We start from the raw sequence: 72,089 nt of genomic DNA, 5'->3' as shown, positions 1-72,089 counted from the left end.
GAGTTTGTCCATTCTCCCCATGACCTGCATGGATTTTATCCGACATCTTCGGTTTCCTCCCACACTCCAAAGACGTACAGGTTTGCAGGTTAATTGGTTTGGTATAAATGTAACTTGTCTCTAGATTATCTCTAGTGCGTGTTAGTGCGTGGGGTTCGTTGGTTAGCACGGACTCGGTGGGTCGAAGGGCCTGTTTCCGCACTATATCTCTAAATTAAACTAAACTAAATTATTGTAGCGAGGACTCGCAGGAGTCCAGCCAAAAACTAATCGGACACGAGTTACTGTATGTGCACTAGACATGTTTATTCTCTCCAATACAGCTCCGTACTCCTCAAAGGTCACGGGCGTTATCCGGCCTTAAATACCAACTCAGGTACCGACCCAGTGACTAATGCCTCCCACACAAAGTCGCCGCCCCCTAGAGCTGAGGCTTCATTGTGCCCTTGGATTGTCGCCAGGTGCCACCACATGAATCCCACCCCCCAGAACCAGAGGAACCGAACAGGACTGGATGTTGAATGAGGCAGCCAGAACGATCAGATACAATTCAACACTCCTGGGGACTTGCTCGATTCGGAAGAATCTCCGGGAGCCCGGGGCGGCGGACGCCCACGACGGGGTGGTTGAGCCACATGGACTGGCACGCTCAGGTCCAAGTGGACCGATTTCAAACAAGCCATGGACTCATTTTCATGCCGGCCTCCCACGTCCAAATCAAATGTAGTAGGTCCATGCCACAGCACGCTAAAGGGACCTTCATACAGGCGCTGCAAAGGCAACACGGCGAAGAAAAACGTACGGGCAGCCCATCAGCAGCAGTGGCACATGTGAAAGGGCCACAACTGACGCAACGTTGGGATGGGGGATAGGGCGCCGACCCTGTCCCGGAAGCGGATCAGCACTGATGACGGGGGTTCCTGGGACCCATCAGCAGCAGGGACAAACTCCCCGGGGACAATGAGCAGAGCACCATACACAAACTCCACGGAGGACGATGACAGATCCAACTTGGAGGCTGTCCAAATCCCCAACATGACCCATGGCAACTCGTCCATCCACCCAGGAACTGTGAAATGAGCCTTCAGGGCAGCCTTCAGACAGCGGTGGAACTGCTCTACCAAACCATTTGACTGGGGATGGTACGCTGTCGAGTGGTGGAGCTGCGTCTGCAACAGGAGGGCCATGGCGGACCACGGTTAAGACGTGAAATGGGTGCCCCATCGGACGTGATCTGAAGTGGAACCCAAAGCGGGCAATCCACGTTGCCACGAGCGCACAACTGAGTTGAAGTGTCTGTAAGCGGGATGGCCACCGGCTAGCGCATAAAATGGTCAACCACCATAAGCAGATGCAAAACACCCCAGGACGGAGGCAGTGGCCCCACGATATCCACGTGTACGTGAGCGAACCACCGGCGTGGCACTGTGAAGTCTGAAACGGGAGCCTGGACGTCTCGATGCACCTTTGATGTCTGGCACGGGATGCACGCCAGTGCCCAGCGAGCGACCTGCTTCCGACGTCCTTGCCACATAAACCTTGCGGGCGCTATAGCGACCGTGGCCCAGATGGATGGGTGGCCAGCCCATGGATCACCTCAAACATGCGATGGCGCCAGGCCGCTGGAACGATAGGACTCGGCTGACCCGTGATGGAACCCGAGGGGCCCAACGGCACGTTCTCAAGCACCAAGCCAGAGATCATATAACCATATAACCATATAACAATTACAGCACGGAAACAGGCCATCTCGACCCTTCTAGTCCGTGCCGAACACATAATCTCCCCTAGTCCCATATACCTGCGCTCAGACCATAACCCTCCATTCCCTTCCCATCCATATAACTATCCAATTTATTTTTAAATGATAAAAACGAACCTGCCTCCACTACCTTCACTGGAAGCTCATTCCACACAGCTACCACTCTCTGAGTAAAGAAGTTCCCCCTCATGTTACCCCTAAACTTCAGTCCCTTAATTCTCATGTCATGTCCCCTTGTTTGAATCTTCCCTACTCTCAGTGGGAAAAGCTTTTCCACGTCAACTCTGTCTATCCCTCTCATCATTTTAAAAACCTCTATCAAGTCCCCCCTTAACCTTTTGCACTCCAAAGAATAAAGCCCTAACTTGTTCAACCTTTCTCTGTAACTTAGTTGCTGAAACCCAGGCAACATTCTAGTAAATCTCCTCTGTACTCTCTCTATTTTGTTGACATCCTTCCTATAATTAGGCGACCAAAATTGTACACCAATTGTGTGTTACACCAGCATCTCATCGTCTGCCAGCTGGGCCACCGCCAAATCGGAGTAATCTATTCCCGAGGACATGTTAAGCATGGCTGCAATTGCCGGACGGGACAAAGAATCCTCCACGAGGTTACATTTCTCGGTGATGTGTCAAAAGTACGTTGTGTACTACAAAATAGCCGCTGGCGCTGCTGATGGGTGGACCAAGGATCCAAAACTGGAAGAGTAGAGGCAGATGGGTGCAGTGTGCCTCTCGCGAGCGACTTGCCACGAGGATGTCATCGAAGTAGACAAACAGGAAGTCGAGTCCGCGCACCACGGTGTACATCAGGCGCTGAAAGGCCAGCTTGGCATTCTTGGGGCCAAAGGGCATCCGCAGGAACTCGAACAACCCGAATGGGTGTTAATTGCCGTCTTGGGGACATCCTCCGATCGCACGGGGATCTGGTGATATCCCCGGACTAGGTCGATCTTGGAGAAGATCCGATCCCTGGCCACATGTGTTGAGAAGTATGTGGGGAATAGAGTAACAATCAGCGGTTGTGACCTCGTTAAGGTGGCGGTAGTCCCCACACAGCCTTCGGCACCATGTGCAGCGGGGAGGTCCATGGGCTGTTCGAGCATCAAATGATGCTCCATACTCCGAAACTCCACCTTTGCTATGAGGAGCTTGTTGGGCGCGAGCCTGCGGGCGCAGGCGTGGAGCGGTGGACCCGATGTCAGAATATGGTGTATGACACCGTGCCTCAGGCTGGCCGAGCCAAACTTGGGGATGACAATGTCCAGAAACTCAGAGAGTACCCGGGTGTACACATTGTCCACCGTCGCTACGGGGTTGCTGACCGGCGCGGTGGGTGCAGTTGAGAGCCAGGAAATCTTCTCAAATGTTGATGCGTGGACGAGACGTTGGCCCCTCACATCCATGAGGAGTAACTGCTCCCACAAGAAATCTGCATCCAGATTTCTGCATCCGCGATGATGAATGGCCAGGTGAAATGGCACGCGCTGAAAATGACGGCAACCGTGCGGACGCCATATTGAGCTGCCATTCGCAGCAGTTACGGGGGGGGGGGGGGGGGGGGGGGGGCTCTTGTTGTGATATTGCAAGGACTACTTTGTTATATCACGAGGACTTCTCTGTTTCCCGCGTAGCTACATGTATATGTGGAAGTGATGTAAGATGGGCTGGGCACTCTTGTTGCAGATGGCCGTGAACTAAACAGAGCCTTGATTTATCCTCAGCCTCAAACCCCTAAATACGTGTAGTTGTGGTCATTCCATAGTCATAACAATGGTATAACAGATACCGTACCATGTACAACATGGTGGCAGCGGTTTGTGTGATTTAGGCCTGGAGAGAAACAGAAAAAAGAAAGCCCTTGAAAAATGGACACTTTCCAGCTCAGTAAAGAATGCCAGGAATGCATCTCGACGGGTCCACTACACATGTAAGTACCTGTTTGGACGTCAGTGCCGAGCTACCGGCAGGATACTGCAAGCAGCTGAGGGTGGTGAGTGAGCCCACATTGCACCCCAGCACTGTGCAGGCCTGAGTGAGATCGGACGCTCACGGAGATGAAGCAAGCCGAAAGGCTGTATTTTCTTTAAAACCTTAGAGCTTTAAAGATAAAAGCTGCAGAAACAGTATTGAAAACAGCAAAAGCTGCAGAGGCAGTATTGGAAAAACTGTAGGTGCACAAAAATGCTGGTTTAAAAAGGGTTCTAAGAGTAAACCTAGCAATTATAGACCTGTTAGTTTGACGTCAGTGGTGGGCAAATTAATGGAAAGGATACTTAGAGATAATATATATAAGCATGTGGATAAACAGGGTCTGATTAGGAACTGTCAACATGGATTTGTGCCTGGAAGGTCATGTTTGACTAACCTTCTTGATAGGTGGTGTGGATAATGAAGTAGATTTCCAAAGTCTACAGAGAGATTTAGGCCATTTGGAAGAATGGGCTGAAAGATGGCAGATGTAGTTTAATGCTGATAAGTGTGAGGTGCTACATCTTGGCAGGACAAATCAAAATAGGACGTACATGGTAAATGGTAGCAAATTGAGGAGTGCAGTTGAACAGAGGGATCTAGGAATAACTGCGCATAGTTCCCTGAAGGTGGAATCTCATGTAGATAGAGTGGTAAAGAAAGCTTTTGGTATGCTGGCCTTTATAAATCAGAGCATTGAGTATAGAAGTTGGGATGTAATGTTAAAATGGAAAAGAGGTCACTGCAGGAACAGCTGGAACTGAGGTATCCAGACAGAAATGTCTGAGTGGGCTCAACTGGGGAAGAACTGCCAACAACCAAATGAGGTGGAGGATATTTGTCAATTGCCTATGCTTAAGGGCTTAAGAAGTAAGAAGATCACAGTGAGGAATGTGGGGAATTTGCTGTGGTCAATGTCTACAGTGGCTTGCAAAAGTTTTCATACCCCTTGAACTTTTCCACATTTTGTCACGTTACATTATTTTATTGGGATTTTATGTGATAGACCAACACAAAGTGGCGCATAATTGTGTAGTGGAAGGAAAATGATACATGGTTTTCAAATTGTTTTACAATTAAAAAACTGAAAAGTGTGGCGTGCAAAAGTATTCAGTCCCCTTTACTCTGATACCCCTAAATAAAATCCAGTGTAACCAATTGCCTTCAGAAGTCACCTAATTAGTAAATAGAGTCCACTTGTGTGTAATCTAATCTCAGTATAAATACAGCTGTTCTGTGAAGGCCTCAGAGGTTTGTTAGAGAACATTAGTGACAAACAGCATCATGAAGCCCAAGGAACACACCAGACAGGTCAGGGATAAAGTTGTGGAGAAGTTTAAAGCAGGGTTAGGTTATAAAAAAAATATCCCAAGCTTTGAACATCTCACGGAGCACTGTCCAATCCATCATCCAAAATAGAACGGCTTCAACTTGTGTGCAGGGTTGACGGCATCACCGTGGAATCAGTGAAGCAACAATATCCGAAGCTGTGTAGCGGCTTGGGTCTTGTTCGGAGGCCATACTCAATTAAATTGAAGCCAGAGGCTGTGCCCTTCTCCCTCCACACGCCACGCAGAGTCCCTCTGCCGCTTATGGGAAAAGTGAAGAAGGAGATAGACCGTATGGAGAAGATGGGCGTAATCACCAAGATTGAGGAGCCGACTGATTGGTGTGCCGGGATGGTGGTGGTGCCGAAGAAAACAGGTGATGTTCGTATTTGTGTGGACTTCACAATGATGAATGGATCAGTATGCAGAGAAACGTTTATCCTACCTTCTGTCGAGCACATTCTGGGCATGCTAGCTGGCGCAACAGTATTCAGCAAATTAGATGCCAACATGGGCTTTTGGCAAGTACCATTGACAAAAGAGTCTGCCAAATACACCACCTTCATCACGCCTTTTGGGCGCTATTATTTTAACCGTCTACCCTTTGGCATAGCATCAGCCCCCGAGCACTTTCAAAGGATGATGATGACAGAAGTGACCGGTGGCCTGGAGGGGGTACTTGTCACACGGATGACATCCTGGTCTGGGGACAGACGCAGGAGGAACATAATGTGCGGCTACATGCGGTGCTAGAGAAGGCACAAAAGGCCGGCATTACGCTCAACATGGACAAATGTGAGCTCACACGCCACACAGTCAGATTCCTGGGTCATGTGATTTCAGCAGATGGAGTGAAGCCAGATCCAGAGAAGACGAGAGCAGTACAAGAGATGGATGCACCCAAAAATGTCAGCGAACTCAGGAGTTTTCTGGGCATGGTCAATCAGCTGGGCCGCTTCTTGCCTAACCTGGCTGAAAAAGACAAAGTGCTATAAGACCTGCTGTCCAAGAAGAACCACTGGTACTGGGGGACAGAGCAGCAGGCCGCCTTTGATCAGTTAAAAACAGAGCTGTCATCCACACCAGTGCTCACATTATACAACCCAACAGTGCTCTGCTGATGCCTCTTCCTTCGGCCTGGGGGCAGTCCTGCTGCAGAAGAGTGATGCCATGTGGTCACCTGTGGCATATTCGTCCAGGTCAATGACACCAACAGAGCAGCGCTATGCTCAAGTAGAGAAGGAGGCATTGGCTGCAACGTGGGCATGTGAAAGGTTCAGCTGTTTCATCCTGGGAAGACCATTCGAGCTGGAAACTGACCATAAGCCGTTGGTGAGTCTGCTGGGAGGGAAAGCTTTGGATGACCTCCCACCAAGAATCCAAAGATTTAGGATGAGACTCATGAGGTACAGCTATACAGTCGATCATGTCCCTGGCAAAAGCCTGTGGACAGCCGACACCTTATCACGTGCTCCACTGAGAGCCGCAAGAACACACACAGACACAAGCCTATTAGAGGACACCAACATCTATGTAGACTCTGTCATCAGCAACATTCCTGTCAGTGGAGATTATCTGAGCAGCCTACGTGAGCACCTGCAGGCAGACAGCACATGCTCTGCACTGATGGAGTACTGCACAGACGGCTGGCCCGACAAAAGCCAACTGCAGGGAGTGCTGAGACATTACTGGGCTGATAGAGCAGTGCTGACTGTGCACGATGGGCTGCTGTTGCGGGGCACGAGGCTCGTCATCCCATCAGCCTTACAAGGTGATGTGCTGCAGAGACTACATGAGGGACATCTGGGGGTGACAAAGTGCAGGGGCCGGGACAAACAGACGGTATGGTGGCCAGGACTCAGCAGCCAGCTGAATGACATGGTGCTGAAATATAGAACCTGCATCCAAGAGAGAAGGAACGTCAAAGAGCCGCTGATGCCAACGGAGATGCCAGACAGGCCTTGGCAAACCTTGGGAGCTGACCTATTCACGCTGAAAGACAAGACTTATCTACTAGTAGTAGATTATTTCTCAAGGTATGTGGAAGTTGCACTGCTGTCACCCACAAGGTCCACAGATGTGGTGGCACACCTGAAATCCATGTTTGCTCGTCATGGAATTGGTGAAGTTCTTAAAAGTGACAATGGGCCCCAGTTCTCAGGTAGCCACTTTAAAGCCTTTGCAGTAGAGTATGGCTTTGTGCACATCACGAGCAGCCCCAGGTTTCCTCAGAGCAATGGGGAGGCGGAACGTGCTGTACAAACCGTGAAAAACCTGCTAACAAAAGCGTCAGACCCATATCTTGCATTACTGGCCTACAGAGCAACCCCTCTACAGAACGGCTATAGCCCGGCCGAGCTGTTGATGGGGCGCCGCCTCTGCACTACAGTTCCTGCCCTTCCAACCCTGCTGAATCCAGTTTTGCCTGACTACAACGCGCTGGAGGCCAAAGAAAGGGAGAAGAGGTGGAACGACGCAAGATCCTTCGACAAGAGGCACGGAGCGAGAAATCTGGAGCCACTCGTACCTGGGGAGGATGTGTGGATCACCGATGCACGAGTCCAGGGCACAGTTCAATCTACACACAATACCCCTCGCTCTTATATCGTCCAGGTGCCTCAGGGCACACTGAGGAGGAATCGGCATCACTTGGTGCTGCTGCAGACCAACAGTGGGGTAGTCGACGCGGATGAGCCACCGGTGGGAGAAGATTCACCTACACCAGAGCCAGCTCCACCAGTGACAACATCACCCAGCAGAGAGGGCCCCACCACAGAGACTGTGCGGACCAGGTGTGGGAGAGGTTAGAAAGCCGAAGAGACTTGATTTGTGATTTATTGATCTGTTTTCTACAGTAAAGAAAAAGAGAGTGAAATGTGATGTGAAATTGTTCTGTAAACCTGGTACATTTACCTGAAACCTGAGAATTTAAGTTTTGAAGAACACAGCCTGCTAAAGTAATAGTTCACAGTATGGTAACGCGGAAGTTATTTTATTTCTATTTTGCATGCTTGAATCAGGGACAGGTCTTCCAGCAAAAGGGCAGAATAAACCCCTTAAGACCTGCAGAGACAAAGGTAGTCCACCCTTTGTTCTCAAAGAAAGGGAGATTATGGGAATAATAGTGTAAGGAATGCGGTGGCCGGAGGTGACGTGGGAAACCGGGGGAGTGGCAGTTGGGGAGTTGCCCGGGCATGGACACAAGCAGGCGGCTGCTGTACAGAGTTGCTAAATAAAGATATACCTGTACTCCGTTTACGTCGTGGTACGAGCCTTATTATACAAATAACTCGACATTGCCCATCTCCTGTGGCTCCACAGAGTGGACTGCTTTGATTTCTGAGGGGCCCCTCTCTCTCTATCTCTCTGGTTACCCTTTTCCCCTTCATATGCTTATAAAATCTATTGGGATTATCCTTCATGCTCACTGTGCACTGATGGAAAATCAAGGGAGGATTCTATTTACTCCCACAGCTGGTGAACAAATTGTACAATGCTTGCATCTGTGTTCCTGTGGGTGAAGTCACATCCCCCCTCCAACATTGCCCTGCTTTTCCTTCACCTCTTTGGCAATGACTGACCTCTGGGGATGGAAACCGCTGTCAATTTACCTTGAAACTTCCTCTGTCTTGGGAACAAATCCTAATCTTACTTGGAATCATAGCGTTGTACAGCACAGAAACAGGCCCAACAAGCCCATGCTGATGTCCCTCTAATCCCTTCCCATCCATGTACCTGTCTAGAGTGCATGTGAGTTGGGAGAGCAACCAGGTTTGTTGGACACAATTTCCACTTACAAAACCATGCTATCCCTTCTCAACTCCTATCTATGCATATACATTCATACCTTTTCCCTCAGAATCATCTCTAATACCTTGTTTATAAAATGATGTGGGGAATAGGTGGGGTGAATGCACAGCCATTTACCCTGAGAAGGGGAATGAAGAACTAGAGGATAGGTTTAAGGCAAGAGTGGAAAGGTATAATAGAACCAGAGGGGCAACTTTTTCACACAGTGTGGTTAGTATATGGAATAAGCTGCCAGAGGAGGTAGTTGAGGCAAGTGCTATAACAATATTTAAAAGACGTTTGGACAGATACATCGATAGGAAAGCTTTAGAGTGATATAAGCCAATTGCAGGCAAATGGACCAGTGTAGATGGGGCATCTTGGTCGACATGGAAGAGGTTGGCTGAAGGGTCAGTTTCCGTGCTCTGTGACTATGACTCATGATTGCAGTTGATCACGTACACTCACGATTACTTTACAGTAGCCAATGTACCTTGCAGTAAACCTCCGAGATGGAGGTCTCATTCCGCGAGGCCACACGGATAGAGCTTGGGAATAATAAAGTGGTTATACTGTAGGTCTCCCAATAGTCAACTGGGGAACATCCATACACAGTATGGAAAGCAGGATTGTTGTAGTGGTGGTTTTAACTTACCTACTATTGACTAGGCCTGCCCTAGTGACAGGGGCTTAGGTTTTAGATTTAAGATTCAAGATGGGTTTATTGTCACATGTACCAATTAAGGTTCAGTGAAATAAGCGAGTTCGGTATTCCAAAAAATGCAAGGAATCATGGGATTTGTCAAAGGTCAAACGCTACAAATAAAAATTCGAATGAAGTGCTGTAGTTTGGGTCTGATTTTTATTCTTTCTTCAAGTTTGTATTTGTCAGGGGGCAGATAGAAGCGGCAGATACGAGTGGCAGACGGGGGGTGGGGAGAGGAGTGTGGACCGGCTCTCGGCAGCTGCACACACACAGAGCTGCGCCTCATCCGCTGGACTAGAAGGCATAGCTTAAGGTGAGAGTGGCAACGATTAAATGAGATGTGTGGTGTGTGCCTTGAACATGCTGGTAGTGGAGGCAGTTATGATATTGGCATTCAAGCGCATTGTATATCAACATATGGATATGCAGGAAATGGAATGATATGGATCACATCAAAACAAAGGTTATTTTCATGGTATTTTGTTTGGTGTGAACATTAAAGGCTGAAGGTCTAGTTTTTCTGTACTATACTGTTCTATGTTCTAACAACAATTAAGGGCTAAAAGGAGCCATTGGATGCCCTTGGCAAGTACAATTAGGGATTATTCCAAGGCATTTGATACATATGTAGGGAGCGGGAAAAGGTAGGTCCACTGAAGGACAAAGGAGGGAGTTTATTCATGGATTCGGTGGAAGTGGGTGAGGTACTACACAAATACTTTGCATCGGAATTGAGCAAGGACAAAGGCATAGGTGATAGTGAGATTAGTGAGTGTTTAATATTCTCGGCCATGTCCATATTAAGGAAGAGCAGCTATTGTGTGTCTTGGAGAACATTAAGGAAGTCAAGGTCATGGAGCTTGATAGAATCTATTTGAGGATACTAATAGAGGCAAGGGAGGAGATACTAGACGCCTTGACCGGGATAATCTGGGAAACTATAGGCAAGTAAGACGCCTGCTGTGGTGGCAGGCGCGGCCAGGGTGCCGGCGGAAGCAAAGGCAGGGACCGCGTGGGAACAGCCCAAGGGCTGCTAGCCATGGTGATGGTAGGTGTGGCCGGAGCGGTGGTGGTGGTAGCCTTGCTAACGGCAGGAGAGGCGCCACAAGCCAGTGTGTAAGATTGAAGGAGATTTTTAAGGACAGGATTTGGTATTTGCATTTGGAAAATCATGGATTTATTAGTAATATTCAGAGTGGCTTTATGCGGGGCAGGTCCTAACTTACAGATTTGATTGAGTTTATCGAGGTGACGACATTAAGTGATGAGTGTTGGGTAATGGATGTAGTCTATGTAGATGTAGTTAGTAAATCATTTGACAATGGTCTTCATGATAGGTGGGTTTAGAAGATTAAATCACATGGGATCCACGGAGATTTGGGAGATTTGATCCATATTGGCTGGGTCACAGACCACAGATGGACTTGGAGATGTGTTTCTCTGACTGGACGTCTGTGAGCTGTGTGATCTGTAAGTAGCAGTGCTTTGTCCAATGATTTTGATGAAAATGTAAGGGAGCTGAATAATAAGTTTACAGATGATATGAACATTGGAATTGTGGAGAGTGAGGAAGGTTGCTAATGAATGCAGCTGGAAATTTGGACTGAGAAATTCCAGATGGAGTTTAATCCAGACAATTGTGGGCTGGTTGGTACATTCGAGAAGCTCAATGCAAGATCATGCATCCAAACACCACATGCCATTCGCAGTGTTAGCCACCCCCAGCTCATGTCACCGCCCTGGCTGCCCGCAGTGCCATCCACCCACGCCTTCCTCACCGTCCACAGCACCAGCCACCCCTGGCTTCCGGCACCTCTCCTGCTGCTTGCAACGCTACCACCACCACCGATCCGGACACACCTACCATGGCTAGCAGCCCCTGGGCAAGCTGCCTTTACTGCCACCGGCACCCTGGTCATAACTGCCACCACAGCAGCCATCGCCAGCACCACCATCTCCACCACACCCATCATTCCCATGCCGTGCCTACTGCTCTTGGCACCGAACCCACCGCCGTGGCCAATCCTTATCTATGCTCTGGCTTCTCCTCACTTCACCCCCGGCTGCCACAGGCCAGGGCCATCAACTCACCTGGATTCCAGCTCCTGTTCCGGACCAAGAGTCTGAAGAAGGATGTTGACCAGAAACGTTGCCTATCCATGTTTTCCAGAGAAGCTGCCCGACTTGCTGAGTTACTCCAGCACTTTTTGTCCATTGTGTATTAACCAACATCTGCATTTGTTTGTTTCTACTATTTATACAATGATATTACCTTACTTGGTTATAGTGGACATACGGCAATAACGGATACCAGCAGTATGAATCTTGATTTCTCCAACCTTGCTTTCCCTCTCTCTCCGTCCCTCCCACACTCTAGTTCTCCCACTAGTCTCACTGTCCTCCTGATTAATTTTACTGATTGTATGCCTCCATGTTAACTTTCCCTCAGCTAATAATGAACCATTCTACTTCTTTATCATCGTCTGTTTGATCTGTCATTTTCACACCTTACCCCACCATATCTCTGGACTCCCTCTCCCCTCACTCGGTCTGAAACAGGGTCTTGACCCAACATGTCTTGCATTCCTTCTCTCCAGAGATGCAGCCTCTCTCGCTGAGTTACTCTAGCATTTTGCGTCTATTCAGGATTTACCGTATTTGGGCATAATTTGAGTATTTTGTGCATTTTGGTTGACACACTGTTGGTAGAATGTGGAGGCTTTAGAAAGCCAATAGACAATAGATGAAGGAGTAGACCATTCGGCCCTTCGAGGCAGCACTGCCATTCAATGTAATCATGGCTGATCATCTCCAATCAGCACCTCGTTCTTGCCTTCTCCCCATGTCCCCTGGCTCCACTATCTTTAAGAGCCCTATTGAGCTCTCTCTTGAAAGTATCAATAGAACCGGCCTCCACCGCCCTCCGAGGCAGAGAATTCCAGACTCACAACTCTCTGTGAGAAAAAGTGTTTCCTTGTCTCCGTACTAATTGGCTTACCCTTATTCTTAAACTGTGGCCCTTGGTTCTGGACTCCCCCAAAATCGGGAACATGTTTCCTGCCTCTAGCGTGTACAAACCCTTAACAATCTTATATGTTTAAATAAGATCCCCTCTTATCCTTCTAAACTCTAGAGTATACAAGCCCAGCCGCTGCATTCTCTCAGCATTTGACAGTTCCGCCATCCTGGGAATTAACCTTGTGAACCTACGCTGCACTCCCTCACTAGCAATACAGTGGGCACTAACTGTGTAGACAGGTGTACATTGGTCTAGACAGTCGACACTCTGTAGACGGTGGTGTAGACAGTGTTCACCAACCACAAATGTTCTAGCAAGTTCTGAGTAATTGATGCATGTGGCCAAGTGCAGGAAGGAATCTCAGTCCTGGGTTTTAGGAATGACTTCTTGTTCCCCAGGGCATAAGACCATATAACATTGGAGAAGAATTAGGCCATTCAGCCCATCAACTCTACTCTGTCATTCAATCATGACTGGTCAATTTTTCTCTTTCATCCCCATTCTCCTGACTTCCCGTAACCATGGATTTCAAAGGCACATTTGGTCTAAACCGCCCTCACTCAGTAACACTTTGATATTTCACATTTAGACCACACCTTCTTACAAGTTATGAGAAATAATTATTAATATGAGGAATGTGAACATATTAACAAGACCCACAGATCAGGATGATATTTTATTCAATAAAGGCCAGGCATATTTAAAAAGTTTGCATTTCTACGTATCAGTACACAGTAACAAGGTGTAACCAGCTTTCCCTTCCTGCTTCCTCCGTATGAGCCGGTGAAACCTCCTTTGTCTCACCTGCGGCAGTTACAGGGCAAACCCGGGGCACTGGGAACCACAGCCGTGCTCAGCACTGGCTGCATTTTCATTCATCAGCCTCAGGCAAAGGCAGGGTTGAGTGTTCCGTCCCACACTGTCTTTGGGAGGTCCATCCATGAACCACTCCACCCAGATAATGTGGTGGTGAGATGGTGGTGGGTATCACTCAATGGTGGCGGCTATTAGCTGGTGCCGAGGGGCTGGAGGGAACCGGGAGGAGATGGGGTCCCGTGTGACGGCTGCCTCGTGCTGATTCTCTGCTGAGGAACTTGCACTGGGCCTGACTCAGGGCTGAGCAGCAGCCTGGGCCAGACTCTGGCATCTCACCTGGTGACCGGTGGGTCCTGTTCAAGCTTTATTACCCTTCGGCTTTTCACCCTCGACACTGGCTAGAGAGAGAAGCTCATCTGTGCCTCACATGTCCCGAACCAATCAGGAGATGTGGTTGCCTGTGGCATTTACAACCTGCTTTTTGTTGGCTCTTGAAAAGCTCCAAATAATGATGGGCGGCGATGGGGAATGGGTTTGTAGCTCACATGCACTCTTGTCATCATATTGTGTCACCAACCCAACAGCAGGCAAAAGCCAGTCTGGGACACACCCTCTGCCAGCTTACAAACGCTAGCTGAGCTCCAGGGCCACATCTAGCCAAGGGCAGGGCAGTCGTTGGATGCATTGAATACTAACTCAACTCTAAACCTGCTAGACATCCACCCTGCCCATGTTGGACCCCAAGCAAACTCCTTCCCAACTCACGAGCACTCATTGACCTGTGCTGCCTGTGCTCACCTTCTGATGGCTGAATCCTGGTTTGTCACCTTGCCAACCACTGTCCAATAGCCAACAAATAGAGAATCACCAAATCAAACAACCTTAAAGCCAGACGGACATCATCCCATCTGCCCAGGGAGGTGCTTGAAGTGAAAGGCAACTCTTCCGTTCCCCAGAATCCAGGCTAGATGCTACCATGCTTATTATTGGACAGTCTGTTCAACAATGTAGAAGCTATGAACTCCTGCTATGTACATGCTCAATAGAAGCAGAGAGCTGAAGCAGCTCAACTCTCAGCTGCAACTTCTCGCCTCTTTCTTCTGAAGTTTGTAGCAGATTGAAACAGAGCGATGGAGGTAAGAATGGGGAGAGGGTGGCAGCAGCAATGGGGCAGTCCCAGTGGAGAGGCGAGTTACAGTCCCAAGCAAAGAGAGTCAGTGCGCTGTTGCTCTTGTGCTCTGTGTCTCTCGCTTTAGAAGCAGCTGTAGCCAGCTCTGCAGAGCTCTCGTGCTTTCAATCACATTCCAGTCTCATGAACGCTTCTCCGACCCTGTAAGGAAGCAGACAAGACATCGAGATCACAAACTAACCACGTGGCAGCTTGTCGGGGCCAGGGCACATGCTGGCTTTGGCTGAGGCAGCAGAGAACAAATGTTCTCACGAGCAGGACACCAGCACATTAGCCCCGCCAACCCCCACCATGGCACAGCCGGCAACACCACGAGAACCAACACAGACCATCACTGCACCTGGGGCTGTCTGAGGGTATAGATGGGGGCAAAGGGTGATGAGAGCGAGTGTCTTGGTGTGCGGGTTTGTGGGTGCAGTGAGTGGCCAAGGTGTAGGATGAATATTTGGGGGACATGTTTACAGTTTGCGGGGGGGTGTGTGAGTGAGTGTGGGGAGTGTGTGTGTCAGCATGTGTGACACTGAGTGGGTGGATATATGGACAATGATGCAGGTTTGTATGTGGGTGTGTGGGAGGCAGTGTATGGGCTAATGTGTGGGGAATGGCTGGTGATGCTGTGTAGCACGACAGTGTAACCTGTTCTAGGCCGTGTGGGCCATGGCCGGGCCAATGAGTGGAGCATTGGTCAGGTTCATTGGGATATGGGTGGGTGAGTGCAGACTTGTGTACAATTGTAGGGTGATGTGCGGATGGAGTGAGCCCCTTACTCCAACAGCCACAGGACAAGGTGACATTGTGGGTGTCAGAGAACGTGCTGCAGATCCCTTGTAAAAGAAACAACAATGACCAGGGAGGCACAGCAATGCAGCGGGTAGAGCTGCTGCCTCAGTGTCAGAGACCCGGGTTCGATCCTGACCTCGGGTGCTGTCTGTGTGAAATTTGGATTTTCTTCCTGTGACTGCATGGGTTTCCTCCGGGTGCTCCACTTTTCTCCCCTACCCAAAGACATGTTGGTTAATTGGCCGCTGTCAATTTGCCCTTAGTGTGTAGGGAGTGGATGCGCAAATGGGATAACATAGAATATAGTATGAACGGGTGACTGATGGTCAGTGTGAAATCGGTGGGCCGAAGGGCCTGTCCTGCTGCATCTTTCAATTCTGTCAATCAAGATTGATTCTGGAAGATTCAGGTTCCCTCGAAGCGGATCCTGCTCAAAACAGCCCATCAGTAAGAGATACTGGTGAACACAGGCCACTTAATGGGTACAAGTCCTGGTACTAATCCTTATTATAGTCACGTGTACAGAGATGTAGTGAGAAATGTAGTTTCTGTGCTATCCAGTCACATCACACTGTACATGAGTACAATCACTCCCCCATGACAGACCCGGCACTAGACTAATCGTTACCATACCTGCGTCGATGAAGTTGAAAACTCAGAGTATTTTGAGTCTTTCTTTAATCGGTGGAAGGAGTTGGCGTACTCATCCCTCACCTGAAAGACAAGGTGACATGGAGTGTTTACAATCCTGTCCACACCATTGCCAGTGGCCATTACACCAGGGCTGTCCATGGAGATCACAATCCAGGGCCCGAGCTGCCGGCTTCTGGCTACCTCACTCTCATTGCCAAAGCAGAAGGCAAGAGATCAGCACCAGGACAAAGGGTCACTCCAGCTTTATCTGCAGTGAGTGGATTTGTCAGCCTCACCACCCAGGAAGCTCCTGCTCCAGATTCCACCCGCACCTGACACTGTTCTCAGTTCCACAACTGAACTCGGTATTGGTGGCCCAGTGGTTGCTAATATCTGCCAGACCCTGGAACTCTGTGGCATCTACAGATTCCTCTGTGTGTAGATTCAGTTGTGTAGATATTGTTGTTAATAATGTTGTCCATCATTGTCATGGTGTCTAAGAAATATGAAACAGGCCATTCGGCCCACGATATCCATGCCAACCAGTGGGCACCAGTTTTTCCCTTGGTTTCCACAATGCCATTGGATATACTTGGTCAGGTAGCTTTATTAGACTTTGGTGACGAAGCGTTTGGAGTATTGTGTACATTTTCTTGCCTCCCCATTACACAAAGGATGTGGAGGCTTTGTAAAATGTGCAAAGGCGCTTTACATGAAAGATGCCTGGATTAGGGAGTATTTGCTACAGGGAGAGGTAGGACAGACATTGCTTGTTTTTTTGCTGGAGGTTGTGGGGAGACCTGATAGATGTATATAAAATAATGAGAGGCATATATAGTGCAGACCGTCAGAAACTTTCTCCTAGGAGGGTAAAATCAAATACTAGAGGGCAGAGCTTTAAGGTGAGAAGGGTAAAGTTGAAAGGAGATAGGGTGGTGAAGGACTTTGGTACATTGGCCTTCAACAGTCAGGGTATTGAGTATAGAAGTTGGAAGATTATGTTAAAGTTGTACAACATGTTGGTGAGGCCACACTACTGTTTTCAGTTTTGGCCACCCTGCTCTAGGAAGGAGGTCACTCAGCTGGAAAGAATGCAGAGAAGATTTGTGAGGATATTGCTAGAACTTGAGTGGGGTGAGATATAGCAAGAGGTTGTCAGGCTAGAACTTTATTCCTTGGAGCACAGGATGGCGAGGGTGATCTTCTACAGGTGGATAAAATTATGAGGGGAATGAGGGTGAATTCACAGACTTGTACCAGGGGAGGGAAATCAACAACATGAAAGGAACACATTTAATGCGAGAGGGGCAAGATTTAATACAAACCTTAGGGGCAATTTTATCACACAGAAAGTGTTGGTTATATTGTATGAACTGTCAGAATAGGCAGTACTATAACTGCATTTAGAAGGTACGGAGAGGGACCTGCATAAGGCCGCAAGGCTCGGTGATGGGGCCCCAACTGTTTACCATATATATCAATGATTTGGAAGAGGGAATTAGGAGCAACACTAGCAAGTTTGCGGATGACACAAAGCTGGGTGGCAGTGCGAACTGTGAAGAGGATGTTTGGATGTTGCAGGGTGAGTGGGCAGATGCGTGGCAGATGCAGTATAATATTGATAAATGTGAGGTTATCCACTTTGGCAGCAAAAACAAGGGGGCAGATTATTATCTCAATGGGGTTAGTTTAGGCAAGGGGGAGGTGCAGCGAGACCTGGGCGTCCATGTACACCAGTCACTGAAAATTGGCGTGCAGGTACAGCAGGCAGTGAAGAAAGCTAATGGAATGTTGGCCTTCATAACAAGAGGATTTCAGTATAGGAGTAAAGTGGTTCTTCTGCAGTTGTATAGGGGTCTGGTGAGACCACATCTGGAGTATTGTGTCCAGTTTTGGTCTCCTAATTTGAGGAAGGACATCCTTGTGATTGAGGCAGTGCAGCGTAGATTCACAAGATTGATCCCAGGGATGGCGGGACTGTCATATGAGGAAAGATTGAAAAGACTAGGCTTGTATTAACTGGAGTTTAGGAGGATGAGGGGTGATCTTATAGAAACAGAGAAAATCAGTGCAGGAGGAGGCCATTTGGCCCTTCGAGCCAGCACCGCCCATTCATTGTGATCATGGGTGATCGTCCCCTATCAATAACCCGTGCCTGCCTTCTCTCCATATCCCTTGATTCCAATATCCCCTAGAGTATCTAACTCTCTTAAATCCATCCAGTGGTTTGGCCTCCACTGCCCTCTGTGGCAGGGAATTCCACAAATTCAGAACTCTCTGGGTGAAAACGTTTTTTCTCACCTCCGTCTTAAATAACCTCCCCTTTTTTCTAAGACTGTGGCCCCTGGTTCTGGACTCGCCCAACATTGGGAACATTTTTCCTGCATCTAGCTTGTCCAGCCCTTTTATAATTTTATGTTTCTATAAGACTCATCCTAAACTCCCACTAGCCTACCCAATACTATTATCGCCAAAGTTCCTCTACCCCCTTTGATCCTCTGTCCTCCACTAACCTCCTTCTGGGAGATTTACTTAGTGAAGACAGATCCAAAGTACCTGTTCAACTCCTCTGCCATTTCCTTGTTCCTCGTAATAATTTTACCCGTGTCTGCCTTCAAGGGACCCACGTCTGATTTTGCTACTCTTTTTCCCTTAACATATCAAAAGAAGCTTTTACTGTCCTTCTTTATATTCCTGGCCAGCTTCCCCTTGTACTTCATCTTTTCAGCCTGTATTGCCCATTTTGTTTCCTTCTGTTGTCCTATGAAAGTTTCCCAATCCTCTAGCTTTCGACTACTCTTTGCTGTGTTATGCATCTTTTCTTTTAGTTTTATTCTATCCCAATCTTCTCTTGTCAGCCACGGTTGCCTCCTACTACCCTTATAATCTTTCTTCCTTTTTGGAATGAAATAATCCTGTGTCTTCCGGATTATGCCAAGATAATTCTGCCATTGGTGTTCCACCGTCATTCCTGCTAGGATCCCTTTCCAGTCTACCTTGGCCAGCTCCTCTCTCATGCCTTCATAGTCCCCTTTGTTCAATTGCATCTTTGACACTTCCGATTTAACCTTCTCCTTCTCAAATTACAGTTTAAAACTAATCAGATTATGATCACTACCTCCAAGCGGTTCCTTTACCTCGAGATCTCTTGTCAAATCTGGTTCATTGGACAACACTAAATCCAGAATTGCCTTTTCTCTGGTAGGCTCCATTACAAGCTGCTCTAAGAATCCATCTCGGAGGCACTCTATAAACTCTCTTTCTTGGGGTCCTGAACCAACCTGATTTTCCCAGACTACCTGCATATTGAAATCCCCCATCATCACAGTGGCATTACCTTTGTTACATGCCAGCTTTAACTCCTGCTGCAATGTACACCCTACATCCGGGCTACCCTGGTCGTGTGGCAAATAAAGATTCTATCTATCTATCTATCTATCTATCTATCTATCTATCTATCTATCTATCTATCTATCTATCACACCAATTAGTGTCTTCTTGACTCTGCAATTCCTCAACTTAATCCACAGTGACTGTATCTCACCAGTCCCTATGTCTTACTTCGCAAGGGACTGAATTCCATCCCTCACCAGCAGAGCTACACCCCCCCCCCCCACCCCCATCACCTCCTCTGCCCACCTACCTGTCCTTTCTATAGGATGTATAACCAGTTCCCAGGCCCGATCCTCCTACAGCCACGTCTCAGTAATCCCCACAATGTCATATCTACCAACCTCTAACTGAGCCTCAAGCTCATCTACTTTATTCCTTATACTTTGCGCATTCAAATACAATGCTTTTAATTCCTTACGCATCTCACCTTTCACATCGATCCCTATTACATTTGGCCATACACTCCTATCCCTTTGTGGGCTTTCTTTCCCGCTAATTCTAGGGTCATTAACTATCCTTTACTCGCTTTCCCTTTAACTCTGTCGTTGACTATCCCATTAGACCCCCTCCCCCCCCCCTTATTTACTTTAAAACCATAAACTATAAATAACTTTAGTATATAAAATTATAAAAGGACTGGACAAGCTAAATGCAGGAAAAATGTTTCTAATGTTGGGCGAGTCCAGAACCAGGGGCCACAGTCTTAGAATAAAGGGGAAGCTATTTTGGACTGAGGTGAGAAAAAACCTTTTCACCCAGAGAGTTATGAATTTGTGGAATTGCCTGCCACAGAGGGCAGTGGAGGCCAAGTCACGGGGTGGATTTAAGAGAGAGCTGGATGGAGCTCGAGGGGCCAGTGGAATCAAAGGATATGTGGAGAAGGTAGGCACGGGGTATTGATTGGGGACGATCAGCCATGATTACATTGAATGGCGGTGCTGGTTCGAAGGGCCAAATTGCCTCCTCCTGCACCTATTTTCTATGTTTCTACATTTCTATGTATAGAGGGATATACGCCCAACGTGTAAATGGGACTAGCTTAGATTAGGCATTCTGCTAAGCATGGATGAGTTGGGCCGAAGGGCCTGTTATTCGCTATAGGACTCTGAGATGTGCGAGTCAGGTTTTTTTACACAAAAGCTAAGTCTGGAATGAGTTGCCGGGTTTGGTGGTTCAGGCAGATACAATGGTGGCATTTAAGAGCCTTTTGTATATGCACATGGATAAGTAGGAAATGGAAACAAATGGATTATATGAAGGCAGATCGGAGTTGGTCTTAGGCAACATGTTTGGCACAGACACTATGGGCTGAAGGGCCTGTTCTTGTGTTGCACTGTTCTATGTTCAATGTTAGAGAATCATACAGCGTATAAGCAGGTGCTTTGGGCCAACTTACCCATGCCCCATCTACACTCGTCCCACCTGCCTGCTTTTAGCCCATATCCCTTTATACCTATCATATCCATGTACCCGTCTAGATGTTTCTTAAACATTGTAATAATAAATGATTCAAGTACTTCCTGCCGCAGCTCGTTCCATCTGCCTACCACCCTTTGTGTAAAATATTTGCCACTCAGGATCTTATTAAATCTTTTCCCCCTCACCTTAAACCTATGTCCTCTTGTTTTCGATTCCCTTTCTTTGGGTAAAAGGCATTTACCCTATTTATTCCTCTCATGATCTTACACACCTCTATAAAATCATCCCTCATCCTCCTGTGCTCACAGGAATAAAGTCCTTGCCTGATCAACCTCTCCCTGTAGCTCAGGTCCTCGAGTCCTGGCAACAACCTCGTGAATATTTTCTGCACCCTTTCCAGCTTAACATGATTCCTATAACAGGGTAATCAAAACTGAACACAATAGTCTAAATGTGGGCTCACCAATGTCTTGAACAACTGTAACAAGACCTCCCAACGTCTACATTCAGGCCAATGTGTCGAAAGCCTTATTGACCACCCTATCTATTTGTGATGCCACTTTCAAGGAACTATGTACCTGAACCCCTAGATCCCTCTGCTCTACAATACTCCCCAGAGTCCTGCCATTCACTGTGTAGGTCCTGCCTGCCCTGATTAGTCTTCCCCCATGCAACACCTTGCACTTACAGTTATTAAACTGCATTAACCAATCCTCAGCCCACCTGCCCAACCAATCAAGATCCTGCTGCAAGTTTTGACAACCATCTTGTTATCTACAATACCACCCTCTTTAGTGTCATCTGCAAACTTACTAACCATGCCTTGTACGTTCTCACCCAAATCATTGATACAGATGACAAACAGCAATGGGACCAGCACTGAACCCTGAGGCACACCACTGGTCACAGGCTTCCAGTGCAAAAAGCAACCGTCCACTATCACCCTCTGCTTCCTTCCCCGAAGCCAGTTTTCTATTCAGTCAGCTAGCTCTCCTTCGATCCAAGTTGATCTAACCTTTAAGAGCAGCCTACCATGCGGAACATTGTTGAATGCCTTGCTGAAATCCATATGTACAATGTTTACAGCTCTGACCTCATCAAACTTGTTGGTTACATCTGCAAAAATCAGATTTGTGAGACATGATATCCCACGTACAAAATCATGCTGCTTATCCCTAATCAGCCCCTGTCATCTCAATGCATGTATATCATCCCTCGAAATACTCTCTTGTCAACCACACATGTTAGACATTTCTCTGCAGCCCTTCTTAAAAAGAGGCTCAACATTTGCCATGTTCCTGTCATTTGGCACCTTTCCTGTATTTAATGACAAGCCGTAAATCTCAGCCTGGGCTCCTGCAATTTCTTCTCTAGCTTCTCACAGTGTCCTTGCATAAATCTGATCAGGCCCGGGATATTTGTCTACCTTCATACCTCTTCGACCATAATGCTGCCCTTAAGCCTTTCAACCGCCCCGGAGCGGGAGTTTCGATCAACCCGACGGGGGCTTCGATCGTCGGCTGTGATCGCCCCGATTGCGGATGGTTTGTCTGCCCCGACCGCGGGAGAACAAAGAGGAAGAAGATTGAACTTTATTGCCTTCCATCACAGTGAGGAATGTGGAATCCACTGTGGTGGATGTTTATGTTAACTTTTATGTTGTTGCCTGTCTTGTTGCTTTTCACTTGGTATGGCTGTACGGTAAATCAAATTTCACTGCACCTTAATTGAACATGTGACAATAAACAGACCTTGAAACCTTGAAGCCATTTCTATTGACTGCTCCAAGTTCCCCAGTCCTAATGTCTGTCTCCACGGTAACAACTGAGGAGAAATATTATAGACCTTGCCCATCACCTGTAATTTCACACAGAATTGACCACTTTGATTCTTGAGGGTTCCCATTCTCGCTACCATTTTTCCAGTAAAGTACTTATAAAATCTCTTGCAATTATTCCTAATATTATTTGTCTTTACTACACCATCATGATTTCCTTTTTCAGCTTACTCCTCAGTTCCCAAAATTCCTCTAGGGATACACTTGATCCCAGCTGCCTAGACCCGTCTCATGCCTCCTTACACTTGACCTGAGCCTCAATTTCTCTCATAATCCAGGTTTGCCTGCCTTACCGTTCACTCTAACAGGAACATGAAGATCGTGGACTCTTGTCAGCAGACTTTTACAAACATCCCATTTCTGGATGGTCCTTTTCCTTCAAACAACCTACTCATACCAACATGAGCAAGTTTCTGTCTAATACACCTCAGGCTCGATCAAGGCTGTGTGCTCAGCCTGCTGTTGTTCACACTACTCACACATGACTGTGCTGCCAGATTCAGGGACAACAGGATTATAAAATTCGCAGATTACACCACAGTGGTGGGACTCATCAGTGGAGATGATGAATCAATGTACAGGGAGGAAGTGAAACAACTAGTGGACTGGTGGGGCAACAACAATTTAGAATTAAACGTAGCCAAAACAAAGGAGATGATTGTCGACTTCAGGAGGTCGCAGCCCAAACACACACCCCTCAACATCAGTGGCACCACGGTGGAGAGAGTGGAGAGCATTAAGTTCCTCGGAGTGCAAATCACAGACAGTCTCACCTGGTCCAGGAACAACACAGGGATTGTCAAACGGGCCCATCAGCGACTGCACTACCTGAGGAAACTCAAACAGGCCTCACTCCCCACCAACATCCTCAGGACTTTTTACAGGAGCACCGTGGAGTCTGTACTCACGTACTGCATGAACACGTGATACTCCAACGGTAATTGCTCAGACAGGAAGTCTCTGCAGAGGATAGTGAGGGGAGCAGTGAGGATCATTGGCGTCTCCCTACCCTCGGTACAAGAACTGTTCCAGAGCCGCTGCCTGAAAAAAGCACTGAGCATAGCAAAGGACAGACTGTAACCCCTCCACACACATCTAGATCTCCTGCCATCAGGCAAGAGATACCGTAGCATCAAAGCCCGGACAACCAGACTGCTAAATAGCTTCCTTCCACAGGCTGTGAGGCTGCTAAACAGTCATTCCACCTGATTCTGCTGCTTTGCACTGACAATTTAATAACTGGCACTGAGTAATAACTCTGGCACTGGCTCTGGCCACTTAAATCAGCTGCCCTGGACATTTTATGACTTTTTACTTGTATTTTAATGTTGCTGTTTTTACCTGCACTTTTTTTTTTTTAACTATTCGTACTGTTTTATCAGGCACTGGATTGTTTTTTTTAATTGTTTTTATTTTTATGTGTGAAATGTTTAAGTTTTATGTGCGATGCTCCGGTATTCCCTGGGAAACGTCTTCTCATTTTGCACTGTACAACTGTTGCTTTGTAAGATGACAATAAAGGATGATGATGATGATGATGATGATGATACCTTCAATGTTGGCTTTGCCCCAATTTAGGATTTTAATTTGTGAGAACACCTGGTCTCTATCCTTAACTAATGTAAACCTAATAGACAATGGCCGCTGGTCTCAAAAGGCTCATCCATGAACACTTCATCCACTTGTCCATTCCAATTTCTGAAGACCAGATCAAGCGTTGCCTTCTCTGGAGAAGGGGTCTCTTTATATTGCCGGAAGAAATGTTCCTGAATACTTTTGACCAATTCTACCCTGTCTAAACCTTTTGCACTATGATATTCCCAGTTAATATTTGGAAAGTTAAAATCCCCTTCTATGATAACCTTATTAGTTCTGCAGCTGTCAATAAAGGCAGGCATAGCTGGGACCTATGTGAATGCCCATGGCTATACCGTTGGCTTGAGTCCATAATTCTGGTGACTGGTCACAACGTGCTCGCCCACACAGGCCAGTCACTTGCCCAGCCTCATTCCCCCCAATGGAAGGTCCAGCATTGCCCTCTCTCTAGTTGGCCATCTACATACTGTTTGAGTGAACGTTGCTGAACAAATTCAAGGGGACTTACCTGCTTGTTAAGGAGGCAGTGCAGGATGAAGATGAACATTCCTTGCATGCTGTTGAACACAGTGAAGATGTAGGTCATGACAATTGTTTCCTTCTGGAAGTGCAACATGCCAAATATCCAAGTACATCCCAGGAGGCAGAGCTGAGCGACAGCAGTGAAGGTAAAGACCCTAAAACAAGAGGCACGAGAAGCTGAATGCAACACAATACTTTGTGTCACTCACTACAGCGCATACTTTAAGGTGCAATATAAACTTCCTGCTGCTTCTAGATCCCCTCTCTTTCAATTATTTGTGTTGTGTTGACTTCAATGCACAGACTGCAGCGATAGAGATATCAGCCAGTCAGCTGATACAATAAGTGAGCCATGACTTGTGGCACACCAAACGTCAAAGGATTTATTGGAAAAGAAAAAATGATTATGTTGGCGTCTGCTGAGAAATGTTTGTTTCAAACAGAACAATGCAAAGCTGATTCCTTCTCACACTGAGGTGTAACCAGAGAATGCCCACCCCCTAAACACGTTCAGAAACCTCGACAGATAACAGGACAGGAATTGCAACTGAGTGATTCACATGATTGACCTTCCATGTGTGATATATAACCTATGACCCTGGAGCCGACAGTTCCCTCTATCCGGTCCACTGTATCTGCCTGATGTTATTTCCCCTTTTGGTAAATTTGGAAAGGGCCCAGCTATCAGTGCGTGAATCCCAAATCAGAACAGCAAAAGTTTGACCAAAGGGCCTGTTTCCATGTGGTATGACTCTAGGACCTGTCAGCATCAGCAGCTTCATGGGAATAATGGGAAAAGGATGGGAACGGGACAAGTGCTGGCCATTTGCATGACCTGGATACCGTATCAACCAAGGAAGGTACCAGCAGCCACACCAGTTGTTCTCACCTGATTTTCTTCAACTGGCCCATATCAGGATTGACACTTGAAAACTTTTCAGCCAGTTTCAACACAGTCATAATAAAAAATCCTCCATTGACCTTCCAAGAAAAGAAAAAGCCACATTATTCCGATTAAGACAGTGGTTTATTGAAATAATATTTTCTTGATAATAGACAATAGGAGTAGGGAGCCAGCACCACCATTCAATGTGATCATGGCTGATCATCCCCAATCAGTAGCCCGTTCCTGCCTTCCAATATCCCCTGACTCCGCTATCTTTAAGAGCCCTATCTAGCTCTCTCTTGAAAGTATCCAGAGAACCGGCCTCCACTGCCCTCTGAGGCAGAGAATTCCACACTCACAACTTTCTGTGAGAAAAAGTGTTTCCTCATCTCCGTTCTAAATGGATTACCCCTTAATCTTACACTGTGGCCCCTGGTTCTGGACTCCCCCAACATCGGGAACATGTTTCCTGCCTCCAGCGTGTTCAAACCCTTAATAATCTTATATGTTTCAATAAGAACCCCTCTCATCCTTCTAAACTCCAGATTATACAAGCCCAGCCGCTCCATTCTCTCAGCACATGACCGCCATCCTGGGAATTAATCCTTTGAACCTACGCTGCACTCCCTCAATAGCAAGAATGTCATTCCTCAAATTAGGGGACCAATATGGCACACAATACTCCAGGTGTGGTCTCACTAGGGCACTATACAACTGCAGCAGATGTTATCTTTAATGCATTTCTATTTTCATAGAAACATCTAGCAGTGCATAAATAGTTACATTTGGCCATGTTTGCCTCTACATTAATCCTCAACAATCATTTTTAAAAGACAGTTTGTTCGCTGGTGTGTCAGACGAAGTTCTGCCATCGCTTTGCCACAGCCTGTGCCACATCTGTGCCTCTGCGGAGGTCGTCCGCAGTGCATGCCTCTCCGCCACAAGTCAGTAGGTGGGCAAAAAGACAGTGATGTAGATATTACCATAGTGTTGCATCAGCAGTGGATGACTTCAAATCTTCTCATATGCATTGTGAATCTACAAATATTTATGGACAGTCTAAAGATTCATCACGAAAACCAGTGATAAAGACGTCATCTTTACCAGTGCTCTTTGGAGAAATGTCATCCAATCCGATACTGCTAAATATTAATACCCAAGATTACAGCACAGGTTAATGCTCCAAGGCCCTTCTGTTCCTCCGACCTGCCATTCATGGTTGATCCTATCATCATTAGTGGTTCCAAAACCTATGAGCTTACATTCTGAATTCAACAGACAATCTCTGTTTTATATTTTTCCAAACTTACCAGAATAATCACACAGACCGGAGCCAGGAAAGCCCAGATAAATCCTGAATTTAGATCCAACCAACAACTGGGGAAAGAGTAAAAAAATGTTATTTCCAAATGACACTGTAAAATGCATACACTTTGCGCACACACGTACAGGAATGTTCCCACACCAGTAACATTGCTGCTCAGACAGCCTCCCTGCCATGTGTGAGGTTCGGCAGGAATCGACTACTCCCATCATGGGTACATTGCTATCTCACTCAATTCTGTGTGGACCTAGCTTGGCACTGTTGGTCTTCATAATCATTACATTATTAGCCAAGTATGTTTTGCAATATACGAGGAATTTGATTTGCCATACAGTCATACCAATAAAAAGCACCAAGACACACAAAATACATTTTAACATAAACATCCACCACAGTGACTCCCCCACATTCCTCACTGTGATGGAAGGCAAAAAAAAGTTCAATCTCTTCCCTTCTTTGTTCTCCCATGGTCAAGAGCCTCGAGCCTTCTGGTCTTTGTGCAGGAAGTTGTGGCTAGGGAAGGGCTTTAACATTTTTAGCTATATTCTTTCCCTTGACGATTGTTCAGTGACCTTACCCCATCCATCTCCACTGCACCCCTCGTATCTGCCACTCAGTCTCCCTATCCCACCCCAACTCACCTCCCCCTGAGCCGGAGAGAGGCCACGTGTGACCTCCTTGAGGACAAGTTGGGGCTGTTGGTGAAAGCTCTTGCTCCATCCCTGGTAGGCTATATTTACAATATACAATATATATTAACAATTTAGACAAAGGAATTACATGTAACATCTCCAAGTTTGTGTATGACACAAATCTCGGTAGCAGTGTGACCTGCGAGGGGGATGCTATGAGGCTGCAGGGTGCCTTGAATAGGTTGGGTGAGTGGGCAGATGCATAGCAGAAGCAGTATAATTTGGATAAATGTGAGATTATCCACTTTGTTGGCAAAAACAGGAAAGCAGATTATCTGAATGGTGTCAGATTAGGAGAAGGGGAGGTGCAACGAGACCTGGGTGTCCTTGTACATCAGTCACTGAAAGTAAGCATGCAGGTACAGCAGGCCGTGAAGAAAGCAAATGGCATGTTGGCCTTCATAGCGAGCGGATTTGAGCATAGGGGCAAGTTGGTTCTACAGCAGTTGTACATTGGTTCTACAGCATGGTATATTGTATGCAGTTTTGGCCTCCTAATTGGAGGAAGGATATTCTATAGAGGGAGTGCAGTGTACGTTCACCAGGTTAATTCCCGGGATGGCAGGACTGATATATGATGAAAGATTGAATCGACTGGGCTTATATTCCCTGGAATTTAGAAGGATGAGATGGAATCTTATATAAAATTCTTAAGGGATTGGACAGGCTAGATCCAGGAAAAATGTTCCAGATGTTTGGGGATTCCAGAACCAGGGGTCAGAGTTTAAGAAAAGGAGGTAGGCCATTTAGGACTGAGATGAGGAAAAACTTTTTCATCCAGAGAGTTGTGAATTCATGGCATTCTCTGCTACAAAAGGCAGTGGAGGCCAATTCACTGGATATATTCAAGAGAGAGTTGGATATAGGTCTTAGAGCTAATGGAATGAAGGGATATGGGGAGAAAGCAAGGATGGGGTACTGATTCTGGATGATCAGCTATGCTCATATTGAATGGCGGTGCTGGCTCGAATGGCCGAATGGCCTACTCCTGCATCTATTTTCTATGTTGACAAACCACAGGAAGTTAATGTGCTGGTGCATAGGGCAGTCAGGAAGGCAAACTATGTTGCTTTGACCGCAAGAAGATTTCATTTTAGGGCAGAAGGGGTAAGCCAGATAAGTATAGGCGAGTGAACCTTGTGTCAGTGGTTGGGAACATATTGGAGGGAGTTCTGAGGGACAGAAAATATTTGGAAAGGCAGGAATGGTTAGGTTTGGTCAGCATGTGTTTGTGTGGGGAAATTGTGATGGGGTTTTTCGAGGAGGCAACAGAGATTGATGAAGCAGGGCAGAAGATGTTGCCCATATGGACTTTAGCAAGACATTTGACAAAGCCTCACATGGTGGGCTGATTCAGAAGATTAAGGTGCAGAGAATCCCGAAGACTTCAGTACATAGGTCGCAGGCAAGTGGGACTATTGTAGCTGGGACATTGTTGGCCGGTGTAGGGGAGTTGGGCCGAAGGGCCTGATTCCACACTGTATCACCCTATGACTCTGACTCTGTCTGGGGCATAAACTGGAGCCACATTGTGCTTGGTGATAGGATGCAGAGGGTAATGGTGAATGAGGTGTTTCTGACTGGGTGTACAGTATATAAAGTGTTGCACCATAGTTATAGGTGCTGGGACCTTTGTTTGTAGTAAATAAATAGGTTAGGCCTAGATGGATACGGTACTAGGCAGGCAAATGGCATGATGGTATTGTAGATGGATACATACGTTGGCAAGGACATAAAACATTGAACAAAGAACAACACATCACTGAAAGAGACCTTCACTGCTCATATCATGATGAAAACATAAACATTCTCATCTGTCTGCACATGGTCCGTATCCCACCATTCCCTATCTTCTCTTGTATGTGTTTCAATGCCCATTAAACATGCTATCATATCTGCTTCCACCACCTCCCCAGTACAAGTACCAGTCACCCACCACAGGCTGAATATAAAGGAGATCGTTTGTGAGATCAGGTGACCAAAACTGAACACAAATATCTTGTACCAATGGCTTGTACCACTGCATTTCTTTAATAAACATCTTCGCTATGTATTATATCACTCAGTTTAGTGTCATCTACAAACTTACTCATCATGCCTTCACAATTCTCTGGCATGCCACTAGTCACAGACCTCCATTCTGAATGATAACCATCCACCACCACCCTCTGCTTCCTTTCACAAAGCTAATTCTCTATCCAGTCAGTTGGCTCTCCCTGGATCCCATATGATCTAATGATCCAGTGCAGCCTACCCTGCGGAACCTCATCAAATCTCTTGCTGAAGCCAATGTAGACAATGTCTATGGCTTTGCCCTTCTCAACCTCTTTGATTACTTCAAAATTTAATTAGATTGGTAAGGCACACACTTCCATGTACCTAACCACGCTGACTAGCCCTGATTAGCCCCTGTCTAATGCATATATATCCTATCCCTCAGAATACTCTCTTCCTTCGAGCCCTTCTTGAATAGAGGCACACCCTTCAGCCTTGCAGCACCTCACCTGTGTGGTGAGGTGTTGGCACTCGAGGCCCTGAGCTGTAGAGAATGGTTGAACAGGCTAGATCTTTATTCCTTGAAATTCAGGAGGGAGAGGGGTGATGTTATGGAGGTGTATGACATCATGAGGGGAATAGGTAGTTTTCACTACAGTTTTCATACTTACTGCTCCTTTGTTCCATATCCCTGGGAATACACGGCTGCTGAGATGCCAACAATAATCAGGGGGCAACCGTAGCCAAACAAGTACATGTACGTTGGTCTCATACACTTTGCATTGAAGACTTTCACCAGCATGAGGTAAAGCTGCACACCTTCCAGGAGCATCCAGGAAAAACAGGCCAGGAAGAAATAATGCAGGAATCCAGCGATGACGGCACAAAGATTCTGGAAGTGATGCAAGAGAACAACAAGGAATTAATGAGCCTGAGCTGGGCTGCACAGGGTGGTACACTGGCTGGTTCACTAGGTCAATATACTGGGCCTGCGTATATTGGTTTGGTATACTGGGCATTACACTGGATCAGTGCACTGGGCCAAGACACTTGTGCACAGCAGTTTCAGTTTAGTTTATTGTCACGTGTACCGAGGTACAGTGAAAAGCTTTTGTTACATGCTAACCAGCCAGCAGAAAGACAATACATGATTACAATTGAATCTGTACACCGTGAGCCATTCACAGTGTGTGGATAAATGATAAGGGATAGAAGGGATAATGCATTGGTACGAAGATACATTTCACTGCCCACTAAAGTTAGACTAACTGCCTGTTGTTTCCTATCGTCTCCCTTGCTCCATTTCTAACGTAGCATGGATACTGTTTGGTGCCCTCCAAAGTGGCAACTCCATTATGTTGAATTCTGGAGACAGCATCAATGCACTCACTATTTTCATTATGACTTCTGTTGGTCTGTTTCCGTGCTGGATGACGTTCTGTAAGGTTTGTCGTTTATATTGATTCACGACTTCCTCATCACCAGACCACAATCAGTCCAGATTGCAACAACACTTGCTCCTCGATGGCCATCAACACAGGGCACCTCAGGGCGGTGAGCTCTGTCCCCTGCTCTACTCACTTATTTCTACTGTGAAATTATTACATGGCAGCCATAACAGCTCTGTAAACACAGAACTCATAGGTAATACAATAAACAAAAGTTCAATAAATTACAAAAAAAACAATATTAGTGCAAAACAAAAACTGAAATTACTTGGTGCAATCAAGACAGTTCATAGTTTGTAGTTTAGTTGGAGTTTGTGGTGTTCAAAAGCCTGGAGGTTGTTGGGAAGAAGCTGTTTCTGAACAGCCTGAGGTCATAGTTTCAGACTCCCAAACCTTTTCCCAATGGGGAAGTGAAATGAGAGTGTGGCCAGGTGGTGTGGGTTCTTGATGATACTGGCTGCCTCTTTGAGGCAACACCTCCTATAGATCGCTTCAATGGTGGGGAGGTCGGTACCCATGATGGACCAGGCTGTGTTCACCATTATTGTGTTCTCCTTCCTTCCTAGGTGTTCAAATTGCCGAACCAGTCCATAATGCAACCAGTCAACTTCAGGAAAGTTAGGGATCCATGAACCCGTCTTCATTAACGGGACAACAGAACAAAGAGTCAACAGCAGACACAAAATGCTGGAGTAACTCAGCGGGCCAGGCAGCATCTCTGGAGAGAAGGGATAGGTGACATTTCGGGTCGAGACCCTTCTTCAGACTGTGGAACCGAAACTTCACCCATTCCTTCTCGCCAGAAATGCTGCCTGTCCCGCTGAGTTACTCCAGCATTTTGTGGCTACCTTCGATTTAAACCAGCATCTGCAGTCCTTTCCCAGTTTGGCAAAAGAATAAATCAGGGAAGGTAGTGCATTGGTGGATAACAAGGGAAATCAGGGATAGTATCAAAACAACAGATGAAACATACAAATTAGCCAGAAAAAGCAGCCTACCAGAGGACTAGGAGAAATTCAGAGTCCAGCAGAGGAAGTCAAAGGGCTTAATTAGGAAAGGGAAAATATATTATTAAAAAAAAACTGGGAGGGAACATAAAAACTGACTGCAAAAGTTTTTATCGATATGTGAAGAGAAAAGATTAGTTAAAACAAATGTAGGTCCCTTGCAGTCAGAAACAGGTGAATTGATCATGGGGAACAAGGACATGGCAGACCAATTGAATAACTACTTTGGTTCTCTCTTCACTAAGGAGGACATAAATAATCTGCCGGAAATAGCAATGGACCTGGGGTCAAATGAGATGGAGGAACTGAGTGAAATCCAGGTTAGCCGGGAAGTGGTGTTAGGTAAATTGAATGGATTAAAGGCCGATAAATCCCCAGGGCCAGATAGGCTGCATCCCAGAGTACTGAAGAAAGTAGCCACAGAAATAGTGGATGCATTAGTGATAATTTTTCAAAACTCTTTAGACTCTGGAGTAGTTCCTGAGGATTGGAGGGTAGCTAATGTAACCCCACTTTTTAAAAAGGCAGTGAGAGAGAAAACGGGGAATTATAGACCAGTTAGTTTAGCATCGGAAGTGGGGAAACTGCTAGTTATAAAAGATGGGAGAGCAGCACATTTGTAAAGTGATGAAATCATTGGACAAAGTCAGCTTGGGTTTATGAAAGGTTAATCATGTCTGACGAATCTGATAGAATTTTTTGAGGATGTAACTAGTAGAGTGGATAAGGGCGAACCAGTGGATGTGTTATATCTGGACTTTCAGAAGGCTTTCGACAAGGTCCCACATAAGAGATTAGTATACAAACTTAATGCACACGGTATTGGGGGTTCAGTATTGATGTGGATAGAGAACTGGCTGGTAGACAGGAAGCACATAGTAGGAGTAAACGGGTCCTTTTCAGAATGGCAGGCAGTGACTAGTGGGGTACCGAAAGGCTCAGTTCTGGGACCACAGCTATTTACAATATATATTACTGATTTGGACGAGGGAATTGAATGCAACATCTCCAAGTTTGCGGATGACTTGGCTGCAAGGTGACTTGGATAAGCTGGGTGAGTGGGCAAATGCATGGCAGATGCAGTATAATGTGGATAAATGTGAGGTTATCCACTTTGGTGGCAAAAACAGGAAAGTAGACTATTAACTGAATAGAAACATAGACATAGAAACATAGAAATTAGGTGCAGGAGTATGCCATTCGGCCCTTCGAGCCTGCACCGCCATTCAATATGATCATGGCTGATCATCCAACTCAGTATCCCGTACCTGCTTTCTCTCCATACCTTCTGATCCCCTTAGCCACAAGGGCCACATCTAACTCCCTCTTAAATATAGCCAATGAAGTGGTCTCGACTACCCTCTGTGGCAGAGAGTTCCAGAGATTCACCACTCTCTGTGTGAAAAAAGTTCTTCGCATCTCAGTTTTAAAGGATTTCCCCCTTATCCTTAAGCTGTGACCCCTTGTCCTGGACTTCCCCAACATCAGGAGCAATCTTCCTGCATCTAGCCTGTCCAACCCCTTAAGAATTTTGTAAGTTTCTATAAGATCCCCTCTCAGTCTTCTAAATTCTAGAGAGTATAAACCAAGTCTATCCAGTCTTTCTTCATAAGACAGTCCTGACATCCCAGGAATCAGTCTGGTGAACCTTCTCTGCACTCCCTCTATGGCAAGAATGTCCTTCTTCAGATTTGGAGCCCAAAACTGTACGCAATACTCCAGGTGTGGTCTCACCAAGACCCTGTACAACTGCAGTAGAACCTCCCTGCTCCTATACTCAAATCCTTTTGCAATTAAAGCTAACATACCATTCGCTTTCTTTACTGCCTGCTGCACCTGCATGCCTGCTTTCAATGACTGGTGTACCATGACACCCAGGTCTCGCTGCATCTCCCCTTTTCCTAGTCGGACCACCATTTAGATAATAGTGTGCTTTCCTGTTTTTGCCACCAAAATGCATAACCTCACACTTATCCACATTATACTGCATCTGCCAAACATTTGCCCACTCACCCAGCCTATCCAAGTCACCTTGTAGTCTCCTAGCATCCTCCTCACAGCTAACACTGCCCCCCAGCTTCGTGTCATCCGCAAACTTGGAGATATTGCCTTCAATTCCCTCATCTAGATCATTAATATATATTGTAAATAGCTGGGGTCCTAGCACTGAGCCTTGCGGTACCCCACTAGTCACTGCCTGCCATTGTGAAAAGGACCCGTTTACTCCCACTCTTTGCTTCCTGTTTGCCAGCCAGTTCTCTATCCACATCAATACTGAACCCCCTATGCCTTGTGCTTTAAGTTTGCATACTAATCTCTTATGTGGGACCTTGTCGAAAGCCTTTTGGAAGTCCAGATACACCACATCCACTGGTTCTCCCCTATCCACACTACTAGTTACATCCTCGAAAAATTCTATAAGATTCGTCAGACATGATTTACCTTTCATAAATCCATGCTGACTTTGTCCAATGATTTCACCACTTTCCAAATGTGCTGCTATCCCATCTTTAATAACTGACTCTAGCAGTTTCCCCACTACCGATGTTAGACTAGCTGGTCTGTAATTCCCCGTTTTCTCTCTCCCTCCCTTCTTAAAAAGTGGGGTTACATTTGCTACCCGCCAATCCTCAGGAACTACTCCAGAATCTAAAGAGTTTTGAAAGATTATTACTAATGCATCCACTATTTCTGGAGCTACTTCCTTACGTACTCTGGGATGCAGCCTATCTGGCCCTGGGGATTTATCGGCCTTTAATCCATTCAATTTACCCAACACCACTTCCCGGCTAACCTGGACTTCACTCAATTCCTCCAACTCTTTTGACCCGCGGTCCCCTGCTATTTCCGGCAAATTATTTATGTCTTCCTTAGTGAAGACGGAACCAAAGTAGTTATTCAATTGGTCCGCCATATCCTTGTTCCCCATGATCAACTCACCCGTTTCTGACTGCAAGGGACCTACATTTGTTTTAACTAATCTCTTTCTTTTCACATATCTATAAAAACTTATGCAGTCAGTTTTTATGTTCCCTGCCAGTTTTATTTCATAATCTATTTTTCCTTTCCTAATTAAGCCGTTTGTCCTCTTCTGCTGGTCTCTGAATTTCTCCCAGTCCTCCGGTATGCTGCTTTTTCTGGCTAATTTGTACGCATCATCCTTCGCTTTGATACTATCCCTGATTTCCCTTGTTATCCACGGATGTACTACCTTCCCTGATTTATTCTTTTGCCAAACTGGGATGAACAATTTTTGTAGTTCATCCATGCAGTCTTTAAATGTCTTCCATTGCATATCCACCGTCAACCCTTTTAGAATTAATTGCCAGTCAATCTTGGCCAATTCACGTCTCATACCCTCAAAGTTACCTTTCTTTAAGTACAGAACCATTGTTTCTGAATTAACAATGTCACTCTCCATCCTAATGAAGAACTCAACCATATTATGGTCACTCTTGCCCAAGGGGGCATGCACAACAAGATTGCTAACTAACCCTTCCTCATTACTCAATACCCAGTCTAAAATAGCCTGCTCTCTCGTTGGTTTCTCTACATGTTGATTTAGATAACTATCCCGCATACATTCCAAGAAATCCTCTTCCTCAGCACCCCTGCTAATTTGATTCACCCAATCTATATGTAGATTGAAGTCACCCATTATAACTGTTTTGCCTTTGTCACACGCATTTCTAATTTCCTGTTTGATACCATCTCCAACTTCACTACTACTGTTAGGTGGCCTGTACACAACACCCACCAGCGTTTTCTGCCCCTTAGTGTTTCGCAGCTCTACCCATACCGATTCCACATCCTCCAAACTAATGTCCTTCCTTTCCATTGCATTAATCTCCTCTCTAATCAGTAACACTACCCCACCTCCTTTTCCTTTCTCTCTATCCCTCCTGAATATTGAATATCCCTGGATGTTCATCTCCCAGCCTTGGTCACCCTGGAGCCATGTCTCCGTGATCCCAACTATATCATAGTCATTAATAGCTACCTGCACATTCAACTCATCCACCTTATTACGAATGCTCCTTGCATTGAGACACAAAGCCTTCAGGCTTGTTTTTACAACACTCTTACCCCTTATACAATTATGTTGAAAAGTGGCCCTTTTTGATTTTTGCCTGGGTTTTGTCTGCCTGCCACTTTTACTTTTCACCTTGCTACCTATTGCTTCTACCCTCATTTTACACCCCTCGGTCTCTACGCTCACACATTTAAGAAACCCTTTCCCTTTAACTCCATCCTCCACTATCCCATTCGACAACCCACCCCCCTTATTCAGTTTAAAGCCACCCGTGTAGCAGTGGCAAACCTGCCTGCCAGAATGCTGGTCCCACACCTGTTAAGATGCAATCCGTCCCTTTTGTACAGGTCCCCCTTACCCCAAAACAGATCCCAGTGATCTAAGAACCTAAATCCCTGCCCCGTGCACCAGTTCCTCAGCCACACGTTCAGGTCCCGTATCTCCCTGTTCCTGCTCTCGCCAGCACGGGGAACTGGAAGCAAACCGGAGATACCAACGCTGGAGGTCCTGCTTTACAACATTTTTCCGAGCTCTCTAAAGTCACGCTGCAGAATATTCATCCCCTTCTTTCCGACATCGTTTGTGCCGACATGCACTACCACTTCCGGATGTTCACCTTCGCCCTTGAGGATTTTCTGCACTCTGTCCGTGACATCCTGGATCCTGGCACCGGGAAGGCAGCACACCACCCACGCATCCCGTCTGTTGCCGCAGAAACCCCTGTCCGTACCTCTCACAATGGAGTCTCCCACTACAATGGCCTTGCCTGCCTTAGGCCTTTTTGGTTTTGGCTCAACAGCCCTATTCGCATCGCAAGCCAGTCCACCGCTCACGTCTTCTGTCCCAACAGCTTCTAAGCGGATGAACCTGTTTACAAGAGGTACACTACCCGGGTACGTTGGCATTCCATGCTTCCCTCCCTTTCTCACTGTCTCCCACCTTCTCTCTTCCAGTACCTTAGGTGTAACAATTGTTCTGTAGGACTTGTCGAGGAACGACTCCGTTTCTCGTATGAACCGGAGGTCATCCACTTGCTTCTCCAGTTCCCCAACACGGCCCTTCAGAAGCTCTACCTGGATGCACTTTTCGCATTTGTAGCAGCCAGAGGCACCAGCGGTGTCCTTGACCTCCCACATACTGCAAGCATCGCACTGAATCAGCTTGCCTGATATCGCCTTCTTTCGTCTCTACCTCTCAAGCGTATTGCGTGGTCTCCTCTCCTCAGCCTCCTCGCCGAAGACTCTCGAGCCAAATACTCTCACTTCCCTCACAAGGCCGCTCACTCACTGCTGCTCGCTAAGAGCCGTCTTGCTTAAATTGACTGATAAATTGCCTGATTTACCAATTTACAAAGCAAATTCCTCAGTTTTCAACTGTTTTCACCCCTCTGACTCACTTCTCTCCTCCCACTTGGGCTAGAGCCAATCAGTCGTATCTCTTGCTAATCTGCTGCTGCTGTTCCTCCCAAATCTGCAGCAGTTCTGAACAAAGACTGCCCGTCCTTGGCCTTTACTTGAACTGTTTTCACCCCTCTCCTCCCACTTGGGCTAGAGCCAATCAGTCGTATCTCTTGCTAATCTCCTACTGCTGTTGCTCCCAAATCTACAGCAGTTCTGAGAGCAGCTCCCAAATCTACAGCAGCTCCCAAATCTACAGCAGAATGGTGGCCGATTAGGAAAAGGGGAGATGCAACGAGACCTGGGTGTCATGGTACACGAGTCATTGAAAGTAGGCATGCAGGTGCAGCAGGCAGTGAAGAAAGCAAATTGTATGTTAGCATTCATACCAAAAGGATTTTAGTATAGGAGCAGGGAGTTTCTACTGCAGTTGTACAGGGTCCTGGTGAGACCACACCTGGAATATTCCGTACAGTTTTGGTCTCCTAATCTGAGGAAAGACATTCTTGCCATAGAGGGGATACAGAGAAGGTACACCAGACTGATTCCTGCGATGTTAGGACTTTCATATGAAGAAAGACTGGATACTCTCGGCTTGTACACGCTAGAATTTAGAAGATGGAGGGGGGATCTTACAGAGACTTTAAAAATTCTTAAGAGGTTGGGCAGGCTAGATGCAGGAAGATTGTTCCCGATGTTGGGGAAGTCCAAAACAAGGGGTCACAGTTTAAGGATAAGGGGGAAATCTTTTAGGACCGAGATGAGAAAAATATTTTTCACACAGAGAGTAGTGAATCTCTGGAATTCTCTGCTACAGAAGGTAGTTGAGGCCAGTTCATTGGCTATATTTAACAGGGAGTTTGATGTGGCCCTTGTGGCTAAATGTATCGGGGGATATGGAGAGCAGGCAGTTACAGGATACTGAGTTGGATGATCAGCCATGATCATAATGAATGGCGGTGCAGCCTCGAAGGGCCGAATGGCCTACTCCTGCACCTATTTTCTATGTTTCTATGTTTCCTACACAAAGAGTCAACAGCTTCAGGTTCCTGGATGTGTGTATCTGTGAAGGCCCGTCCTAGGCCCAGTGTATTGATGCATCACAATGAAAACTCATCATTGTCTTCACTTCCCCAGTAGATTGAAGAGATTCCCTATGTTGAATACTTTTTTGAATTCTCTTCTCTGGCAGAGAGCACTCTAACATGGAGTTATAGAGTCACACAACATGGAAACAGGGCCTTCGGCCCAATAGCATATTCCAACCAACTTGCTTCATCTGCACTAGTCCCATGAGCCAGTGATAATAGAAAATAGCCAATAGGTGTGGGAGTAGGCCATTCGGTCCTTTGAGCCAGCACCACCATTCAGTGTGATCATGGCTGATCATCCACAATCATTACTCCGTTCTCGTCTTCTCCATATATCCCCTGACTCCGCTATCTTCAAGGGCCCTATCTATCTCTCTCTTGAATGTATACAGAGAACAGGCCTCCACTGCCCTCTGTGGCTGAGAATTCCACAGACTCACAACTCTGTGTGAAAAAGTGTTTCCTTATCTCCGTTCTAAATGTCTTACCTCTTATTCTTAAAATGTGGCCCCTGGTTCTGGAGTCCCCCGACACTGGGAACATGTTTCCTGCCTCTAGCGTATCCCTCAATAATCCTGCCTCTAGATTATCCCTGAATAATCTTATATGTTTCAATAAGATCCCTTCTCATCCTTCTAATTTCCAGAGTATATAAGCCCAGATGCCGCATTCTATCAACAAGGTACAGGAAACTGAGTTGGATGATCAGCCGTGATCATGTTGAATGGAGGTGCAGGCTCGAAGGGCCGAATGGCCTACTCCTGCACCTATTTTCTATGTTTCTATGTTTCTAACATATGACAGGGTCGCCAACCCGGGAATTAACCTAATGAACCTACGCTGCACTCCCTCAATAGCAAGAATGCCCTTCCTCAAATTTGGAGACCAAAACTGCACACAATACTCAACTCCTCTTGTTATGAAGGCCAACATGCCATTCGCTTTCTTCATTGCCTGCTGTACCTGCATGCTTACTTTCAGTGACTAATGAACAAGGATCCCCAGATCCCTTCACCCTCCTCTAAAGCTTTCCCTTTCATGGCATATAAATGTAGTTATGTTTCCTGCCTCAACTACCTCCTCTGGAAGCTTGTTCCATTTACCCACCATCCTCTGTGTGGAAAAAATTGCCCTTAGGTTCCTATTAAAGGTTTCCCTTCTCACCTTAAACCTATGTCATCTGGATCTTGATTCCCCTATTCTAGATAAAAGACTATGTGTTCATCCTAATTAAACTCCTTAGTCCACTTACCCAGCTGATTATTGACAACCTTATTTACTATATACCACCTATTTTATTGGCATCTTCAAACTTACTAATCATGCCTTGCATATTCTCATACAAATTGTTAATATAAGCTACAAACAGAATGAGCCCAGCATCGATCCGTGAGGCACACACTCCCTGGTCATGTCCATGAAACTAATTCTATATCAAGTTAGACTCAAAAGGCTGGAGTAACTTAGCGGGTCAAATAGCATCTCTGGAGAAAAGGAATAGGTGACGTTTCGAGTCGAGTCTGAAAAAGGGACTCGACCTGAAACGTCACCCGAAACGTCAACTATTCTTTTTCTCCAGAAATGCTGTCCGGCCCGCTGAGTTACTCCAGCTTTTTGTGTTTATCTTCGGTTTAAACCAGCATCTGCAGTTCGTTCTTACACATTCTATATCCAGTTAGCTGGCTCTCCGTGGATCCCACGTTATCGAACTTTCCAGTGAAGCCTACGATGGGGAACCTTACATGAGGCCCAGCTAAAGTCCATAGAGACTATTGATACAACCCTGCCCTCAACCTTGGTTATTTCATTTTTTTAAATCAATCAAAAACATCCCCCACCTTTCCAAATGCATCTTATCGATCAAAATCATCTCCTGTAACTTACCTACCACAGATGTTAACTTCATTGCTCTATAGTTCCAAGGTTTTTCTTTGCAGCACTTTTTAAATAGTGGCACAACATTAGCCACCTTCAAGTCTTCTGGCACCTCACCCTTGTCTAATGATGATTTATATATCTTAGCCTGGGCTCTTGCGATTTAATCTTCAGCTTCCCACTGTATCCTTGTATATATCTCATTAGGATCTGGACCTTCATACGTCATAGGATGTTTAGCCCTTCCTTGACTGTAATGCAAACTGTCCATTAAGTTTCAAAGCTCCCAAGTGTTCATAAAACACAGATCAGTGCAGCACAAGGACAGGCCCTTCGTTCCACAATGTCTGTGCTGAGCATGATGCCAAGACTATCCCTTATCTACCTGCGCAAAATCCACATCCCTCCATTCCTTGCATATCCATATCTCTAGTCAAAAGCCTCATAAATGCTACTATTGTATCTTCCACAACCACCAACCCTGGCAGTGCATTCCAGGCACTAACCACCCTCTGTGTAAAACAAAAGCTGCGCAGTGGATCTGCTTTAAATTTTGCCCTTTCACCTTAAAGCAATGCTCTCTAGTATTTGATTTCATTCATCCAGGGAAAAAGGTTCTGACTGCCTGCCCTATCTATACCTCTCATCATTTTATGTACATCCATCAGGTTTTCCCGCAGCCTCGGCATTCCAGAGAAAACAATCCAAGTCTGTCCAACCTCTCCATGTAGCCCCTAATCCTGGCAACAATCTGGTAAACTTCCTCTGCCCCCTTTCCAAAGCCTCCACATCCTTCCTGCAATAGGGTGACCAGAACTGCACACAATATTCCAAATGTGGCCTCACCAAAGTCCTATGAACTGGTGGGGGGGGGGGGGGGGGGGGGGGGGGGCCGTCCTGGGGGAAGCTGTCCATTTTCTCATCTCTTATTTTAATTTTTAGTGAGTCAAGTGTTTTGTTTTTGGAGGTCTATTATTTTTTATGTGGGGGGGTGGGGGGGGGGAAACTGCTTTCAGGGTCCCTACCCAGTCGGAGAGGCGGCTTCCTCCGAGCAGCAACTTCGACCCATCCTCATTTTTATGTTTAAATTTCTTTATTATTGTTATGTTGTATTCTTTTTAATGTGCTGCAATGGCAAACCGCATTTCACTACACCAATTGGTGTATGTGACAAATAAAGAACCTTGGAACCTTTTGAACCTTTGAACCTGTACCATGATTTCCTGACTCTTATACTCAATGCCCTGACCTATGAGGAGGTGACAAACATGGTCGATAAGGGTAGGGTGGTGGATGTTGTTTACAAGGATTTTAGTAAGGTGAACTTGTACTTGGGCATTGTCTTCAGTTTAGGAAAGATTTCATAAAGCTGACACAAGATAGCAAAGTTGGTTTATGAGGATGTTGTTGGGACCCAAGAGCTCTCTAGAGCTACAGAGAGAGTTAGGGAGGCTAGGACCTTAATCCTTGGAGCGCAGGAGGCTGGCGGATGATCTTACAGAGATGTATAAAGTCATGGGGAGTAGATTGAGTGAATGTATAGTTGAGTTTAGAGAAACGGCATGGAAACAGGCCCTTCAGCTCACCGAGTCCACATCGACCATCGATCATCCCTACGCTAGTCCTATGTTATCCCACACACTAGGTGGAATTTACAGAAGCTAACCACGATCGGCTTTGAAATGTAGTTGGAAACCGGAGCACCCACGTGGTCACAGGGAGAACGTACAAACTCCACAGAGAGAGCACTCGTTGTCAGGATTGAACCTGGGTTTCCGGCGCTGTGAGGCAACAGCTCCAACGCTGCACCACTGTGCTAGCCCTGCACAGTGTTTTTCCCCATGAGGCATTTAACAACTAGAGAGCTTAGGTTTAAGGAGGGATGGGAAAGAGTTAATGGGAAACTGAGGGACAATGCTTTCACACAGAGGGTGCTGGGTATATGGAACAAACTGCCAGAGGAAGTGGCAAGGCAGCATTTATGAAGCTCAATGTCCTTTCATAACTGTGCTGGGTTGTAGCAGGCACATGCTGCTGACCACAGTTCAGTACAATATGGGTGAGGACAACTTTCTCTCACTTGCCTTCTCTATCTCTACAGCTGAGTTGGTTTGTGTGCACGTGTGGTTTTCCCCAGTTCTGCTCTGACAGTTCTATATGATCTATTTTGAGAGACGGAGAAAGTGATGTTATCATCCTGGGTGGACCAAACCATACACTAAATAAAACTTGCTACTTGCTGTATAATCTTACAGATCGCTTGGAGAATGCAGAACAAAGGAAATAATAAGATGTACTGGACCAGATCCTTTTATGATTCAGCATGTTGCAGAAGGACAACACATATCTTCATAGATGTAGTACTGCTGCTGTATAGAAACACCTCTGAATCACTCACAGAAAGAAGTTCAACAATGTTTCTAACAGATTTTGGGACAGTTCAAGTAATAGAGTCGTAGAGTCGTACAGCACTGAAACTGGCCCTTCAGCCCAACTTGTCCATGACCACCCAGATATCCTATCTGCACTTAACTCACTTGCTCACGTTTGGCCAATACCCCTGGAAACTTTTCCTATCCAGGTATCTGTCTAAATTTTGTTCAAATGTTGTTACCGTATCTGCCTCAACTACCCCTCTGGCAGTCCGCTCCATATATCTACCTCCGTCTGTATGAAAAAGTTGCCTTCCAGATTCCTATTAAATGCCCATCTAATCTGAAAATGTTATTCTCTGATTTTTGATTCCACTACTCTGGGGAAAAGACTCTGTGCATTCACCTCTATTTCCCCCATGATCCTATACACCTCCATAAGATCACCCCTCAGCCTCCTGCGTTCCAAGGAATCAAATCCGAGCCAGCCTAACCACCCTCCATAGCTCAGGCCTCCGTCCTGGCATCATCCTTGTATATCCTCTCTGCACTCTTTCCACCTTAATGACATCGATCCTATGCTGACAAAAACTGAACACAACTCTCCAAATGTGGCCACACCAACATCTTGTACAATTGTAATATAGACACTGTCCTCTACAGCCAATTTATCCTTAAATCAGCTCCCAAGAGGAGGCTTTCCATCCTAGGACATTCGAGATGTCCTCTTTCTGTAGTAAATGTGGATTCCCCCTGCTGTCATAGACAGATCCCTCACCTGCACCTCCTCAGTGTCCCGTAGTTTTGCTCTTGCGTCCCCTTCCCCCCAAACTGAACAAGAATAGAGTTTCCCTGGTCCTCACCTTTCACCCCACCAGCTTCCACATCCAACACTTATTTTTCTGACTTTTCCACCACCTCCAATGTGATCCCATCAGTAGTTACATCTTCCCATCTCCACCCCTTTCTGCCTTCCAGAGAAACAGCTCCTTCTTCTATTCCTTGGTTCACTCATCCCTTCCCACCCAAATCCCAGGTACCTTCCCCAGTAACCGCAGGAGATGTAACACCTGTCCCTATAGCTCTTCCCTCACATCAACCCAGGACCCAGCAATCCTTCCAGTTGAGATGACGTTGGGTCACGTGACCAACCTCATCTTCTGTGTGTAGGAAGGAACTGCAAATGCTGATTTGAACCGAAGATATACACAAAAACATCACCCATTTCTTCTCTCCAGAGATGCTGCCTGTCCTGCTGAGTTACTCCAGCTTTTTGTGTCTCATTCTCTGTGTTCCAGATGTGGCCTCCTTTACATTGGCGAGACCAAGTGTAGAATCGGCCGACTGTTTCGCTGAACACTTGCGCTCGTACTAAACCATGGCCTACTGAATTTCCCGGTTGCTAACCATTTTAACTCCCCTTCTTGTTCCTACAGTGACCTTTCTGTCCTGGGCCTCCTCTATCGCCATCTGGTTCTTGATTCCCATATTCTAGATAAAATACTATGTACTCATCTTAATTAAACTCCATTAATCATTCCTTGGTACACTTACCCAGCTGATTATTGACAACCTTATTTACTCTCTATGATATTTTAATGGCATCTTCAAACTTACTAATCATGCCTTGCATATTCTCATACAAATTGTTCATATAAACTTCTTCAGACTGGTCTCAACCTGAAATGTTACCTATTCCTTCTCTCCAGAGATGCTGCCTGTCCCGCTGAGTTACTCCAGCTTTTTGTGTCTATCTTCAGTTGAAACCAGCATCTGCAGTTCCTTCTTACACACTAATGGATTGGTACATTGGGTTGTACAGTGGATGATGCATTGGATTATACACTGGGCCATTACACTGTTGGGGCCAAACAGTAGCATGTGTTGAGTGTAGTAATGAACAGTGATGTGGCTCACTGCCCATCTTGGTGTCATGCACCAAGGCCTGTTCCTGAGAAATATGTTTTTATAGATTATGTGTCTTCTGTGTGTCTTTTTAACTTGACTTGACTTGACTCTCTGAACAACCGCACAAGAGTTCCTATGTGTGTAAGCACAAATGGCAAATACAATTTTTGACCTTGACCTTTTGAGTGTGATCACTGGGAGAAGTGGGCACCATTATCTTCACCTACCTGATATTCGAACTTGTCAATTCCAAAGATGAACAGCAGTTGTGCCAAAAAGAGGCTGATGCACAGGTGAGTGTGGATGGTGGTCCTGATACTTTTAAGGGCCCGACACAGGGTGAAGGTGAGGACTGACAGCGCAAGGCAAACCAGAGAGACAATAACGCCGACCAGAGTGATCAGATCTAGATTGTGAGCATCATTCCCCTGAGGAGAAAAGAGCCATTGTAAATTAGAGTAATGTTTGAGGCATTCACATAGACACATGAACAGTGGGGATGACTGTTTACAGACCACATGTGGGGAATGTGTGGTTTAAATTGGTCTCACGGTCGGCACAGACTTTGTAGCAGCAGAACCTGTTTCTGCACTGTTCTAAATTCTATTTTCATGAAATCCATTCATACAAATTTCATCCTTGAAATCATACCTGAAAAATAGCCAAGGTTAACAGATATAAGATTGAATTAATCTTTTCCAGGCTGTAAATCTGCAATGAGGGTGCATTCAGGTCAGTTCTTGGATTAGGCTAGTTGGAATTTATATTAATGACCTGGGGGCGAGGACTCAGTGTCATGTTTGCCGATAAGATTATAATAGATTTTAGTTTTGTTTAGAGATACAGCATGGAAACAGGCACTTCAGCCCACCGAGTCTGCGCCGACCAGCGATCCCCGCACATTAATACTATCCTACACATACTAGCGACAATTTACACTTATACCAAGTATACAAACCCAAGACAATTAACTTGCAAACCTGTACGGCTTTGTAGTGTGGGAGGAAACCGAAACTCGGAATAAGCCCACGTGGTCACGGGGAGAATGTACAAACCCCGAACAGACTGCACCATAGTCAGGATCGAACCTGTGTCTCTGGTGTTGCAAGCGCTGTAGGGCAGCAACTCTACCGCTGCACCACCGTGATGCAGATGAAATAAGATGCTGAATTATGTTTGGACTCTGCAGCAGGCGAGACTCCAGGATGGTGTGTTACCTCCCTGGTACTAGGCCAGGACGTCTCTGAGCAGCTGCACCACATCCTCAAGAGTGAGGGGATGCAGCCGGATGTTGTTGTGCATATTGGCACATACGTCGGAAGAGGAAGAAGGTTCTGCAACAAGAATTTACGGAATAGGGTAGAAGACTGAAAAGTAGTGCCTGCAGGATAGTGATCTCAGGATTGCCTCCAGTACCTCGTGCTAGTTAAGGTAATAATAATAAGACTGGGGAAATGAATGTGTGGCTGAGGAGTTTGTGCAGGGATTTGGGATAATTGGGATTTCTTCTGGGGCAGGGTTGCGAAAAGGGGGACGGGTTGCACCTAAACGTAACCAACATCCCATCTGGAAGGTTTGCTAATGCTACACTTAATGCTACTTAATGCTACACTTAATGCTAATGGGTTTAATCTCGATTGGCAGGTGGGTGGGATCTCGTGCAGGACATGACACTGAGAGTCTAGAAGTTGGTATGGAGGATGGTGTGGGAAAGGTTAGTGGGCAGAATAGGTAGGAGACCGAGGAAGGAAGGTTGGTTTAAACTGCGCTTATCTTATTGCAAAGATCCTGATGGGTAAGACAGATGAGCTTAGGGCATGGATAGGTACGAGTGACTGGGACATTGTAGCCATGACTGAAACCTGTCTAAGGGAGGGGCAGGACTCGCAGCTCAATAATCTGGGGTAAAGGAGCTTCAGGAGAGACAGGGGTGAGGAGAAAAGAGGAGGGGGGATTGCATTGTTCGTTAAGGAAGATGTCACGACTGTGTTGAGAGGTGACATTATTGACGGTTCATGTTGTGAGGCTATACGGGTGGAGCTGAGGAACAAGAAAGGGAAATAGTCAACAGGAATTAGAAGAACAAATGTGCCGGGAGATTGCAGGCAGCTGCAGGTCAAATAAGGTTGTTGTAGGAGGGGAATTCAACTTTCCCAATATAGACTGGGAAAATCATAGCGTGAAGGGTTCAGATTGGGTGCAATTCCTCAAAACTGTTCTGAAGGTTTCTTAAGCAGTATGTGGAGGCTCCTACACGTGAGAGGGCAATGCTGGATCTAGTATTGGGAAATTGGGAAGGGCACGTTAATGAAGTGTGTGTGGAGGAGCCTTTTGGGACCAGTGACCTCATTTCGATTAGGTTTAAGATAGTTATATGGATAGGGACGCAGAGGGTCCCGTGTTTAAATGCTGAACAGGGTTAAAGCCAATTTGAGGGTATGAGAGAAGGTCTCGCTCAAGTTAACTGGAGCAGGTTATTAGATGGGAAAGGAACATCAGCCAAGTGGGATGTTTTTAAACATGTACTGAAGAAAGCTCAGGATGTGGACGTCCCCATTAGAGTGAAGGACAAAGCAGGCAAACATAAGAAAGCTTGGCTGACGACGGAAATTGAGACATTAGCCAAAAACAAGAAGGATGCATGGGACATGTATAGGCAGCTGGGATCAAGTGCATCCCTGGAGGGGAGAGAGTGGGACCTCTCAGGAATCAAAGCGGTCACCTCTGTGTGGAGCCAAGGTCCTCAATGAGTATTTCTCATCGATATTTCAGAGGAGAAAGACAGTAGGACCTAGGAAATTGGAGCAGTGACTGGAAGTGTCTTGAGAGCAGTCAGGATTACTGTTGAAGAAGTACTGAAGGTACCGTCGTGTTTGAAGGCAGACAAATCTCCAGGGCCTGATCTGATATATCTGAGGACATTGTGGGAAACTAGAGAGAACATTGCAGGAGCCCTGGTTGAAATTTTACGAGTTGTCCTTAATTACAGGAGAGGTGCCGGAAGACTGGAGGGTGGCAAATGTTTTACCTCTTTTCAAGAAGGGCTGCAGGGAAAATGCTGGGAACTATAGGCCAGTGAGCTTAACATCTATAATTGGTTAGTTACTAGAGAGTATTCTGAAAGACAGGATATACAGGCATTTGGATGGGCAAGGGTCGATTAGGGATTGTCAGCATGGGTTTGTATGTGGGAGATCGTGTCTCACAAATCTGATTGATTTTTTTGAAAATGTGACCAAAAAGGTTGATGAAGGCCGAGCTGTAGATGTTGTGTACATGGACTTCAGTAAGGCCTTCGACAAGGTTCCACATGGTAGGCTGCTCTGGAAGTCTGAAGAAGGGTTTCGGCCCAAAATGTTGCTTATTTCCTTCGCTCCATAGATGCTGCTGCACCCACTGAGTTTCTCCAGCACTTTTGTCTAACCTGGAAAGTTGGATCACGTGGAATCCAAAGAGAGAAAGCTGAATGGATAGCAAATTGGCCCCATGGAAGGAAGGAGAGGGTAATGGTTGAAGATTGTTTCTCAGACTGGATGCCTGTGACCAGTGGTGTGCCCCAGGGTTCGGTTCTGGGCCTGGTACTCTTTGCCATCTACATCAAGATGAGAACATACAGGGCAAGATTTGCTGATGAAACAAAAGTTAGCGGTTTTGCAGATAGTGAAGATGGTTGTGAACGATTGCAGCAGGATCTGGATCGATTGGCCAAGTGGGCAGAGGAATGGTTGATATAATTTAATACGGAGAAATGTGAAGTGTTGCATTTTGGGACATCGAACAAGGGCAGGACCAACACAATAAATGGTAGGTCTCTGGTTAGTGTTGTAGAGCAGAGGGATCAAGGAGTACAGGTGCATGGTTCCTTGAGGGTTGAGTCGCAGGTAGATGTGGTCAAAAAGGCTTTTGGCACTTTGACCTGCATCAGTCAGAGTAATGAGTATAGAAGTTGGGAGGTCATGTTGCAGTTGTTTAAGACATTGGTGAGGCCGCATTTTGAATATTGTGTTCAGTTCTGAGCACCATGTTATAGGAAAGATATTGTCAAGCTTGAATTGCTTCAGAAAAGGTTTATGTTGCCAGGAATAGAGGGTGTGAACTATAGGGAGAGGTTGAGTAGGCTTGTTCTTTATTCCATGAAGCCCAGGTGGATAAGGGGTGATCTTATAGAGGTGTATAAGAGGGGAATAGATCGGGCAGATGCACAGAGTCTTTTGCCCAGTGTAGGGGAATCAAGGACCAGTGGACATAGGTTCAAGATGAAGGGGAAAAGATTTAATATGAATCAGAGGGGTACCTTTTTCACACAAAGGGTGGTCGGGGTATGGAACGACCTGCCAGAGGAGGTAGTTGAGGCTGGGATTATCCCATCGTTTAAGAAACTGTTTGACAGGTACATGGAAAGGACAGGTTTGGAGGGATATGGACCGTTTCCACACTGTATCACTCTTTGACTCTTTGAATCTACGACTCTACAGGGAGAATAAAGAACCAAAAGTTAGGAAATGGAGTTTAATGTGGAAAGTGTGAGGTCATGCACTGGAAGAGGAATTCAAAGGTAGAACATTATCTAAATGAAGGAGCGTTGCAAATGAGGCATAGATATGGGAGATAGTCAGAACCTATTTTCCAGGATCGAAATGTCAAATACTAGAGGGCATAGCTTTAAGGTGAGAGGGGCAAAGTTTAAAGGAGATCTGTGGGGCAAGGCTTTTTTTTACACAAAGGATGGTGGGTGCCTGGAACAAGTTGTCGGGTGGAAATGGAGGCAGTTATGATAATGGCATTTAATAGACTTATGGATAAGCACATGGATGTGCAGGATATGGAGGAATATGGATTATGTAGGCAGATATGTTGCTTTTGGCATTATGTTAGGCACAGACCTCGTGGGCAGAAGAGCCTGTTCCTGTGCTGTACTATTCTATGTTCAATATTTTGTATATGTTCCATGACGGAAGTAGAGAAGTCATGTGTTCTTGTGCAGGAGTTGCAAAACGTTAGCAGGCTGAAGAAAGTAGTTAGGAAGGCAAGAATGGCCTTTAGGGTGTTAGTTTGGATGGCCCTTATTGCAAAAACGTTTATGTTTAGATATAAGGAAGATTGTTGACTATGGTCCATCATAGTGGTGAGGCAGCACCTGGAGTATTAGAAGCACAGGAACAGTCCCTTCAACCCACAATGGCCATACCAAGCATGATGCTTAACCAAATTTCCTCTGCCTGTGCATGATCCATATCCTTCCATTCTCGGCATTAAATGCCACCATCATATCTACCACCATCACCACACCGCCAGTGTGTTTCAGGCACCCGCCGCTCTGTGTAAAAAACATGCCCCGTTCATCTCCATTAAACTTAAGGTGTTAAGGCCTCTCATACCTTTATGCTGTGCCATCTAGTTTATGACATTTCCACCCTGCGATTCTGTGGTTCCCGGGCCCAGACTGTGTTGGATTACTTCGACTACCCTTCTTGTAATGTTCTTTGAAGTAATAACGGGGAATAATGAAATGGCAGATGAATTAAATACGTTTTTTGTATCAGTCTTTACAGAAGAAGACACCAGCCAAATGTCTGTATTCCAAGAGAGTTAGGAGGTAGAAGGTAGTGGAGTTGCTATTACTAACTAGAAGGTGCTTGGGAAACTGAAAGGTCTGAAGGTGGATAAGTCATCTGGATCAGATGGACAACACCCCACAGTTATGAAATAGATAGCATTAGAGATTGTGGAGGCATTACTGGTGATCTTTCAAGAATCACTGAAGTCAGGAGTGGTCCCAGAGGACTGGAAAATTCCAAATGTTACTCCGCTATTCAAGAAGGCAACGAAGGATAAGAGGGGAAACTATAGGCTGGTTAGCCTGACTTCAATGGTTGGTAAGATTTTAGAGGCAAAGAGTAGGGATAAAGGGGGCTTTCTCTGGTTGGCTGCCAGTAACTAGTGGAGTTCCGCAGGGGTTGGTTTTGGGGCCACTAGACTTTGCATTGTCTATTAATGATTTGGATGAGGGAATTGAAGGCTTTGTGGTCAAGTTTGTCGATGACACAAATATAGGTGGAGGGGTAGGTAGTGTCAGCGAGGCAAGGTCTTGGATAGGTTGAGAGAGTGGCCAAAGTAGTGGCAGAGGGAATACAACATAGCAAAGTGTGCAGTCATGCACTTTGGGAGTAGGAATATTTTGGTCATAGACTATTTTCTAGATGGGCAGAGGATTCAGAAAGTGGAGGTGCAGAAGGACATGGGAATGCTGGAGCAGAATTCCCAAAAGGTTAATTTGCATGTTGAATTGGTAGTAAGGAAGCAAATGCAATGTTAGCATTTATTTCCAGAGAACTAGATATTAAAAATAGGGATGTAATGCTGAGGCTTTATGAGGCACTGTCAGAGCATTGTGAGCAGTTTTGTGTCCCTTGTCTGAGGAGCGGTGTGCTGGCATTGGAGGGTTAGAGGTTTATGAGAATGATCCAGAGGATGATTGGGTTAATGTATGATGACGAGCACTGGGCGTGTACTCGCTGAAGTTTAGAAGGATTACTTTATTGTCATGTGTTCCAAGGTACAGTGAAAAGCTTGTTGCGTGCTAACCAGTCAGTGAAAAGACAACACATGATTACAATAAAGCTATCTACAGTGTACAAATACCCAATAATGGGAATAATGTGAATAATGTTTAGTGCTAGATATCCAATAAAATCCTATCAAAGATAGTCCAAGTCTCCAATGAGGTAGATAGTAGATCTGGACTAGTTGTTGGTGGGATGGTTCCATAGCCTGATAACTGAACCATCCTACCAACAATGTGTGTCCTGAGATATTATCTAGGATGAGGGGGACATTGAAACATCGAATAATTGTCTGGTTCGTGTGGATGTGAAGAGGATGTTTCCACGAGTTGGAGAGTCTAGGACCAGAGTGCACAGCCTTGGAATAAAAGGATGTACCTTTACAAAGGAGATGAGGTAGAATTACTTTTGTCAGAGGGTAGTGAATCTGTGTAATTCATTGCCACTTTAAAGCAGAGTTTGCCACTTTAAATCGGGTATTTTTAAGGTGGAGATTGGCAAATTCTTGATTAGTAAGGATGCCAGAGGTATTGGGAGAAGGCAGGAGAATGGGGTTGAGATGGAAAGGTAGGTCAGCCATGATTGAATGGCAGAGTAGACTTGATAGGTCGAATGGACTAATTCTGCTGCAATGACTCATGAGCATTGCAATGTGGGAGGAAACTGGAGCACTCGGAGGAATACCCGTGCAGTCACAGGGAGAAAGTGCAAGCATATTTGCCGTTTTGAGCCCCATATCTGAAGAAGGATGTGCTGACATTGGAGACGGTGCTGAGGAGGTTTACGAGATTGATCCCATGAATGATTGGGTTAACATATGATGAGCGTTTGGCGGCACTGGGCCTTCTACTCACTGAATTATAGAAGGATGAGGGTGAACCTCAATGAAACATTCCGGATAGTGAAAGGCCTGGATAGAATAAGGCTGTTTCCACTAATGGGAGAGTCTAGAATCAGAGGCTATAGCCACAATAAAAGGGTGTATGTTTAGAAAGGAGATGAGGAGAAATTTCTTTAGTCAGAGGGTGGTGAATCTGTGGAATTATTTGCCACAGATGAAGCCAAGCCAGTGGATATTTTTTAAGGCAGAGATTGACTGATTCTTGATTCCTAAGGGTGTCAGGGATAATGTGGAGAAGGCAGAAGAAAAGGGTTGAGAGGGAAAACAGATCAGCCATGATTGAACATGAAAGTAGACTTAATGGGCGGAATGGCCTAATGGTGTTCCCAGAACTTGTGGACGTATGAACCTCACAGGTAGCACCCTTGGTCAAGATCGAGCCAAAGTTTCTGGCACTGTTCCTGACACAGCTTGACCAGTTGTGCCACTGTGTATTAGTATTCTCCACATTGATCTCACTATCCTCCACGTCCTTCTCCTTGGTGAAAACAGATGCAAAGTACTTGTTAAGTATCTCATCTATATCCTTCAAGCACAAATCAACATTTGAGCCTTGAACAGTCCTACCTATTTCCAGTTATCTGCTTATACGTAATATACGGATAAAAAGCCCAGGATTTTCCTTTATTCCTACTCACCAATACCATTTTGTTCTCCCTTTTGGCCTACTTCTTTCCTCGTGGCTTTATACTCCTCAAAGTTCCTGTCTGATTTTATCTTTCTCAACCTTACATAAGCTCCCTATTTTTTTTGACCAGATTTGCAACGTCTTTGATGATCCAAGGTTCCCCCTACCTTGCCATCCTATGTCTCCTCCTCACTGGAACATATGGTCCTGAACTCTAGTCAGCTGGCCGTTAAACCACTTCCACATGTCAGATGTGGACTTACCCAATAACCGATGCTCCCAATATACTCTCCCTAGCAGATGCCTAATAATGCTGCATGCACCTAACCCCACTTAGTACCACAAGGTCCAGACTTATTCTTATTCATAACTATCTGAATACCTTTGCAGTTATAATCACTGTTCCCAAAAACCTCTTTCATTGAAACACCAGTGACCTTACTTTAGACTTTAAAGATACAGCAGGAAAATAGGCCCTTAGGCCCACTGTCAGCGATCACCTCGTACACTAGCACTATCCTGTATACTAGATACAATTTACACTTTACGGAAGCCAATTAGCTTACAAGCCTGTACATTGGAGTGTGCGAGGAAACTGCACCCAGAGAAACCCCTGCAGTCACAGGGAGAAGGTACAAATTCCATACAGACAACTCCCTGAATCAGGATTGAACCTGGATCTCTGGATTCAATTACTGAGAGACTATGCTGGCCCTTAATATTTGAATTTAATAACCCAGCCAAGCTTGTTTCCCAACACGAGGCAACCTGGAATCCCTTTGAGTTGGACTATCTACATACTGTTGGATACACCTGTAAATTCTGCCTCATCTGAAGCTTTTGAGCAATTCCCAGTCAATATTGGGGAAGATAAAATCATCCACAACACCAACTTGTTGCTTTTGCATCCTTCTGTAAACTGTCTATGCATCTGTTCCTCAATCTCCCGCTGACAGAGTGGTTGCACTTTTCTCCAGAGCAAAATCTAACTCTTTCTTGAAAACATCCAGTGAATTGGCTGCTACTGCCTTCTGTGGCAGAGAATTCCACTCTCAGCCAACTACAAAAAGCCGCGTTTATTGCCACTCATTGTCTTCTGCCTTCCATCATCATCATCATTGAAAACATTAGTGACGCAGTGGTGCTGGTTTCCGACGGGCACGGTGATGGATGCACCACACATCTCTGTCCTCCATGCAGCTGGCAAGCTCCTCTTTTGTCTCTTCACATGCGTCTTCCATCAACGTCTTCAGCATTCTGGAGTATGGTGTACAATTTTGGTCGCCTAATTATAGGAAGGACGTCAACAAAATAGATAGAGTACAGAGGAGATTTACTAGAATGTTGCCTGGGTTTCAGCAACTAAGTTACAGAGAAAGGTTTAACAAGTTAGGGCTTTATTCTTTGGAGCGCAGAAGGTTAAGGGAGGACTTGATAGAGGTCTTTAAAATTATGAGAGGGATAGACAGAGTTGACGTGGATAAGCTTTTCCCACTGAGAGTAGGGAAGATTCAAACAAGGGGACATGACGTGAGAATTAAGGGACAGAAGTTTAGGGGTAACATGAGGGGGAACTTCTTTACTCAGAGAGTGGTGGCTGTGTGTAATGAGCTTCCAGTGAAGGTGTTGGAGGCAGGTTCGTTTTTATCATTTAAAAATAAATTGGATAGTTATATGGACGGGAAAGGAATGGAGGGTTATGGTCTGAGCGCAGGCATATGGGACTAGGGGAGAATACGTGTTCGGCACGGACTAGAAGGGTCGAGATGGCCTGTTTCCGTGCTGTAATTGTTATATAGTTATATCGTCCTGATTGGCCGTCCCGGGTCACGTCTTCCATGCGTGGGTTCCCACAACACAACCTTGTTTGCTGGCATTTCTGGGTGGCGGTGGCAGTGACCAGCGAGCCTCATCCTTCTCATTCTGATCTTCTAGGTCAGAGGTGGAATCTCCCCATAGAGCAGGGTGTTAGTGATAACCATATAACCATATAACAATTACAGCACGGAAACAGGCCATCTCGGCCCTACAAGTCCATGCCGAACAAATTTTTTTTCCCCTTAGTCCCACCTGCCTGCACTCGTACCATAACCCTCCATTCCCTTCTCATCCATATGCCTATCCAATTTATTTTTAAATGATACCAATGAACCTGCCTCCACCACTTCCACTGGGAGCTCATTCCACACCGCCACCACTCTCTGCGTAAAGAAGTTCCCCCTCATATTACCCCTAAACTTCTGTCCCTTAATTCTGAAGTCATGTCCTCTTGTTTGAATCTTCCCTATTCTCAAAGGGAAAAGCTTGTCCACATCAACTCTGTCTATCCCTCTCATCATTTTAAAGACCTCTATCAGGTCACCCCTTAACCTTCTGCGCTCCAGAGAATAAAGACCTAACTTATTCAACCTATCTCTGTAACTTAGTTGTTGAAACCCAGGCAACATTCTAGTAAATCTCCTCTGTACTCTCTCTATTTTGTTGACATCCTTCCTATAATTTGGCGACCAAAATTGTACACCATACTCCAGATTTGGTCTCACCAATGCCTTGTACAATTTTAACATTACATCCCAGCTTCTATACTCAATGCTCTGATTTATAAAGGCTAGCATACCAAAAGCTTTCTTTACCACCCTATCTATATGAGATTCCACCTTCAAGGAACTATGCACGGTTATTCCCAGATCCCTCTGTTCAACTGTATTCTTCAATTCCCTACCACTGTGATGTGGTCCCTCCAACTACATTCGGGTGGATGTACCATCGAGAGACTTGGACAGTGCTCGAGTGAGAGTCCATGCCTCACACCAGTACAATAATATGGTCTCTACAGTTACATGCAAGAATCTCAGTTTGAGACCCTTAGACATCCGAGACGTCCAGATTTTCCCCATGTTATTGAGAGCTTTCCATGCGAGCGCTTTCTGGACCTTGGTGTCATTCTCCGAGCCCTGCACCCTCGCTCCCAGGTACTTGACGTCCTCCACTTTCTTGAGAGATGCACCGCCACTGGTCTTGAAAGGCTCATGGTCACCAACGTTGAACACCATGTACTCCGTCTTCTTGAGGTGAAGGCCCACTTTCTCACACTCCGTCTCGACCCTGCCGAGCAGCTCCTGTGCCTCCCTAATCTGGTCTGACAGCAGGACGATGGCATCAGCGAAGTCGAGGTCTGTCAAGTTAACTGGCCCGATTCTTCTCGAACTCCTTGGGGTGATTGTGGAGCCAAGGTCCTCATGTTCCTTGAGCGCCTGCCTCCTGGCATTAACATGGGCAATAACGAAGAGAAAGGGTGCCAGCGTGTCTCCCTGTAAGACCCCCGCGAGGATCTCGAGCACTTTGTTCTCGCCAGCCGGGTGACAACCTTGGTTGTGGTGCCCAAGTGCATATCCTCAATTGCTCTAAGGACACGAGGAGGGATACCGTAAGCCTTCAAAATCCTCATCATTTTACATCGATGAATCGAGTCAAAAGCCTTCCTGAAGTCTATGAACGTTAGGATGGCCGGCAGGTTGTTATTCTTCACCTCCTCAATTACTCTTCGGGGGGGGGGGGGGGGGGGGGGGGGGGGGGGGGGGGGGGGGGGGGGGGGGGGGCAAGGGGGGGGGGTGGGGGGCAAGGGTCTGTGTGACCGAGTTCCTCTGCTGAGTTTAGTGGTAACATTGTCACCACTGTCATGGTATGCTACTCCCCTCACAACAGCAGCCCTGAGGCCAAAGTGGAACAATTCCACTCTGTTCTCCAAGTTGCGATGGAGTGAGTACATGTGCACAATTTTCTGGCTGTGTTTGGGGACTTCAATGTCTGCCTCAGACCGGAGGATGCCTGTTACATCTATCACACTGGTGACACTGATCGGAATGGTCAACAACTCGGCACCTTTCTCCAGGAGTATAGACTCCTAGCAGCCAACATCATGTTCAAAAGGCACCAAGGAGAGCTGTGCACACATCAGGACCGGTGCACAGAAGAAAAGCGCCAGCTAGATTACATCCTGGTGCGACGTAAATGGCACAACAATGTCCTGGACGCTGAAGCGTACAGCACAATCCGCGTATCTGGAGCGTAAGGCAGCAACTCTACCCTTGCATCACTGTGCCACCCCTGTGTTATTGGCAAACTTACTAACCAACCAATCTATGTTTACGTCAAAATCATTTATGTATATCGCAAACACCAGGGCTGCAGGGAGACGGCCTTACAGCGTAGTTAAGAGTTGCTGCCTTACAGCGCTCGCAGTGCCGGAGATCCGGGTTCGATCCCGACTATGGGTGCTGTATGTACAGAGTTTGTACGTTCTCCCCGTGACCTGCATGGGTTTTCTCTGAGATCTTTGGTTTTCTCCTGCATTCCAAAGACGTACAGGTAAGTAGGTTAATTGGCTTGTTAAATGTAAAAAATATCCCTAGTTTGTGTAGGATAGTGTTACTATGCAGAGATCTCTGGTCAGCATGGCCCCGGAGGGTCGAAGGGCCTGTTTCATCGCTGTATCTCTAAACTAAACTATAAACTAAACACCAGATGTCCCAGCACAGTTCCCTATGGAACACTATTGGTCACAGATCTTCAGCCTCTCCCCATAACCCTCTGTCTCCCATCAGTAAGCCAGTTAAACCTCTTCCTGCCTGTCCTTCCTTGGAAGATTTACTGGTCATAACCTCTATCTTCCCATCACTTCTTCCATTTGAAGACCCTCTGCCCTGGTTACCACAGCTGTGCACAGTTTTTGCTTCCTTTATTTAAAAATGATCCAGTGGTATTAAAGACAGTCAAATAAATAGTTAATGGGTGTTATGTAGGAAGGAACTGGAGATGTTGGTTTACACTAAAGATCGACACAAAATGCTGGAGTCACATCGCACCCTTCCATATCTCTATGTCTCCCTCTCCTCTGACTCTCAGTCTGAAGAAGGGTCACAAACCGAAACAACACCCACCCCTTCCTTCTTTCCAGAGACCCTGCCTGTCCCGCTGAGTTACTCCAGCATTTTGGGTCTATCTAAAGAGTTCATGGATTGGTTCTCTGAGAGGGTTGTTATTATAAGCAGCTAAAGAAATTGAATCTGTATTGGGTGGAGTTGAGAAGAATGCCGGCTGATCGTATTGAAACGTTCATTATCCTAGGGGTGTGACAGGCAGCCATTGAGATGTTTCCATCAGCAGGGAGACATGAATAAGGAGACATCGTTATATGACAGGGGGCAGCACTTAAAGCTAAGTTGCTTGAAATTTCTTCTCACAGAGAGTGGTGAGTTCCCGGAATTCCTTGTGGGAATTCCCTGGAGAGAAGGGCGGGACTGGCAGCTCAGTGTGTACAGGGAACAGATACTACGGAGCTGATAGAGACGCAGATAAGGGAGGAGTGTAGGGGAAGTTGCCTTTTTGATTAGGGAGGAGATAACTACAGTGCTTAGAGACGGTATTCTTGGGGTATCATATAGTAAGGCTATATGGGTCAAACCTATAAATAGGAAGGGAATTATCACTTTGATGGAAGAGTATTATAGGCCTCTGATAGTCAATGGGAATTAGTGGAGATGTGTTAGGAGGTTGCAGATGGCCGTAAAAATAATAGGATTGTATTAGTGGGAGATTCCAACTTCCCTAATTGACTGGTTTCCCATGGTGTAAAGGGTCTGGACAGGATTGAATTGGTTAAATCAAAGAAAGCCCTGCATGGGGCCTATGGAGAGGGCAAAGCACTGGACTTCCTCTTAGGGAACAAGTTTCAGTAGTGGTGGGGATGGAGGGGAGACTTCAGGACCATACTTCTATTAGTTTTAAAGTAGTTATGTAGGACTACTTCAAAGTTAAGGCCCTAAATTGGGGCAAGGTCATTTCAGAGCCATGAGGTGACAACTTGCAGAGGTCAACGGGGAGAATTTGTTTGCAGGTAAGGAGAACTGGCAAGTGGGAGGCTTCCAAACATGAGGTAGCAAGAGCACAGGGGCAGCATGTTCCTGTTGGGATGAAGGGCAAGGCTTGTGACCACTCCCCCGCCCATCTTTATCCATAACTATTTTGAAGCTAAAAGAACATCTCGGTGAATGGTTCCTTGAGAGTAATGGTTCAGGTTGACGGGGTAGTGACGAAAACATTTGGCACAATTTCCTTCATTGGGAAGGGTATTCAGTACAATGGTTGGTTTATCATGATACAGCTGTACGTGTCGATGGTGAGATCACAAATGGAATACTCTATGCAGTTCTGGTTGCCAGCTACTGGAAGGATGTCACTATGTTGGAAAGGGCACAGAAGAGATTCTCCAGGATGTTGCCTGGACTTGTTGGCTTGAGATATAGGGAGAGGTTTGAGAGCCAGGGACTTTTTTCTTTGGTGTGTTTGAGGCTGAGGGGCTGACCTTAGTGGCTCAGTCTTTCTCCCAAGATAAAGGATACTAAAACTAGAGGGCATAGGCTTAAGTTAAGAGGGGGGAGGTTTAAGAGGATCCTCTGAGGCAGCTTTTTCACTCGTGGGAGTCAGTATCTGCAACGAGCTACCAGAGGAAGCAGTAGAGGTGGACACAATTAGTACTTACAAAAGGGTTTTGGACAGATATAAGGATAGGAAGGGTTTAGGAGTGCTGTGGGCCATATTTAAGGAAATAGTACTAGCCCCAAAGACCAAGCTGGCATGGACAATGTAGGCTGAATAGCCAGTTTCCATGCTGTATAGCTCTACCACTCTATCACAAAGGTTCATGGAGCCATACAGAAAGGAAACAGGAACTCCGGCCCAACTCGTCAATAGGATTAATTTCCTAACTGAGCAAGTCCCATTTGCCTGTGCTAGCCCATATTCCTCCAAACCTCTCCTATCCAAGTACCTGTATGTGTCTTTTAAGTAGCATACTTGTACCTTCCTCTACCACTTTCTCTGGCAGCCTGTTCCATAAGTACTCCGTCACCCTTCATGTCTCGTTTCAGTCTATCCCATCCCCCCTTTAAGCCAGTGCGTTTAGGTTTAGACTCCTCTACCCTGGGGAACGGTCTGTGGCCCCTTGATTTTAGACACCTCCCACTCACAACCCCGGCTCGTGCGGACTGTACCTCTATTACATCCAGGGCCATGAGCACCGCAAAGCTTGTCAGGTGCGTACAGTTGCACACTGTGTATCTTGCGTTGAACTCAACCAATTGGCAGCCTTGAGTGGACCAGCTGAAGTTTGAGCTGTTCCAGAAGACACACTTGGCTCTTTTATCAGTGGGCTGGTGAGAGAGAAAAAAATATTTAGCATCAAGGAGACCAAGTATAGATGAGATGATCGAATCACCGCACACTTACACCCGATCCGCCAAGAGTGGATCTCCCAGTTCTAACCATATTAACTTCCCTTCCCATTCTACACTGACCTTTCTGTCCTGGGCCTCATCCATTGCCAGATTAGGGCCACATGCAAAGTGGAGGAACAACACCTCATATAAATATGAATAAGTGTTCTGACCTGAAATGTGGCCTGTCCATTCTCTCCAAAGATGCTGCCTGAACTGCTGAGTTACCCAGCACGTGTGTTTTACTCAAGATCACAGCATAATTTTTCTGAACTCCCTAGTCTTTTGCTTTTTCTCCACGGTAAAAACACAAGTGAAATATTCATTGAGGACCTCTGCCATCTCCTGCGGCTCCGCACATAGATGTCTACTTTAGTCTCTGAGGCTCCCAATTCTCACCCAAGTTACTCTTTTTATCCTATTAAAATTTCTTCTAAAAACTTTGGTGTCTCCTTAATCTTCTCCACCAAACCTATCGTATTGCCCTTTTTGCCCTCCTCATTTCCTTAAGTGTACTTCTGCATCCTCTGTACTCCTCCGGGTATCTCCTCGATTCCAGCTGCCTCCAGCTGACATATGCCTCTTTCTTTATTTTCACCAGAGCCTCAATATCTCTTGTCATCCAGCATTTCCTTCTTCTGCCACCCATGCTCTTCACTGTAACAAGAACAAGCAGACCTTTAACTCTCGCTAGGTAGACACAAAATGATGGAGTGTTTTCTCTCCAGAGATGGAGGCAGGATCTCTGGAGAGAAGGAACAAGCAGACCTTGAAGTCTCGCTACCTCAATTTTATAAGTTTCTTTATTGAAAAGATTCAATAACATTGGAGTGGGTGCTGAGAAGACTCACCAGGAGGTTGCCTGGGATTAAGTTTCAGTTCTGAAAGACTGGTGAGATTACGTGTGTTTTTTCTCATAATGGAACATCACTGAGGTATTATGATTTATGAGGTGATGTTTCAAGGGTCAGCCGCAGGAAACTATGATAGATAAAAATTGAGAACTTTGATCAGGTAAAAGTTAACATAGACCAAGGGGATCTGAGGGGATGCATTTTCAGAGAGTGGCACACATTGCCTGAGAGAGTGGTGGGAGCAGAGTCACTGTTGCATTTCATAAGTAGAGAGAAACAAATTGTCGGAGTAACTCAGCATTGCCAGGCAGCATCTCTGGAGAAGTTGCATACGTGATGTTTTGGATCAGGACCATTCTTCAGACCGATTGTAGTCGGGTGAGTAGGGAAAAACCGGTAAGTGAAAAATCAGGGACAGCAACAGCTGATTGTAGGCTGGAGATAGGTCTGAAAACAAAAGGGATACATAGGTTTGAACTGAGGGGCTGGTTAATGGACCTTTAGTGGAGGAAGTGGGGGGGGGGGCTTGAAGAAGGGGAAGGGAGAGTGAGGTGTTTATATACCTTACATAAAATTAGATAATTCAATATTTATACCATTGGATATTAAACCACCCAAATTCCTCCAGTTTGTGTGTGGCCTCACTCTGGCAGTGGAGGAAGCCTAGGACAGAAAGATCAGTTGGGAAGGGGAAGTCCATGTGATCCGGCAGGCCGAGCACAAGTGTTCAGTGAAACAGTCGCTGAGTCTACACTTGATCGTGCAAATGTTCAGAAGCCCACATTGGACGGGGCCAACGGATGCAGTAGATGAGAATTATAGCATTTAATATATGTTTGGATGAGGACTTCAAACACCTTGGTAGAGCAGGTTATAGACCATGTGCTGGGAATGGGATGTGAACCAGATGGGTAGCCACTGGTCAGTGAGGGTGCAGTGGGCTGAATGGCCTGTTCTTATGCTATATGAATGTGTGACTGAATGTGGTGACAACCATAACACTAATCATAACTCACTCAGTGACTCACCTCCTGGCACCCATCTATAATAATATTTATTTATATAGCACTTTTCAACAAAACCAGTATTTGAACCAAAGTGCTTTACAAATCTACCGCAAAGCAATTAACTCCCCCTCAACTCCAGACGTGGTCTCACCTGGACCCAGTTGAGACTGGTCCTTCTGCAGTTGTACAGGATCCTGGTGAGACCACATCTGGAGTATTGTGTGCAGTTTTTGATCTTCTAATTTGAGGTAGGACATCCTTGCTATTGAGGCAATGCAGCGTAGGAGCACAAGATTAATCCCTGGGATGGCGGGACTGTCATATGAGGAAAGATGTGAAAGACTGGGGTTGTATTCATTGGAATTTAGCAGGATGAGAGGATATCTTATAGAAACATATACAATTATAAAAGGACTGGACAAGCTAGATGCAGGAAAAATGTTCTCAATATTGGGGGAGTCCAGAACCAGGGGCCACAGTCTAAGAATAAAAGGGAGGCCATTTAAAACAGAGATGAGAAAAAACATTTTCACCCAGAGTTGTGAATTTGTGGACTTCTCTGCCACATTAGAGGCCAATTCACTGGATACATTAAAGGAGAGTTAGATAGAGCTCTAGGGCTAGCGGAATCAAGGGATATGGGGAGAAGGCAAGCACTGGTTACTGATTGTGGATGATCAGCCTTGATCATAATGACTGCTCAAAGGGCCCAATGGCCTCCTCCTGCTATTTTCTGCCAGCTTGTTCCAGTCAGAAGGACAAGGGCACAAGTTTCCTTCCACGACTCATCCACACCCTGCTATTCCTCCATCATGGAATTTCAAACAAGTATTAGCTCCTTCCTCTCCACAGATTCTGACTGACCTGCTGAATAACTCCAGCACTTTCTACATTTATTTCAGATTTTCAGCTGCTGCTCCTGAACAAACCTTCTTGTTGCCGAAGGTGAGAGTGACTGGTTCCAGGAGGTGGCTCCTGCCTGTGTTCGTTACTGCAGCACTAACAATGTCTGAGTTCAGCCCCAGCTTGCTTTCATTCTCGCAGCCTTCCATAAGGTTCGGTTCCATAAGAGAGCCCAGATGTTTGTACCAGATAAGGACAACGGCAGCAACATCTGTACAAAGGAAATGTTAAACATTGAGCGCTTACCCTCATCGCCATGGCAACGTGCAGACATCAAGTGTGATTCAGGAGCAGAGACACAAAGATTAATTTCCTGGTCAATGTGTAGAGACCATCCCTGTTGGTTCATGGTGGTAGTGGCACTATCGTAAACTATGCAGCCCTGTTGAAGGTGCTTCCGCAGTGTTTGATCAAATTGATTGAAAGATACCGCATGGAAACAGGTCCTTTGGCCCATCGAGTCCTCGCCAACCATCGATCACACTAGGTTCACACTAGGTCTATGTTATCCCACTTACACATCCATTGACTACACACTGTCCAATTTACTGTCCAATGAACCAACAAACCAGCACCTCTTTGGGATGTGGGAGGAAACTAGAGCACCCGGAGAAAACCTATGTGGAGAACTTGCAAACACCACACAGACAAGATCAAACCCAGGTCTCTGGCATTGTGAGGCTGTTGTTCTACCAGGTTCATCACTCTACTACCCACATGCCTGCTGCTGAGAAGAAGTTCTCAGACTTAGACCCGGTGATGAAGCTTTGCTTAATTCACTGAAGGTTATTCCCAAGTCTGGAGGGGGTGTAATTTAGAGAGGGGCAAAAGTTGTCATGTTCCCATGTGCTTGAAACTCTTGTGCTTCTTGGTGGTAAAAGCCATGGGTTTGGAGCAGCCTGGGCGAGTACCTAATGAATGAAACTCAAATCACTGGGCACCAATAGTGGAGAAAGTAAGTGTTCAGTGTGATAGGTGGGGTACTAATCAAGGGGATTGCTTCATTGTGGATGGTGTCAAACTCTTGACAGATGTTGGCCATGTATTTGGCCATTCCTGACTTGTCCCTTGTAGATGGTGGAAAGGTTTTGTGGTGTCCAGAGCTGATACAGGTGCCAGGAGATGTCCAGCCAGGTGGTTTGACTGGAGACAGTCATTACCAGCCATTTGTGGTGTGAATGTCATGTGACATTGAATGTTTTCTACACCTTGCTGCCTGCAGCCAGAAGCCGCTTCATTAGCTGTGGAGTTGTCACAGGAATGGGACATTGTGCATCCATCAACAAACATTCCAACCTCTGATCTTCTGATGGAAGCAGCTGAGATGGTTGTGCCGAGGATACTGCCCTGAGCAACTCCTGCAGTAATGCCCCTGGGGTGGGATTATTGACCTCCAATGACCACAGCTGCCTTTCCACGAGTCTGATCTGACTCCATCCATTGGAATGTTTTCCCTTTGATGCACACTGGCCTGGTTTACCAGATGCTGCTTAATGCCACACTCCATCAAATACTGCGTTGCTATCAGGGGCATTCGCTATAGATGTCTTTGCTCCATCCTTGGGTTTGTGAATCCCAGAGTTGGAATTAGCTAGTTAGTGATTGATGAAAGCACCTTCTATGTCTCCTCCCATCACTTTGATGATGATCGTGCACCAAGTAGCTGTATTCATTTGTCCTGCCTTTTGTGACAGGACATCACCTGGGCAATTCACCCCACTGGTAGGATAGATACCAATGCTAGACTTACACTGGGTCAGTTTGACTACAGGCACAGCTTGTTTTAGAGAGCAGCTCTTTAATACAGCAGCAAGGATGTTATCTGATCACCCAACCTTTACTCTGTCCAATGCTTACAGCCATTTCTTTATCAGCTCGAGTGAACTGAACTGGCTGAAGACCAGCTTCTTAGATATTGGAGATCTCAGGAGGAACTGAGATGCATCAGTCACTTGTTACTTCTAACTGGGTCTGGTGTAAAGCTTCAGCGTTGCCTTCAGCACACAATTCATGAGCATCATTCATGACTAGGTGTGGTAGGGATGTTGATCTCCAGAAAGATCCCCTATGAGTCGACATGGCCCTGTCTCCTGCATGGTTTAACTTTGCAGTTTCATTAGTCTGGCATCTCATTCCTGGGTACATCAGGTGCAGATGCCCTGCCTGAGCCAACGTCGACTCCCTGGTTGGAGAGAATTAATCGAGTGAGGGTGTATGGGCCATATGCTTACAGATGGTGCTGGTGAATGTGTATGCCATTGAAGCCCCACCATGCCTCATGATGCACAACTTGGAGCTGCCAGATAGGCCCTGACTCTCTACTATATAGAAATTAGAAATGCTTCAGAAAATGTAGTTTAGTTTAAATTAGTTTAGTGATACAGAGTGTAAACGGGCCCTATGGCCAACCGGGTTCACTCTGACCCATCATCACCGATACTCTAGTTCTATCCTACATACTAGGGACAATTTACAGAAGCCAATTAACCTACAAACCTACATGTCTGTAGAATGTGGGAGGAAAGCAGCATACCCGGAGAAAACACATTCAGTCATAGGGAGAATGTACAAAATCCGTACAGACAGCACCCATAGTCAAGATTGAACCCGGGTCTCAGGCACTGCAAGGCAACCACTCTATCGCTGCGCCACTGTGCTGGGCAGTTGATCTCCACAAGGACAGTGTTGGTCACTTGTACCAATGCTATTGTGGACAGGTAGATAAGGTGGAGAACAAGGTTGATCCCTCACATTGATCCATTCACTATTCACAGAGAAACAATCTAGCAGCAAAATCCCTCTGGACCTGACCAGTCACAGCCTTCGTTAGACAGGAACTTCTGAGGCTGATGACCTACCGCTTGAAGACATTTCTTCTCATTCTTGCTCTGACTGGATGATCTCCGATTTTGAAAATAATGCTAATTCATCGCACTGTGGTGCATCTGGTAGAGTTGCTGCCTCACAGCGCCAGAGACCCGGGTTCGATCCTGATCCCGGGTGCTGTCTGTGTGGAGTTTGTCCGTTCTCCCTGTGACTGTGTGAGTTTCCTATGGGTGCTCCTGCTATTTCCAATATTGCAAAGATATGCAAGTTTGTAGGTTTATAGGTTGTAGTTTACTAATGAGGGTGGTGGTGGTGGAAGCAGATACAAAGATGGCATTTAAGAGACTTTTGCATAGGCACATGGATATGCAGGGAATGGCGGGATGTGAATTGTGTGCAAACAGATAAGTGTCTTGGCATCATGTTCAGTGCAGACATTGTGGGCCAAAGGGTCTCTCTTGTGTTGTATTATTGAATGTTCCATGTTAATCAGTCTTCATACATTGCCCCTGTAGGTAGTGGATGCAAAAGTAGGATAGCATAAAACTAATGTGAATGGATGACCAATGGTTAGTGTGAACTTTGGATATTTGAGATTGGATTGGATTTGATTTCTGTCAACAGGAAGGGCAAACATTGAATAGTTACTTGTAGGGAAACACTGTGGTAGAAATAGGACTAACCAATCCAAGCTCTCAACATCAAACCAAGTAACAGAGCATGGGGATTTATGTGTTTATGGGGATTAACTGCAGATGCTGGTTTAAATTGAAGGTAGATACAAAATGCTGGAGTAACTCAATGGGACAGGCAGCATCACTGGAGAGAAGGAATGGGTGACATTTCGGGTCGAGACCCTTCTTCAGACTGCTGTCTGGGGAGGGGGCGGGACAAAGATAGAATGTAGTCGGAAACAGTAAGACTAGTGGGAGAACTGGGAAGGGGAGGGGATAGAGAGGGAAAGCTAGGGCTATCTGAAGTTAGAGAAGTCAATGTTCATAACGCTGGGGTGTAAGCTACCCAAGCAAAATAAGAGGTGATGTTCCTCCAATTTGCGCTGGGCCTCATTCTGACAATGCAGGAGGCCCAGGACAGGAAGGTCAGATTGGGAATGGGAGGGGGAGTTGAAGTGCTGAGCCACTGGGAGATCAGGTATGTTTAGATGGACTGAGCGGATGTGTTCAGCGAAACACCTGATCGCCGAGCCTGCGTTTGGTCTCACTGATATAGAGAAGTTGACATCTGGAACAGCGGATAAAGTGTATGAGGTTGGAGGAGGTGCAAGTGAACCTCTGCCTCACCAGGAAAGACTGTTTGGGTCCTTGGATGGAGGCAAGGGGGAAGGTAAAGGGACAGGTGTTGCATCTCCTTCAGTTGCAGGGGAAAGTTTCTCAGGAGAGGGTGGTTTGAGTGGAAAGGAATCAGTTGACCAGGGAGTTTCGGAGGGAACAGTCTCTGCGGAAAGCAGAAAGGGGTGGAGATGGGAAGATGTGGCCAGTAATGGGATCCAGTTGGAGGTGGCGAAAATGTTGGAGGATTTATGTGTTTAGTAAAGACAACTTCTGATGGTTTGGCCCTATCCACGAACTCTCTCTGCTAAATTGATGACTACATCGGTACTACCTCCTGCACCCATGCAGAACTCACTGACTACATTAACTTTACTACTGAGTTCCATCGTGTTCTCAAATTTACTTGGACCATCTATGACATCTCCCCACCATTTCCTGATCTCACCGATTCCATCGTAGGAGATAAACTATCAACAGACATTTATTGTGAACCCACTGACTCTCACAGCTATCTTGACTACACTTTTCTCACCCTGCTTCCTGTAGAGACTCTATCTCCTACTCCCAATTCAGATTTCACTTGGGCATCTTACACCCCAGCAGTATGAATATTGACTTCTCTAACTTCAAGTAACCTTTGCCTTCCTTCTCTCTCCATCCTTCACCCCTTCCCAGTTTTCCGACCAGTCTTACTGTCCTTGTTTATATTTTATCTCTGTTTGCTTTGTTGTTAACTTCTCCTAGCTAACAATGGTTCTTGATCTTCATCACCTTTGTCTCTTTTTCACATTTTACATTTCCTTATCTCTATCTCCCTCACCCCTGATTGTCTCGACCTGAAATATCACCCATTCCTTCTATCCAGAGATGCTGCCTGTTACTCCAGCATTTTGTGTCTATCTTCGGTGGAAACCATCATTTGCAGTTCCTTCCTATAACATCCAGATTGTCTCCCATCTGATCTATTCCTACATTAACCATTTCAGTGTCATATGGTACGGACACAAGCCATTTGGCCCGTCTTGTCCATACTGACCAAGAAGCCTGATCTAAGGTAGTCCCATTTGCGAACAACTGGTCCATATCCGTAACATTTTCTATCCAGGTATCTCTCTAAGTCTCCATTAAATGTTGTTATTCTACTTGCCTCAAGTACCTTCCCTGGCAGCTCATTCCATGTACTCACCACTCCCCTTTGTGAAAAGGATGCTCCGCAGGTTCCAATAAAATCATTCCATTCTCACCTTAAACCCATGTCCTCTAGGTAGAAAGACCCTGGGTGAAGGGGCTTGTTTTGAAATCTCCTAAACCTGTCTTACACATTACAAAAGATGCTCCATAATATCAGGATATGATTGAGGTATAATGAGGCATTTATATTGTGCACTCTCCTTCCCATTATCTGGAAGTTTCCCCCATGTATTAGCAGTAAAGAATTAGGCATTCGCCTGTCTAACAAAGGAAACTACATCAAAAGTAATACTTTAGCTTACAATGAGATGGCAAAAAGCCATGAATAGGGTTGACGCTGTACTTGGACTTACCAAAATTCTCTTTCCCTGCCACGCTCTTCCAGCCAATGTTCAGGCTGTTATTGCCAGTGGATAACTTTAATCTGTTATCGTTTGGGATTGTGCTGTTCCGGATTGCTTGCATGCAGATTTCTTTGAAAATGGATGAGAAAAGTCAACAGCAGCATTAAAAACAGGGAATCAAATGTCACACAGCTTCAGTAACTTGTCAAATCTTTGTGTAGAAAATAACGTAATATTTCCAATGGTTCTCAATCCTATCTCTCTCCAGAAACCCAATGAGTTGCTCACAATACCCTGTACACAGAGATTGGCAACGTCTTTTTCTAATTACGAGTGGAGCATGGTCTTTAAAAGAAGAAACGTCACCCATTCCTTCTCTCCAGAGTGACTCCAGCTTTTTGTGTCTATTTACTTTAAACCATAAAGGTCTTTCTTTAAAGCTTTCACAAAAAATACATGAATAATCCAGCAGATAGACACAAATAGCTGGAGTAACTCAGACAGCATCTCTGAACCACCGGGTGGCACCAGCAATGGCTGCCTCGCCACCAGTCTGTCTTGTCTCTTCCTTCTTTGTTGTTTTCTTTGTATGTGTTAAATGTATGTTTTAGTGTTCTTTAGCTTAGCTGATGTGGGGGGTGGGGGCAGTGATGGGGGAACCTTTTTTAATCTCTTATCTGGACGGAGATGCAATTTGTTCACGTATTATATCTCTGTCCGCACTGCGGCCTAACATCGAGGAGCTGGTGACCTCTGCTGGAGACCGACTTTGGAAGCTCCAACCACGAGAGCCTGCAGGACTTGACATCGTGGAGCTCGCGACCCCTGTCGGGGATCGACTTTGGAGCTCAAACCGCAGGAGCCCGCGGACATTAACATCGTGGAGCTCACGGTCCCTGGTTAGAGAGCGACTTCGGGAGCTCCAAACCGCAGGAGCTTCGACCGCTCCGATGTGGGAGCTACGATCGCCCCGACGAGGGAGCTTCGATTGCCCTGACAGTGCAAAAAGACCTGAAGGCAAGACTGAGACAGGGCAAGGATGACTACAGGAAGAAGCTGGAGCTGAAACCTCAGCAGAACAACATGAGGGATGTGTGTAGCAGTATGAAGAGCATTACAGACCACAAGAAGACCAGTGGCTTGGGGAGGAAAAGCAATTAGGACTGGGCCAATGAGCTAAACCTGTTTTTTTTAAATAGATTTGATGGTGGGGCATCACAGCGGGTGGTGGAGCTTACTCTTGTGTTAGCGCGAACAAGGGATCAATTGAGGTTACTCGCACTGACATATGGAGTAAGCTCCATTGCCCGCTTGCCTGTTATCCATCGCCCGCTGACCCGCTCTTGAGCTGGATGAGCCCCGGCCGACCCCCTCCTTCTCAACCCCCCTGCCCTCCCCGCAACTTTACCCCTGGACAGACTACCCACACATTGTGAAAGGAACCCCCCCAAGCAGCGCAGTCCTTTTACAGTCACTTCCCACTTAACAGCCGCTTCCCATCAGCTGCTAGCAATGAGGGATAGACTTGGCTATATCTCAGTACAGCAACATCGTTCTTGATGTTGCTGTACTGAGGGATAACAAAGTATATCCTTCTTGGCTAACAACCTAACCTTTGGTCTCCAAGATGCAGGTACATTTTTTCTAGCAATGTTACAAAATTTTGAGATTTAAAAAATCAAGTCTGCAATTTTATCTAACTCTGAAATTGAAGATAGACAAAAGCTGGAGTAGCTCAGCAAGACAGGCAGCACAGCAACTCTGGAGAGAAGACCCTTCTTCAGACTGAACTGAACTCTCGTCGGTGAGAGTACTTGTGATTGTCTGAAGAAGGGTCTCGACCAGAACCGCAACCCTCTCCCCAGAGCCCCTGCCCGTCCCGCTGAGCCACCACAGACAGGGAGTTGAAGGTAGACACAGGGGGGTCCACCTTCAACTTCAGAGCCAAACAAAAAACACAGAGTGCTGGAAGAACTCAGCGGGCAAGGCAGCACGCGCGGAGGGAACATATCACTTATCAGGAGTCGCCACGGGCCAGGACTCTCCCCCCCCCCCCCCCCCCCCTCCCCAACAGAAAGGAACCGCAACTGCAACCATCACCACAAAACATCTAAGAAGAAACTGTAGATGCTGGAAAATCGAAGACGTTGGAGAAACTCAGTGGGTGTGAAGCCCTGTCCCACTGTGCGAGTTCACCCAAGAGCTCTCCCGAGTTTATAAAAAACATCAAAACTCGTGGTAAACACGTAGAATGAACGTAGCGGGTGAAAGCATCCAGAGAACTTGCCTCCACCAGAGGCAGAGAATTCCACATACATAGAAACATAGAAAATAGGTGCAGGAGTTGGCCATTCGGCCCTTCGAGCCTGCACCACCATTCAATATGATCATGGCTGATCATCCAACTCAGTATCCTGTACCTAACTTCTCTCCATACCTCCTGATGCCTTTAGCCACAAGGGCCACATCTAACTCCCTCTTAAATATAGCCAATTAACTGGCGTCAACTACCTTCTGTGACAGAGAATTCCAGAGATTCATCACTCTCTGTGAGAAAAAGTGTTTCCTCATCTCCGTTCTAAGTGGCTTACCCCTTATTCTTAAATTATGGCCCCTGGTTCTGGACTCCCCCAACATCGGGAACATGGTTCCTGCCTCTAGCGTGTCCACGCCCTTATATGTTTCAATGAGCTTCCCCTCTCATCCTCCTAAACTCCAGAGTGTACAAGCCCAGCTGCTCCATTCTCTCAGCATATGACAGTCCCGCCATCCCAGGAATTAACCTTGTAAACCTACGCTACACTCCCTCAATAACAAGAATGTCCTTCCTCAAATTAGGGGACCAAAACTGCACATAATACTCCAGGTGCGGTCTCACTAGAACCCTGTACAACTGCAGAAGGACCTCTTTGCTCCTATATTCGATTCCTCTTGTTATAAAGGCAACATGCCATTTCTTAGCACTAACGGCAGGTACTTGGGAAACATGGTAACTCGTGAAGATTTTGCAACATTGAAAAATGTCCACATGTAAAATATACTCTGGATGTAAAAATTTGATACTTTTAACACGTAGTCATATCGTAATAGCTCATGAGTTTACCGTAGTAGGACCTGTGTCCTATATCACTATTGTATGTTCATGATAGAAATAAGAATACCTTTGAATTGGAGTTTTATGTAATCCTCCCATAATTTCTGAGTTCCATTTCACAATATCTATCAGACATACAGAATGTTGCAAGGTAATATCTTGCCCAAACTCCATTGTATCTTTCTATCTCAATAAATATCACAAAATATGCCATTGTTTCAGCCACATTATGACAAAATGTAGAATGTAGGTTATTGTTATCAGTAATCCCATCCCAGATACAATAGTACTTAAAGAACATTTGTTTTACTAATTTACGAGCATGTACCATAGGTTGATCCATATCCAACAAAATGTTGTGATAATTGCATAAAATGTATTATTGTCTAAGAAATTTGGTGTGAAATGAATAATCCATCTCA

General features: G+C 45.9%; 1 protein-coding gene across 1 annotated transcript; it reads right to left on the bottom strand.

Annotated features, from left to right (window-relative positions):
• Positions 1–13,223: 13,223 nt before the first annotated feature.
• On the bottom strand, positions 13,224–68,702 carry LOC129693549 (adhesion G protein-coupled receptor E4-like; the record flags this gene model as incomplete). The annotated part of the gene is made up of 10 exons (XM_055630350.1): positions 13,224–14,723; positions 15,996–16,076; positions 24,749–24,917; positions 25,652–25,743; positions 26,959–27,025; positions 30,331–30,551; positions 45,018–45,218; positions 59,935–60,093; positions 62,947–63,131; positions 68,583–68,702. Coding segments are annotated over 10 exons (1,328 nt in total), but the record flags the coding sequence as incomplete, so codon positions are not given.
• Between the last annotated feature and the right edge of the window lie 3,387 nt (positions 68,703–72,089).

Source organism: Leucoraja erinacea, unplaced genomic scaffold, assembly GCF_028641065.1.
Source record: "Leucoraja erinacea ecotype New England unplaced genomic scaffold, Leri_hhj_1 Leri_343S, whole genome shotgun sequence".
In the NCBI taxonomy this organism is placed as follows: Eukaryota; Metazoa; Chordata; class Chondrichthyes; order Rajiformes; family Rajidae; genus Leucoraja; species Leucoraja erinaceus.
Note: the sequence above shows the minus strand (reverse complement) of the source record. Positions and strands in the feature narration are given on the sequence as shown.